Genomic DNA, 52,033 nt, shown 5'->3' with positions numbered 1-52,033 from the left:
ATGCTTTATTACTACATTCTCTGTGAAAATGTTCCCTCAGCTACTCTGTAATTAATGATTAAATATAGGACTAATATATAGTTTCCATGAAGCAAAAAGAACTTCCAAGCATGACCACGAGATAGTGATGAAAATTGCAATAGATTCAAAAGTGACTGGTTTATCACAGAGTTCCTTCAAAAAAGTTATTTATTGCTGGGTGCAGTGGCTCACATCTGTAATCCCAGCACTTTGGGAGGCTGAAGCAGGTGGATCACTAGAGGTCAGGAGTTCAGGACCAGCCTGGCCAACATGGCAGAACCCTGTCTCTACTAAAAATACAAAAAATTAACCAGGCATGGTGGTACATGCTTGTAATCCCAGCTACTCGGGAGACTGACGCAGGAGAATCACTTAAATAGAATGAGACTCAAAAAAAAAAAAAGTTATCCATTGATGATCTTTTATATTGTTTCAAAAGAGCTTTTGTATTCTTTTCACAGAAAGTACACCTACTAGTCAAATATATTTGTCAATATATATCAGTTTCTGTTTTTCTTTTTTTTGAGATGGAGTCTCAACTCTGTTGCCCAGGCTGGAGTACAGTGGCACAATCTCGGCTCACTGCAACCTCCGTTTCCCAGGTTCGAGTGATTCTTGTGCCTCAGCCTCCCGAGTAGCTAGGATCACAGGTGCATGCCACCACACCTGGTTAATTTTTGTATTTTTAGTAGAGGCTGGGTTTCACTATGTTGGCCAAGCTGGTCTTGAACTCCTAACCTCAAGTGATCTGCCTGCCTCGACCTCCTAAAGTGCTGAGATTATAGGCATGAGCCACCACGCCCGACCTCTTCCTCTTTAAAATAATGGGGCTTGCTGAGCTCCTGAAATCTCTTCCAGCTCTAACATTCTAAGATTTTGATACTTCGGTGGTATTTGAATAGTACTGCATGGACCTACATATGGCACTTTGCAGGTGACAAAGCATCTTTGCATCCATTACGTCACCCAATTCTCATAATAATCTTTTGAGGTACCAGGGTAGGTTTTATTTACCCTGTTAGACAGGTATAGAAGCTTGTCCAGGTCACAACTAATGACTGATAAAACTGGGAATGGGATCTACTATTCTAGGTGTTAAAAATCAGTGTTCTTTCAGCCGGGCACAGTGACTCATGCCTGTAATCCCAGCACTTTTGGAGGCCAAGGTGAGAGGAGGTCTTGAGCCCAGGAATTTGAGACAAGCTTGGGCAATATAGTAAGACCCCATCACTGAAAAAAAAAAAAAAAAGGTCAGTGTTGTTTTAATTACACCATGCAACCTTGAAACTAGAACTGAGAACATGAGGCAGTGTTTAACTTAGAGATTTTAAATTATATAATTGGCAGTGTTATACAGCAGTTAGCAGGTTGCTGATGACAGTCAGGATCTGTTGATCTGAATAAGGAAAGTATGTTAGTATCTATATTGGTCCCAGAATCAAGTATTAGCAAATTGTGTTAAGTGAACATAGGATGAGGCCAAGAAATATGACAGTGTAGTATTACTACTAAGCTTCTCTGATGAAATTCAAGGGTTTTTTCTCTCTTCCAATTCAATTTGGTAGGCAACACTTTAGTAAACAGTAGGGGTAGGATACAGTGGAAACAGCCAAGATTTCAAGCCTAGTAATAAGCAACTCCTACATCCCTACTCATCACAGGCCTTTTTGTCTATCCCAGAAACACATACTTTTCCCGAAAAAACAAAGCAATGGAAGGATTACCAAGCCTAGAAGAACCCGCCCTCCCCAAACTAGGTAGTTTTCTGATAAGCCTACGGTATATTTCACAGGATCACTGGTTGCTGTCTCCTTACCCAGGAATCTGGAGAGGTTGACCAGAATAAAGTATTTTAAAATCCAAGTGCTTAGTCTAACCTGGAATTTCCTCAGTTTCTAGATGGCTCTTTGTAGAACAATGCGGATTCTCAAAGCAGTCCATAGTTAAAGAAAAAATTACAAACCATTGCGCTAGAGACAACCATCTGCAGTCTCCCCTTAGACAGATGTTCAGATGGCACATATGACCACTAAATTTTACATAATATTTCAGGAAGTTCACAGATTTCCTGAAGCCCACTCATGAATCACACTTCTGGTTAAGAACTCCTAGATTCATATGCCAGGTGGTGATAAGTGCTTTGGTATATAAACTTAAACCAAAAATTGGTGGAATAATTACCACCTTGGATACGATGGTCAGAGAAGTTTTATCCGAAGAGGTCACTTTTGAGCAGAGACTTGAGCTGGTGCAGACACCTGAGTGAGCATTCCAGGAAAGGCAAACAGTAGGCGCAAGTGTCCCTAGGGGAGAATGTGCTTGGCGGGCTCGACGTACATTTACTTGGGACACACCCTATTTCGGTTTCTCTTCTCCACTTTTCCCCTCGTCCTTGTCCCCCATTTTCTCTCTCTTGGGCCCTGGACCTCCTGAACGCGGAGGGCTACGCCTCCTTTTTCTCCCGGACTCACCAGGGCTGCCCTAGCTGACATTTTCAGGGAACAGGAAACTGAGAGTCAGGAAAGATGAGCTCTTCTACCTCGGGTCTTGCCATTCTGCATGTCCTGAGTCAGTCACTGGTTAACTCTGAACTTCGGGTTCCTCGGCAATTAGAGATTATAAACAAAGAGATCATCTATACAGCCTATTCCAGATCTGAGAGTCCAACAGCCAAGGTCTTTTCACTTCCTTTCTTCCCCCTCTCCTTCACTGTCCCTCCCTTCCCGTCTCCTTTCTTCTCCCAGCTTTCTTCTTAACCAACTAGCTACCCGAAACCATCCGTTCCTGGTTAGCGCCTGCGCAGACAGGCGTGGAAAATAAGTTTTGACCCAGCTTAGCAGTCGTAGTCAGCCGGGAGCGCTGGCGTGGGGGGTTGTGGGAAAAGATGGCGGCTGCCGCACAATCCCGGGTTGTCCGGATCCTGCCAATGTCACGTAAGTGTCACCCGGAACGGCGGCCCCGATCGGGATTCCGAGACGGGGATCTAAGGTTTTGGGAGTGGCACCGTGCTGCAGCGGTCACGCCGACTTCCTAGGCACTCTGGTTTTTCTGGGTTTGGAGCTGCCTCTGTCTGGTTTCTCCTTTTGCTTTCCGCTTCCCCGGCTTACATACTCAATTATGCACCTTGGGAGGGGACAAAAGATCTTAAGCAGCTGTAAGCGAAGAGGAGAATGCGGGGGACACGTTAGAGATCGAGAGAATCAGAATTCTGTTATGGTTTTAAGGGTTTAGGGTTATGAGAAATATTTGTATGGGGCGGGGGGAGAAATGTGTAAGGGAGCGGAGAAAAGGCTAGTGGCGAGAGATTTTCTTGGATTGATTTTATGACCTTGTGCAAACCCTTAATGGGTCTCAATTCATATGAGCACAATGGAAATGATAATATTACAGTACCAGGGAGTCTCTGATAAGATTAAATGAATATTTATGAAAGCATCCTTTTACCCAAGAGCATCTCTACGGATGTAGAATGTGTTGGGCCTAGTGCGTTGGGGTCTGGGGGAGAGAGTGATGTTTGAGGAGAGAAGAATCAGGAGCTTGGTGGAAAGGAAAGTGGAGAAGAATGAAGGCTATGTTAGAATTTGTTAGCATTATTTAGTTTCCCCTGTGTTCTGATTGGATCTGCCCCACTCCTCAAATTGAAAACATACATTTGTCCTTCCATTCACTAAAAAGCAAGGAAATTAGAAATACGGTTACACTTCATCGTTATTCTTTCACCCTCTACTATTCCACAAACATATTCCAATCAAACCCCCAAAGTTGTATTTTTTTCTTAGTGTGTTTTAGTCGTTACAGAATATCAATTGCTTTCAAAATTGGCTCATGTCAATTACTCGTAAAGCTTTATAAAAATTAGAAATGAGGACTGGTTGTAGAGCTATTGAGTAAGAATTTGTGAGATTAGCTCCTTGCACCTTAAATTTTTGAAAGCACCAGAGATAGGTTTGATGTTCAGCCTAAGGCAAGAATTAGGAGTGTTTAGAAGATCTTTTTTGTTTGTTTGTTTGTTTTCCATCTTGGGTAGAACTCCTGCATACCACTGGGAAGGTGGTGGTGCACATCACTTATAGTGGATGGTTTTGTAGTCACAATGTCTCTGCAAAGGCATTTGCTGGTTCTTGTTAAACAGTTACATTTGTATGACGTAATGTAGATTGTGAATGATAATCACTATTTATGGAGTACCTGCTATCTACAATCTCCAGTTCTAGGTATTTTTATTAATTTTCTCTTTTAACTTACTTTCCTCTGACTGACACCAGTCAGCTTGTGTTCTTAACCACTCTGTGTTATTATCTGGTAAGTTAAGTTTTTGAGTAAATTCTGGAGAGGCAAGTCTAGTATGTAACGTAATCCACACACTATAGGACAACTGTATGTAGTTAAGTGTGGCAAGACTATTAAGTATCACAGGAAATCATAAAAGGGAAAGATTAGTATCATTTGAGGTACTGAGGGATGATTGGAAGACCAGTGGAGAATTGTCGTGCTCCCACTGTTCTCTTTAGGGCTGTTATGATCTGGAAAGTCCTCTGGCAAAGACAAGTGGATGAGAATGGAGTCATGAGGTATTCAAGAGGCAGTAAAATGACTACCTGTCTATCTGGGATAGTGGAGAAGGAGGTTGAATGTGTTAGATGGGATCAGACAATGGAGACCTTTGAAAGCCAAGCAGAGTTTAGACCAGTAGTCTCCAAAGGGAGTTGTGCAAGAGGACCTAATAAGTTATGGAAATATAATATTAGAACTCCTAAAAACTGTTTTCTATAGTGATAATAGCCAACACTTACGTAGTTTATAAACTGTATGCCAGACACTATTCTAAGTAATATGTGATTTATAATGTGTATATCATATTGGTACTACATAGAACATGCCTATAATTTTTTAAATAAATACTTAAAAAACTGCAGTAGGCAAGCAAATATATCTGGACTATTGGTTTGGATATTGCAGTAGGAAACTAATGTAGGATTTTAAGCAGAGAAATATAATGAATATATAATTAATAAAGAATATTATTCTTCTAATAGTACTCATTATAAATGGAAGAAAGTGGAGAGGCTGGAACCAAAGAGAGTAATAATTTATATTTATTGAGCACCTACTATTTGCAAGGCATTGTGACAGATGCTTGCCCATATGTTATCACATATCTCATCATCTTGCCCATATGTTATGAATTCTCATCAACCCTTTATACTGTAAGCTTCATGAAGCCAGGGTTTTGTATTTTACTATGATAGTCACAGTTTCTAGAATAATGCTTGGCCCATAATTATTAAAAAAACAAATAGCCATGTGAGGTTAGTGTGACATTACCTTCGGAGAAATTTGAAAGTAATAAAAGCAACTATTATTCATAGAATGCTTAATGTGCTCTAGGTAATGTGCTACATGGTTTATGTATGTTTACTCTAATCCTCTTAACAGTCCTTTGAGGTATTGATTCCTTAACTCAAGTAATTCTTCCCAGTTCATTGACTCTGCCATCTTTTCCCTGTCTTATCCTATGTTCTCACTTCCTTACTCATCACTCTTATCATTCCCTTTAATGCATTCTCAACTCCCCAGCCCAACTCCCGTTGTTGTGAAAAACATTGACCTGATTAAACAAAACTTTCCACATAATTTGCTGCCTGCCACCGAGCAGTGGAGAACGGGGCTAGGGAAAACTCAAAACTAACTGGCCTTATTTTAAATTCATGAATACAAGTCTCAGGTAGATTTTCAGTGCCACATTTTTCTAGGAAATTTGGTTTCCTTGTCTCCATAATCATTACTTAACAGCCAGTTTCCTAATACCTCTAATATGTGCTTTGTCTCATTCTCAGTTTTATAGAGAAATCAAAGGAATCAGATGAGAACAGTCATTTTCCCATCATAAACTCTAATAGTTGATATGTGATAATTCTTTGCCTTTTCTCTTGTTACAGTGGGTGAGCTCCTTCTGTTCCGATCTGTGGCCAGTTCCTTCACTTTGCATTCAATCTCATCCTCTCTCAACTATTCAATCCCTTTCCTGAATCAGAAATTTTCTCTCTCTACCATGGAAATCATGTCATTTCCATCAGCACATAAATGTTAACTCATATTTCAAACAAACAAACAAACAAACCTGTCCTTGTCCTTGTGCTTTTCTAATCCCATTTCTCTTTCCTCAGAAGGATTGTCTATCTCCTCATCTACTTCCTTGCCTCATAGCCTCTCTTGTTTGCTCCAGTCTGGCTTTCAGTCCCACTAATCCAATAGCTTTGCTCTTAGTTATGCCACCTACAGCCACATCCTCCAGATTCTGTGGTCCTCCGTCCTCTTCCTACTTCACTTTCAGCATTTGATAAAGTTAACTCTTCTCTCCTTGAAACAGTTTCTTTTTTTGATTTTCAGATTCTGTTTCCTTCTGGGTTTTTCTTCTACCTCATGGGCCTGCTTTTTAATCTCCTTTACTAACGTTTTGGGCCAGTCACTAACCTTATCTATAAAGTGATGATAAAGATAGCATTAAAAAAGATAATACCTGTGCAGCACTTAGAATAATGCTGGACACCTGCCAAGAGCTCTGTAAAGTTAACTGTTAATATGATGTTATTATTTTGTTATATGATGTGTGTGTATGGCCCATGACGTTTACTTTTAATTTCTGTCATTATCAGTGAGCTAGGCCATTTCTCCGATTCCATTCTTTTGGATAGGGAAGAACAATGGCCTTTGGGGAGATTGCCACCTGTAAGTATACCTAGAAAACAAACACAGATTTTCTAAAGAAAGACCTATTTGTGTCTTTCACCTCTCCCAAGTGTACAAAGCACGAATGCTAAGCTCCAAAGTTTATTGGAGCAGAAGTGCGTTAGCACTTTAAACCTTTTTGTTTCTACTTACGTGAAAGTTGAGCAGCTAACTCTAAAATTCTACTCGAAGGATTTAGAAGTAACTTGAAAACTGGAGTATATCCAAAAGAGATTCGCATTCCTGCCTTACGAAGAATACTTGACAGGACAGGGGATGTTTAACCTGGAGAAGAAAATATTCAGCGGGGATATAATTGCTACACTTCATTGTAGAAGAGGGATTAGACTTGTTCTTTGTCATTCTGGAGGAACGCGGGGATAAAAAGTTCTGGGAAGCAGTCACTGATTCCCTTTGTGGTAGAACTTTCTTTCTGTTAGAATGGCTCAAAGCAGAATGGGCCGCTACAGAAAGTAGTGTGTTTCCCAGCTCCACAGGTGTTCAGGCAAAAGCCAGATGATTTCTTTGCACACATGCTATAGAGAAGATGTAAGCATTGGTGCATGAACTTTGAGGGTTCATTGTAGTATCAAGAACCTCAGTCGCTAAAAAAGAAGTGGTGGAATGTTTGACAAATCTCTTGCCGTTAAGCTTTCTAAAAGTCAGAACATCTTTTCTCAAGCCCTTCACTCCTTTTATCATTATTTGTGAAGTTCTTCAGTGGTTTTATAGTAAGTCTGAACTATTGAGCTGCATTCCTTTTTTTTTTTTTTAATGTTCTGTACTAATAATCCTCTGCTCCCAACTAATATCCTCAACTTTCTTTTTCGTTAGTCACCAGTTTCAGATTCTGTTCCAGGAGAGTCTTTGGCTGTTGCCCTGTGCTAGGCTTATTCATTCTACCTCTGCATTGTGATATGTTTCTCATGGGATTCTATCGTTTCTTTTTTTTTCCTCTTTAAGACCTTTCTCGAAACATGTTATCCAGGAATCCTTCCTCATGATAACGTGACTTATTGCCCCTTTATTACATATTCTCAGTTCCTTTTACCATATAGGCTTATACTCTCCTACTTTGTGACTGTTTAATGTGTTTTTTTAAATATGTGACTTATCTTCTTAGGTAAGTTACATTGTATAGGGTAGGGAATATATTTCCTCATGTCCTGTGGATTCTATGTTGTAGTAATTTGTGTTTATTATTGCCCTTGATACTTAAATTACTAAAGTACTGATTGCAAAATAATGTTACAAGTTTTTTGGGAAAGGAGCTATTTGTGTTCACAGTTTTAAAAATAATAATATTTGCCATGTTTGTATACTTTGGGGTTTTGTTTAAGGTTCTGCCATTACTGCAATAGCCACATCAGTGTGTCGTGGCCCGCCCTGTCGCCAGCTTCATCATGCCGTCATACCTCATGGGAAAGGTGGACGTTCCTCAGTCAGTGGGATCGTGGCCACTGTGTTTGGAGCAACAGGATTCCTGGGGCGATACGTTGTCAACCACCTTGGTAAGTAAAGTTGTTGAGTTCATATGCTCCGTTGCCATTGATCGGGATTGCCTGATGAGAAGCATGAGCTGTGATTCTCTTTGTTTTAATGGTATTATGAATTACTCCTATCTTGGATGTATGTAATCTTTATTTGTTGTGACATTAAGAGCACACTCATGTTCCTCTATAGGAATTATTAAGATAGAAACAAGGGACTCTGAAAAGCTATGGCATCTTTAGCATGGCAAAATATTCTTTTCGTCAAATATAATATCATTTCACATACCATACTAGAATTTAAATATTTACCAAGTCACAATTGTATATTATATCAACATTATGTTAATGTTGATCCTTTTTTCAATCCATTCTCTTTTAGGACGCATAGGGTCACAGGTAATCATACCCTATCGGTGTGATATATATGACACCATGCACCTTCGTCTCATGGGTGACCTGGGCCAGCTTCTGTTTCTGGTAAGGGCCTTTATGATTGATTGAAGTTGACAAATATAAATTACTAAGATCATTTTTGGGAGTGAGAGGCAGTATAATAAAGCAGTAATTTCTTCCCAGAATGGACCAAAGGCATCCTGTATTCCCAGGTCATTCTTTCAGCTAGGTTCTGGCATCTCCTTTGTCATGCAAGCTCTAGATTGGCAGTTGGCAAACGTTTTCTGTGAAGGGCCAGATAGTAAATCTATCTGGCTTTGCAGGTCATAGAGTGTTTGTCATAATTACTCAGCTCTGCCTTTGTACCTGGAAGTAGCCACAGACAATATGTGCACAAATGGGCATGGCTGCATTTCAATACAATTTTATTTACAAAATGAGGCTGCAGGCTGAATTTGGCCTGTGGACTATAGTTTGTCAATCTGCTGTAGACCTGTGCTGTCCAGTGTGGTAGCCACTGGCCACATGTGGCTACTGAGCCTGTGAAATGTGGCTAGTCTGAATTGAGATATGCTGTACATATAAAATATACACCAGATTTCAAAGACTCAGTATGAAGAAAAGAATATACAATTCATCATTAATAATTTTTTATATTTGTTACATATTAAAATAATATTTTGGACATATTAGGTTAAATAAAATGTATTATTAAAATGAATTTTACTTGTTTCTTTTTTGCTTATGTGCCTCATGTTATATTTCTATTGGATAGTGCGTTATAAACATAAAAAATTCACAAATAGGGTGTATTGTAACTTGATGATTTAGTATAGATTTAACTTAGAACAGTCCTTTCTGAGCATTCCCTTTGTCATTCTTTAATCTACAGGTTCTTCCTTTAGGCCAGTAGTTGCCAACAGGGTGAGGCAGGGGAAAGAGGGTAAAGGAGGGCCATTAAGGGAGGGACTAATGGAACTCTTTGGTTGTCACAGTGATTGGAGAGCTGTCCTGGTTATTAGGTACAGGCCAGGGATGTTAAATATCCTACAGAACACAGGGCAGTCCCTTTCCACAAAAAGTTGTGCTGCCCCAAATGTCTGCAGCCAAGCTATTGATTGCTATACTGTCTGGGCCTTGATGCTTCAATCTACTGATCTTTTAGCTGACTTCCTATTTGTATTGTCCTGTAAGGAATGGAGTTACACATTTTCCCTTTTAAAAAATATGTGCTAAACATCCTTACTATCTCTTGTAATATTCATACAGATTATTTGTAATCCATTCAAATTTTGATTTATTTTCATTTCATTTTCACATTTTCATTTATTCTTGACTCATTGTTCACAAGCTAAGTATAATACTTATATCAGAAATTTCTTATTTCCAAAATGTTTTTCTTCTCCAAAATCTTACTATTAAATATCTTCTTGGTATTAAAGTTACAGAGGCTTAGCTTATTCCTAGTTCTTCATGCCTTAAGTTTGTTGGTCACCTTGTCAGAGCCTCACAATTGAAGTATTTAAAAAGTGATAGGTGAAAACTTTCGAACCATTGGAATTAAACCAAATAACACCTATTCCATTATCTCTGCAGAGGTTTATTTCCTGAGTGTCTAGCATCGACCTGTGCTCTGAGCATGTTTGGATGAGCAAGACCACAGGGAACTCAGAGGCTTATATGTTTAGAGTTTATGTGTTTATTTTAGAGAAGGACTATTTGGGGTATCTTTAGTCTTTGTTTGCAACTGCTGTCTGAATGGCCACTTGGTTTACCCACCTGACTGTGTGCCCTTGGGCCTTATCCCTGAAAATTTGGTTTTCTTTTATTACATCACTCACTGCTATAGATTTTATGTGTATTTCACTTAATCGTCATAGTAACCTCATTAGGTAAGATGTGTTTTCCAGTTTTACATGGGGCTTGAAGAGATAATTTGTACCAAGTTAGTACATGGCAAACTGGGATTTGCGTTTCTGTCTGTTTGATTCCAAGCCACTTTTCTAGACTGTGTCTTTTAACCTACTTTCTAACATCAGTCCTAACTGGTTCTTCCTGCTGGGGCTTCATCTTTTTGTTGTTGAATCTGATTTTATAGTTTGTTTTTTCTAAATTAAACAGACAGTTTAGTTCTCTCTCTCTCTCTCTTTCATCCCCGCTTTCTTTCTCTTTTCCCTTCTTGCTGTGTCTCCTTCCCATTGCACTGACCCATGCACGTGCACTTATTTGATGCTAAGAAATTCTTGTTACTTGTTATCTTCCATTGAAATGCTTATAGAAACGTGCCCTTGACTCACCCTGAAGTTTTAGGTAGTTCCCTTTGACTCTTGTTTTTATGTTGTTAATGTAGGAATTACTAGATCTGGGGTTATAAAAGAGGAAAGAATTAAAAGGAAATAAGTAAGAAAATAGTCATGAATCTCCCCAACTAACACTGATCTTTAAAAGACACTCTTCCTATCTTCAGTCTGTAAGTGGTTGCTGTCAAGAAGGGGAAGTCTCTTGTCTCCCAAATGATCCTTGCTTCTCTGGCTGTATTTCAGAATTGGAGACTTGGTTTACTGGGTTTCTTTTCAAACTTAGTAAGGAGTAGTTGGGTGGACAAAAACAAATATGCTCCATTAAAAATCAATAGCCTCCTTTTTAGCTCTGGCATTTGATTACCTGAGTAAAGTGTACTTTTACCTGTTTGTCTCCAAAAGAGTAAGGGAATCAGCAGGGAGTTTGAGACATCATTTCTCTTGTAATAAGTGGAGCTTGTATGAAATGGCACCATATTATGACTACAGCAGATGGCCCACTTTGAAACTTGCGTTGAGGAGGCTGCAGAAGTGTTGAATGCTGAGGTATACCCGTATGTTTTCATCCGATTGCTTTCTGCTATTACAGGAATGGGACGCGAGAGATAAAGATTCTATCCGACGAGCAGTGGAACACAGCAATGTGGTCATCAATCTTATTGGACGAGACTGGGAAACCAAGTAAGTCTTTGACTCTCATTTCTTCTTTGCTTTAGTCTTTCTTAGGGTTTAATAGACCTTCATTGGACACCTTCTATGTGCCAGCTACCACAGTGACATTTTCAATTAGTGAATAAGGGTTGGTTGAACAATCACTTGCATACCCAGTGACACCCGTCTGGTATAAGTCAGCAGTGTGATATACTGCCCATAAGAAGCCAGTAGGTGGTATTGGTATGGCTGGTGTTGGTCCTCTGCTTGGATCAGTCCCTTTGAGATGGAGTTAGGAAATAGGATTTTGCCTGTTCCGCTGTTTAGCAAGCTGAACATTGGTTGTTCTTGTGTAGACAGTGTTCTAGATGTCTTTTCTGTGTTGTTAATTGAAGATGACGCAAGGACTAATTTGAACAGTTCTTTGTGTGGATTGTTTGTTAACAAATAATGTTTTAATCCTATAATCCACAACACTTTGTTTACACCTCTTTTTTTAGCATTAAAGTTTGACTTAGTTTTTTAATATATGTCTTTCTCATCGAATATTTTGTAAGTTCTTTGATGCATTGGGGGTCTTATTCAACTTTTTGTCCCCCCTATTGATTAACATAGTATATCGTACAGAGTAAACAATTAGTTAATATTAATGAAATTGTTGACTGACCTTTTTTAGTTTCTTTTTTTTCCCTTGTGGGAAACAAAGTCCCAGGGGTAAGAAGTGATTCCTAACACTTCAGCAACCAGTACAGTCAGGTTTCTTTAAAGGGCCTCAGCCTCAGGATTCCTTGATAATGCAGAACATGATGTATACTGGATTTCTAACTTAGAGTAGGCCTTAAATGGTATAGAGTAATGACAGTGCGCAGAGCTGTCAACTTTTTTTAAAAAATAATTTTGGCTTAAAAAAATTAAAAAAAAATTTTTCTTTAGAAATAGAGAAAGAGTTTTACAGTTTTGCCCAGGCTGGTCTAGAACTCCTGGGCTCAAGTGATGCACCCACCTTGGCCTCCCAAAGCGCTGGGATTACAGGCATGAGCCACCACACCTGGCCAAATTTAGCTTTAAGTTAAATCATTGCTGTTTAAAAGTTTAAGTAATAGGAATTTCAATACTGTTACGAAAACCAGCTTATCACATAAAGCTTTGAGATCCTGTGTCTGGAGTTCTTAACCAATTCTTTTATTTTTTTTCTTCCAGAAACTTCGATTTTGAGGATGTTTATGTGAAGATTCCCCAGGCGATTGCTCAAGTGTCCAAGGAAGCTGGAGTTGAAAAATTCATTCATGTTTCCCATCTGAATGCGAATATTAAAAGCTCTTCTAGATATCTGAGAAATAAGGTAAGTAACAACTTGATTTGGGAAGTGGTTCACAGAGCCGGAGTTTCTTGGCTCATTTGAAACATGATTTCAGTGAGAAGGGTTTATCATCAGCATATCTAGAATTAAAAGGTTTTCTGATTCCCTGTATCCAGAGCTAGGGGTGTGTGTGTGTGATATTTTGACATTTTGATTGATTGCCTTCTGTTTGCAGGGAACTGTGTTAAGGGGTTTCAGAGTTGGCTAGACTACGTTACTATTGGCATTCAGATACTTAAAGTTTCTTTGGGGCATCACTGAATTATACAGAAGCCATCACAGATTTCTGCCAAAGGAATCATACCTGTGTCATCTACCATAGTTAAAGGACCATGTTTCTTTCTCACCCCTTGCATTATAGTGGTTTTATGCCAGTCTTAAAGAGGCAATGTGAAGGCTCAGAATGACAGGGATTAATATTTGCCAGGGAAGATGCCTATTCACATAGTACTTATGCTCCTTTTACTCCCAGAAATGCCATACCTAGAGACTGACCACTGTCGTTTGGTGTCAGTCTGTAACCTAAGTGAAACACGTTCATTGTTAGGGACTCAGAAGGGCTATCCGTGTCTGACAGTATGCTTAACATTTGGATTCTGCCATCAAACAACCGTTTGATGGAGACTGTTTTGAGTCATACTGATAAGGACCACAGAGTTCCTTGATAATGGTTCCACATTTTTGACTCGCCACATTAATTTACTGGATAAACTATTCATTAAGCACCTACTATGTATCACATGTTGTGTTAAGCACTGTGGCTACAGTAGTAAATGGAGAGAAAATAAGAGAATACTTGTGCCTGCCTCTGCCCAAACATTCATAAAATCATCAGAATTTCATGACTGTTTGGAAGGAAATGGGAGGTGTCAATGGGGAGGAAGAGAGAGGAGTCAAAGATGTCCAGCCCTCTGGCTGAAGCCACTGGGTAGACGATAGTACTGTTGGATAAGATGGGAAATACTTGAGAGGAACTAGGCTCTAGGGCAGTGACGCTTAGCCTTAGTTGCACATTAAAGCCACTGAGGGAGCTTTTACAAATTCTGATGCCTAGGCTGTGCCGCAGACCAATTAAAACAATTTCTGGGGTTGCAGCTTCAGCACCAGTATTTTCTAACTCTCTAGGTGATTCCAAGGGCAGCAAAGATTGAGGAGCACTATTTGACTTGAGAGAATGGAAGATGATTGAGTTTTGGACTGATGTTTCAGGTGCATTTCAGATGTGTGTCAATCTTCCAGGTAACTGGTATGTAGGGTCAGAAGAGAGGTCAGAAGAGGGGTCTGGGTTGGAGACAGAAATGTGGGAGTTACCAGCATTTCTTGTTAGTTGAAGTAATGAGAGGGGTTAAGATGGCTGAAGATTGAGAGGGGAGTTTCAGATTGGGCCCAGAACATACCAATGGTTAGGAATCTGGTAGAGAAGAAAGCACCTGCAGAAACCCTAACCAATCAAACAGAAAGACTAAGCAGGACATGATAAGGCAGAAGGGAAACCAGGAGAGCACAGTGCTGGGGAAGCCATGGCAAGACAGTCTCACAGGAGGAAGTGAATCCTTAGGAATGCCATTGAGAAGTCAAGCAAGATGACAACTGTAAAGTCACCTTGGATCTACTGACTTGGAGGTCATTGATGATCTTATCAAGAATAGATTCAGTGCAAAGGTCGGAGCAGAATCCAGAATGCGGGTGAGTGAAGAGTGAGTTGGAACTGAGGAAGTGGGAATGGTAAGGGTAGGTACGTTTTCAGGTAGCTTGACTGGCAAGAGGAAGATGAAAGACTGAGAGGATAGAAGCTGGAGGGGGCTGTGGAGTTGGTATTTTTTTTTTTTAAGGTAGAGGATCTACATTGTTTAAATGCCGATAGGGAGATGCTGGTAAAAAGAGTGAAGCTGAAGGTGTGGAAGAGACAGTAAATTGTACAGGTTCCTGAGAAAGTGAGAGGACGTGAGCTGTAAAGCATTGGAAGTGGCACTGTTGCTCCCATCAGGTAAGATAGAAGGAGAAAATTGTGCTTTATATACCAGAGTTTGTAGATTTAGTGGTGAGAGCTTGAGGTGATTTTTCCTCTACTGTCTTATATTTTGTTTTTTATTAGAAGGCAAAGTCATTAACTGGAAGGAAAAGAAAAGAAAGGGATGTCTGAAATTTGAATAGAATAGAACATGTTTCAGATTGTCTCATGGGAAAGTAAATTAATTAGAGGAAAACACAATTTTGGGGAAATGTTGAGGGCCCGGTTAAAATTGGAGGTGTGAATTTATAGTGGTACCAATTCATGATTTTTATTGATTTATTTTCCTGCCAGCTGCTCAAGGCAGTGGGAGTGCATGGCCCAAGGGAGGCAAATGGAGTTCTTCTAGGATTAGAATTTTGCCTGGGATGGCTAGAGTAAAGGACAAAGGATGGTTTACAATATTGGCAAGAGGGTGATGAGAAGATGGCCTATGGGACCTAATCTGGAATTCAGAGGGGAGGACAGGAACAGTCGGAAGAGCTGATACAAGGGAAGCAGATTCAATGTACCAGAGTTCTGGAGAAGGTTGAGAAACAGGTATCCTGGGAGCAGATGAACAAAGAACAAGCAGGCTGGAAATTGTAGGAAATGGACATCCAAGAGTAGGATGTCTTCATGTAATACCTCAGAAGAGGAGCAATTCCAGATGTTGATATGGTAGTGGTGAAACTGAGTTAAGAATGGTAGAGGTGGAAGGAAGAGGAGGTCATTGGAGTTGAGCAGCTCAAGAACCTGAGAAGTCCAAGCCCACTTGGACATTGATGTCCCCCCAGTGGTGATGGAAGTAGAAAGGAAGACTGAATTAGGTGCTGATGTCTTCATCGAACAAGAAGGCTTGCCTAGGAGGCTAGGAGATGATAATAAATAAGGATGGTACAGCAATTGAGATCAGGAAGATTAGTGACTCTATCTCCACCTCCTTTGGATATGTGGGTACTGCTGACACTTCCATTATTGTAGCCCACTGCCACCATTCTGTCCTTTTCCTAGCAGGCTGCTAGATGGTTGACACAAACTAGAGAATCTGTAAATCGAAGGAAAAATGGAGGCTGAAAAAATTCTACTTTGATTTTTCTCCTTCTTCGATGTAAGCTTCCCTTAAAATAAAAAAATAGGGAGAGACCCAACCAAAGCTGTAAGGTACAGGACATTTTTGTGGATTATATGTTTTAAAAGTTCTGTGTAACTGAGTTTTATGAATTACATGATTACCTTTATCTGGAGGAAAATATCACCTTTGAAATACAAGTCATGTCTTAATAGTGGAAAGAGTGGATGCTTTATTCACTTGTCTCAAAACAAGTTTGTCTGATTGTCGTTTAGGCTGTTGGAGAGAAAGCAGTGAGAGATGCATTTCCAGAAGCCATTATCGTAAAGCCGTCAGACATCTTTGGAAGAGAGGATAGATTCCTTAATTCTTTTGCACGTACGTATTCTTTCTTAATGGTAGAAGAGAGGGATACTGATTAACCAAGTTGAAGTTGCTCAAGCTAACAGTTTTCTCTGATTGACAGACAAAGGATATATTTTTTCTTTCCTAGTTGCCTTTTTCTCCCCTAAGTTTGTATTTTCGTAGTCAGTGTAGTCTTTGTTATATTCCATATCAAAAGAAGCAACTTAGATTAATAGAAAGAGCATGAACTTGGGAGTCAGAGACTTGAGTTTAAGTCTTGGCCCAGCTAACTCTGTGACTTGGCAAATATTCGAATATCACATGGAATAGTTTCTTTATCCTAAAATCTCCTCCCTATGTTATACGTATTGATTCTTACCCTCCTACCTACCCCCAACCCCAGACAACCACTGATCTTTTTATTGTCTGTATAGTTTTGCCTTTTCCAGGATATTAGAATCATGCAGTATGTAGCCTTTTTAGGTGGACTTCTTTCACTTAGCAATATGCATTTAAGATTCTTTCATTTCTTTTCATAGCTTGATAACTAATTTCTTTATATAGCTGAATAGTATTCCATAGTGTGGATTCCATTGTACTGGATATTGGTTTAACCAATTTAGGTGTTTCTATCTTGTTTTTCCCCCTGTTGCTTATGTCCACCTAACATCTGTAATAATTTCTACTTAAAAAATTTGTGGTAAAATATATGTAGTATAAAATTTCCCATCTGCTATGGGCTAAATTATGCCCCCTCAAAATTCGTATGTTGAAGCCTTAACACCATTGTGAATTTATTTAGAGTTAGGACTTTGGAGGTAATTATGGTTAAATGAGGCCATAAGGGTGAGGTCATAATTCAGTAGGATTGGTGGCCTTATAAGAAGAGGCAGAACGAGAGGTCTGTCTCTCCCTGTGTGCACATACTGAGGAGAAGCCGTATGTGAGGACACAGCAAGAAGTCTGCTGTCTACAAGCCAGAAGGAGAGCCCTCACCAGGAACCAAACTGGCTGGCACTTTGATCTTGAATTTGCCAGCCTCCAGAACTGTGAGAAAATACATTTTTATTGTACAAGCCACCCAGTCGATGGTATTTTGTTATGGTAGCCTGAGCAGACCAAAGTAGATTTTGGTACCAAGAAGTGGGGTGCTGCTGTAACAAATACCTAAAAATATGAACGTGCCTTTGCAACTAGGTAAAGGTAGAGGCTAGAAGAGTTTTGAGGTACCTGGTAGAAATATGGACGTTAAGGGTGATTTTTGTAAGGTCTCAGATGAAGATGAATAATATGTCATTGGAACTGGAGGAAAGGTGACCCATATTATAAAATGGCAAAGAAATTGGCTGACCTGTATGTGTTCTAGTAGAAGGTAGAACTTGTGAGTGATGAAATTGTTTATTCAGCTGAGAAGATTTCTAAGTACAAAGTATTGAAGAAATGCCTTGGTTCCTCCCGACTGCTTATAATAAAATACAAAAAGAGAGAAAGATGAAATGAAGAAGGACTTGCTAAGCAAAAAGGAACCAGAACCTGAAGATTTGGAAAATTCTCAGCTTATCCATATTGCAAAAAATGAGGAAGCTTGTTTTGAAGAGAACACTAGGAGTGCAGCTGAACAACCGTTTGATGAAGAGCCTGTGGATGCGACTCACAAACTGATAAACTGTCTCAGCAGAAGCCAGGAATAGAGATGAGATTACATCAGCAAAGTCACCACCAGTTTGAACTAGAAGGGGCAGAATGAAAGAAGCCTGTCAGACTTCTGATATCCTACAGGACCAGACCATAGAGCTATTTGGCTGTGAATTTGAGCTATTCTTCAAGAAAAGGGAAGAATGACCCCAAAAGTGGTTCAGAGATGTTTAGAACTACCTCTTTGGTTTCAAAGGATGGGGCCATTGCCTCACTTTCAACAGACCATATGGTCTGTGTCAGAGACCTGGGAGGTGGGACCACCCAGAGTCTTGGAGGTACAGCTGCCTGATCCTTGGGACTGTAGCCGTCTGGAACCTTTGAGGTGTGACCCTCTGCCCAGCAGAGCTACTGGGGTGGGACTACTGCCCCAATAGGTCCTGGAAGTTAGAACTGCCGCTTCAGTGGGTCCTGAAGGTGAGACTACCACCTCTGTGAATCTAGAAGGCAATGCATCTAGGCAGAGAAGATTATTCTTGATTTTTATAGCCACCCTAATGGTTGTAAGGTGGTATTTCATTGTGTGTGTTTTTGATTAGATTCTAAAATCTAATAGAATTTACCTTGCTAAATTTTGGACTTGCTTGGGACTTGTCACCCTTTCTTCTTTCTTACGTCTTCCTTTTAGAATAGGAATGTCTATCTTAGGCCTGTCTCACCGCAGTATTTTGGAAGCACATAACTTGTCTGGTTTCACATGTTCATAGTTAGGAATTTTGCCTCAGGATGACCCATACCTTGAGTCTTATCTATATCTGATTTAGATAATATTTGGATGAGACTTTGGAGTTTAGAGTCTTAAGACTAAGACAGGATTAAGACCCTTTTAACTATTTATAAGAATACAGTTCAGTAGAATTAAGTTATTTACATTGTTGTACAACCAATCCCCAGAACTTTTTCTTCTTGTAAAACTGAAATTCTGTACCCCTTAAACAACTCCCTGTTTCCTCCTTCCCCCCAGACCCTGGCAACTACCATTCTGCTTTTGGTTTCTATGAATTTGACCACCTCATATAAGTGCAATCATCCAGTATTTGTCTTTTTGTAGCTGGCTTATTTGACTTAGCATAATATGCTCAAGGTTCATCCATGTTGTACCGTGTGATGTGATTTCCTTCCTGCTGAAGACTGAATAATATTCTGTTGTGTGTGTTTACCACATTCTGTTTAAGCCGTCCATCAGTGGATACTTGGGTTGCTTCCCACTTTTGGCTATTGTGAATGCTGCTGCATGGTCAATGTGACCATGTGACCATGGATGTACGAAATTTCCCTGATTCAGTTATTTGTTGTATGTACTGAGAAGTGGAATTCTGTATCATATGGTTTATCTGTTTTTACTTTTTCGACAAGCTACCATAGTGTGTTCCATAGTGGCTGCACCATTTTACATTGCCACCAATAGTGCACAAGGTTTCCAGTTTCTCCAGGTCTTTGTCAACATTTGTTATTTTCTGTTTTTTTGATAATAGCCGTCCTAATGGTTGTAAGGTGGTATTTCATTGTGTGTGTTTTTTGTTTTTGTTTTTGTTTTTGAGATTGGGTCTTGCTCTGTCACCTAGGCAGTGATACAGTCGCAGCTCACTGCAGCCTTGAACTCCTGGGCTCAGGGGATTCTCTTGCCTCAGTTTCCTACATAGGTGGGACTACAGGTGTGTACCACCACACCTGGCTAAAAATATATAAATATCTTTGTAGAGACAGGTCTTGCTCTCTTGCCCGGGCTGGACTCGAACTCCTGGCCTCAAGTAGTCTTTTTGCCCCAGCCTCCCAAAGTGCTGGGATTATAGGCATGGGCCACCATGCCTGGCCACAATGTGGTTTTGATTTATGTTTTCCTAATGATTAGTGATGTTGAGCATCTTTTCATGTGCTTTTTGGCTACTTTATTATTTGGAGAAATGTCTATTCATGTCCTTGGCTAATTTTTAAAATTGGGTTGTTTATTTTTTGTTATCGAGTTGTAGGAGTTTATTCAGAATGTTAAATGCTTTTCAGACATGTGATTTGTAAAATTTTCTCTCATTTTTTAGTTTGCCTCTTCACTCTGTTAATTGTGTTCTTTGCGGCACAGAAGTTTTTAATTTTGATGTAGTCAGGTTTATCTATTTTTACTTTTGTTGCCCGTGCTTTTAGTATTGTGTCTAAGGAGTCATTGCCAAGTCCAATGCCATGAAGCTTTCTCCTTTTTGTCTAAGAGTTTTAGTTTTAGCTCTTAGGTTTAGGTCTTTGATCCATTTTGACTTAGTTTGGGTATATGGTATGAGGTAAGGGTCCAATTTTATTCTTTTGCATGTGGATATCCAGTATGTTGAAAAGATTATCTTTCCCTGTTGATTGGTCTTGGTGCTTTTGTTGGAAATCATTTGACCATATAGGCAAGAGTTATTTTTCTCTATTCCATTGCTCTGTATCTTTGTCTTTATGCCACTGTTTTGATCACTACACTGTTTTGATTGCTGTGCCTTTGTAATAAGTTTTGAAATCAGAAAGTGTGAGACTTCCAAAAATTTGTTCTTTTTCAAGATTGTTTTGGCTGTTTAAAGGAATCCCTTTAAAGTCCATATGAATTTTAAGATGCAGTTTTCTATATTTCTGCAAAAATAAAAAGCCATTGGGATTTTGATAGGGATTGCATTAAATCTGAGATGGCTTTGGGTAGAATTGAGATGTGTCTTAGTCCATTTTGTGGTGCAACAAACGTTGAGTAATTTATAAAGAAGAGAAATTTATTTCTAACAGTTCAGGAGGCTGGGAATCTCAAGATCCAGGTGCTGTCATCTGGTGAGGGCCTTCTTGCTGTGTGCTTACATGGTAGAAGGTGGAAGGGTAAAAGGGACAAATGCTATGTCCCCACATGGCAGAAGAGGAGAAGAGCAAGCTAGCTGAATGCTGCATGAAGCCTCCTTTATGAGGTCCTTAATCCCTGAGGGAGCACCCTCATGACCTAATTATCTGTTAGTTCCTGTCACATTGGCAACGTCTGAACTTTGGAGGGAACATATTTAAAACATAGCAACATCCTGACACTATTAAGTCTTCCATTCCATGAACTTGGGATGCCTTTCCATTTAATTGTGCCTTTAATTTCTTTCAGCAATGTTTTGTGATTTTCAGCATGTGTCTTTTGCCACTTTGATAAAGTTTATTTTTAAGTATTTTATTCTTTATTGTATTATTGTGAATAATTTCTACTCTTTTTTTGAGACGGAGTCTCACTCTGTCACCCAGGCTGGAGTGCAGCGGCACAATCTTGGCTTACTGCAACCTCTGCCTCCCGGGTTCAAGCGATTCTCTGGCCTCAGCCTCCCAAGTAGCTGGGACTACAGGTGTGTGCCAACACGCCCAGCTAATTTTTGTATTTTTAGTAGAGATGGAGTTTCACCATATTGGCCAGTCTGGTCTCAAACTCCTGACCTTGTGATCCACCCATCTTGGCCTCCCAAAGTGCTGGAATTGCAGGCATGAGCCACTGTACCCGGCCTAATTTCTACTCTTAAATGCTTTAATAAAAAAAAAAATTAAAAAAATAAAAAACTTTTTTAACCTAACATTTAAACTACTTGGGATTTGTTTTAGTTTATGGTGGGAACTAAAACATTATCTCACGTTTTTTTCAAATAGCAGAATAATTGTGCCAGCACCATATATCAACTAATATTTCCATTAGGCCCTTTTTCTGGGTTATCTGTGCTGTATCACTCATCTATTGATACAGCAGCAGAACGCATCTAGATATTGACTAGATAGACAGCTCATCTGTTCTGTTGCCGTATCAACAGATAAGTATGATAAGGAGGAAGAGTTCTGTGTTTCTCTTTAGAATGGGTGCAGCTAGAGTCCAGTCTTGGGCATGGCGATGCTTTAGCATTGCAGAGCAGACTAGTTGTCAAGCCATTTGACCTCTATTCTTTGTTTGTCACGGTTTTAAACGTTTGGCCTTTTTATTTTCCGTGTTTGTTATCTGGAAAGCTAATGACTGCCTTTTGTAAGTGCATTTACTTCCTCAGAGTCAGCTACATTCATTATATTATTTCTATTATGCACAATAATTATGTTAATCTTAAGATTGTTGGGTCTTAGAGCAACTTAAACCTTCTCAGTGTAGTTCTCATTCTTTCTTCCACTAGATCTGCGTCAGTTTGGTCTTATGCCCCTTGGATCTTTGAGCTGGACGACAGTTAAACAACCAGTATATGTAAGTACTTGGATGAAGGGGGTCAGAAAGGGATTTTTGATGAATTCAGATTTGGGTGATCAGGTTTCTGGTTTTGTCCTAATTTAGTAACTCTGTCATTTTCTTTGTCACCTTGTGTCAGCTAGCTCCCTCTCAGTTTACTTAAAAGGTACATGCCTTCTCTCTGTGTTCACTTGTTCATTCATTTAAGAAAAAATTATTGAACTCCTAATGTGCTAGACACATCATACATGTCACATATCATTAGGGAAGTAAAGATATTAACTAGATAGACACAAATTGCTATTCTCAAATTGCTTTCAGTCTGAGGCAGATAAGTAAAGCAGTTATTGTACAATGTGATGAGTGCTATGATAAGGAGAGGGTTTTATGTAATTACATCAGAAGGGCACCTAATCTAGACTTGGGCATCTCAGAAGGAAGGGCGTTTAGGGTAAAACCTTAAAGATGACTAAAGGTAAGCCTGATGAAGGGAGTTGGGGAAGAGTATTACATGCGGAGGGAACGGTATATACAGGGGCCCAGAGGTGAAAGAGCATGTTGGATTCCATGTTAGATTGAACCAAGTTTTCTCAGTAGTGGCACTATTGACATTTTGAGCCAGATAATTCTTCGTTATGGGGGTTGTTGAAGGATGTTTAGCAGTATTCGTGCCCTCTAGCCACTAGATGCCAGTCACACCATCCTTCAGATGTGACAACTGAAAATGACTCCAGACAGTTGTCAACTGTCCCCTGGGGGCCAAAATCACTATTACTATTTTTGAAAATCAAAATGGTAGAATATTAGCAATTCCATATGGTTCAGCCTAATAGTTTGTGATGCTTAATAAGAGAGTTGGGAGTGGTAAGAGATGAGCTTGGCAAGTTGTGGGCAAAAGCAAATCAGAAAGGCCTCAAGCTATCTGAGGGTAAGTGCATTCCTACTACAGAAAATACCTGGATGAGCCTTGGATTATACGTACTTGGAAAATACCTGGATAGCAGGGATTATTTGAGCTCTAGGGAAGACTCATTCTTTTAAGAAGCTTTCTGGGAATAGATAATGCCATTATTTTAACTTTACATTTTCTTTGTTGAGATCAGTGTGGCCTTCTTCCTTTCTCCTTCCTTCCCTCCTTTTTCCCTTCTTTCCTTTCTTTCTATCTCTCCATCTCCTATTCTCTCTCTTTTTCAACAATTACTTAAACATATATTATAATTTCTTATAGGTCGTAGATGTGTCCAAAGGAATTGTTAACATAGTTAAGGATCCCGATGCCAGCGGGAAAACCTTTGCTTTCGTTGGGTAAGTGCTTAGAGTTTGAATTTTAAAATGTGCTATTATAATGAAGGAATCAATATCTACATTAGTTACTAACAGATTTATTTGTTGCACTTTTACAATATCAGAATCTCCTCATTGCTTGCATTAAATCAGAATTTGAGGGAACCTGGAATCTACTTTAATGAATGATTCTCCTGTTACCAAAGTCTGAGAACCACTGCCCTAGACTATTACATATACTTAGTCCCGTGGCCCTTAGCGATGGTTTTGTACTACTCCAGTGGTGTTTTTAAATATAAAAGGATATTGCTGTAAATTCTAAAACACAAACAAAACACTTTCAGGGAGTGAGTATGGTTATAAAACCACATTAATTTTGATGGAGTATCACAATGACCCCAGATACTGAAAATGGGTGGTTGATAGCACAATTACTAGTGGTATGCAAGATTGATTATTTCTTTTATGCTCTTTGCTAAAATTTGCTCTCAGAAAAAAATGGGTACAGTTAAGCTACGTGACTTACCTGAAATTACTAAATCATGTCACAGCTAAGCTTAGGACTTTTTTTGCTGAATTAACTAAACGTCAAAAACTAAGACTTCATTTGCCAAGTTGAGAGGTATCAAATTCACCTAGTAAGTGGTTCAGAACACTGTGATTCTGTGAAGCAAACTAGTGACAGTTGGCATCTGTGAAAGTGAAGGATCTGGCTCAGTAATTAAGGGATAGCCTAATTCCTAAGAAATATTTGCCTCTAGAGGAAAATGACACTTTTCTCTTTAAGCCAAGAGGCATAGAATGTATTCCCAGAATTCTGAATCTATACGTTGTTCTGTTCCACTATTATTATTTAACAAACAATTTTTTTCAGTGTGAAAAGCTCTTGGTTTTCCATGTCAACTAGCAGCTGCGAAACATATTTCTCCTTTTCACTTCCCAGTTTGGTACATTAGCATGCAATCAGTTAATATAGTCTAGGGGAAGAATTATAATTCGGTATATTCAATACAGGTTTCATAAAATACTAAACACAAAAGACATTAGTTCTAGTGAAGAGGTACATGGACTAGGATTTCAGGGAATAAATGAGCAGAAATGGCTTTGTGAACTTTACTTGCTCCAGCTCTAGATGAGTTGCACGTTTTCCTTTTTACCTTTGCCCAGCCACTATCCTCTCGTCTGGGCTCCAGTAAGTCATTCTTGTCTGGCGTAATGATGGGAAAAATAATACTAGACATTGCCGTGTAGATATTTTTCCTCTTGAAATTGTAGATACGCATCTATACATTTCTTGTCTCTTCAACCCCAGGAAAAAATCTTTGCTTTTTTCTCTGATATTTTGAGGCTAAGGCAGTGGCATAAGACTGTAATTTAACTCCTAGGTTTTTTGTAGTTATGAATTATATTATGTTGGTCCATTCTATTTGCCATTCACTCATAAAATACCTATTGATACACACTCATACATACACACAGCTGTGATGATGAATAAACACATTCAGCAAAATCACGATGTATAAGATCAACATAGAAAAATCAATATATACTAGTAAATGAACAATCTGAAAATAAAATTAAGAAAAGAATTTTATTCACAGCAGCATCAGAAATAATAGAATATTTAAGTATAAGTTTAACAATTTAATTTGTCGTATTATACCTAATAAGACATCCCATGTTCATGGATTGGATGAGTCAGTGTGATTAAAATGATAAGTTCCTTCAAACTGATCAACAAATCCAACTCAATTTTATCAAAATTCCAACAGACTTTTTGGCAGAAGTTGATAAATTGATTCTAAATTTATATAGTAATGCAAAGACCCACAATAGACAAAACCATTAAGCTTCATAATTTTGAAACTTAACAGCTATAATTATCAAGATAGTGTGGTACGGACATAAAAATTGACATATAGATGAATTAACCAGAATTGATAGTTCGGAAATAAATCTTTATGGACAACTGATTTTTGAAAAAGGTGGTATGGCATTTCAAAGGGGAAAGGATAGTCTTTTTTTTTAATTATTATTATTATTATACTTTAAGTTCTAGGGTACATGTGCATAACGTGCAGGTTTGTTACATGTGTATACTTGTGCCATGTTGCTGTGCTGCACCCATCAACTCGTCAGCACCCATCAACTCGTCATTTACATCAGGTATAACTCCCAATGCAATCCCTCCCCCCTCCCCCCTTCTCATGATAGGCCCCAGTGTGTGATGTTCCCCTTCCCGAGTCCAAGTGATCTCATTGTTCAGTTCCCACCTATGAGTGAGAACATGCGGTGTTTGGTTTTCTGTTCTTGTGATAGTTTGCTAAGAATGATAGTTTCCAGCTGCATCCATGTCCCTACAAAGGACACAAACTCATCCTTTTTTATGGCTGCATAGTATTCCATGGTGTATATGTGCCACATTTTCTTAATCCAGTCTGTCACTGATGGACATTTGGGTTGATTCCAAGTCTTTGCTATTGTGAATAGTGCCACAATAAACATACGTGTACATGTGTCTTTATAGCAGCATGATTTATAATCCTTTGGGTATATACCCAGTAGTGGGATGGCTGGGTCACATGGTACATCTAGTTCTAGATCCTTGAGGAATCGCCATACTGTTTTCCATAATGGTTGAACTAGTTTACAATCCCACCAACAGTGTAAAAGTGTTCCTATTTCTCCACATCCTCTCCAGCACCTGTTGTTTCCTGACTTTTTAATGATTGCCATTCTAACTGGTGTGAGATGGTATCTCATTGTGGTTTTGATTTGCATTTCTCTGATGGCCAGTGATGATGAGCATTTTTTCATGTGTCTGTTGGCTGTATGAATGTCTTCTTTTGAGAAATGTCTGTTCATAAAGGATAGTCTTTTCAAGAAATGGTTTTGGGATATCCACATTAAAAAAACATGAACTTAGACTCCTACCTCGCACTGTACATGAAAAAATTAAAATAATTCTGACACTTCAGTGTAAAAGTTATAAAACAAGGATTGCTGACCAGATGGCCGAATAGGAACACCTCCAGTCTGCAGCTCCCAGTGAGATTGACGCAGAAGGCGAGTGATTTCTGCATTTCCGACTGAGGTACCTGGTTCATCTCATTGGGACTGGTTGGACAGTGGGTGCAGCCCAAGGAGGGTGAGCCAAAACAGGGTGGGGTGTTGTCTCACCTGGGAAGCTTAAGGGATCGGGGAACTTCCTCTCCTATCCAAGGGAAGCCATTAGGGACTGTACCATGCGCTGTGGCCCAGTTACTGCGCTTTTCCTGCTGTCTTTGCAACCCACAGACCAGGAAATTCACTCTGGTGCCCATACCTCCGGGGCCCTGGGTTTCGAGCACAAAATGGCCACTGTTTGGGCAGACACTGAGCTAGCCACAGGAGTTTTTTTCCATACCCCAGTGGCACCTGGAATGCCAGTGAGACAGAACCTTTCACTCACCTGGAAAGTGGGCTGAAGCCAGGGAACCAAGTGGTCTGGCTTGGCGGGTCCCACCCCCACAGAGGCCAGCAAGCTAAGATCCACTGGCTTGAAATTCTTGCTGCTAGTACAGCAGTCTGAGCTCGACCTGGGACGTATGAGCTTGGGAGGGAGGGGCGTCTGCATTGCTGGGGCTTGAGTAGGTGGTTTTACCCTGACGGTGTAAACAGAGCCACCAGGAAGTTCAAGCTGGGCAGAGCCCACTGCAGCTCAGCAAGACCATGGTGGCCAGACCGCCTCTCCAGATTCCCTCCTCTCTGGGCAGGACATCTCTGAAAAAAAGGCAGCAGCCCCAGTCAGGGACTTATAGATAAAACCCCACCATCCTGGGACAGAGCACCTGGGGGAAGGGGCAGTTGGGGGTGCAGCTTCAGCAGACTTAAACGTCCCTGCCTGGCAGCTCTGAAGAAAGCAGCGGATCTCCCAGCACAGCATTTGAGCTCTGATAAGGGACAGACTGCCTCCTCAAGTGGGTCCCTGACCCACATGTGTCCTGACTGGGAGATACGTCCCTGTAGGGGCCAACAGACACCTCATACAGGGGAAATCTGTTTGGCATCTGGCAGGTGCCCTCTGGAATGAAGCTTCCAGAAGAAGGAACAGGCAACAATCTTTGCCGTTCTGCAACCTCTGCCAGTGATACCCTAGCAAACAGGGTCTGGAGTGGACCTCTAGCAGACCTGCAGCAGAGGGGCCTGTTAGAAGGAAAACTAACAAACAGAAAAGAATAGGATCAACATCAACAAAAAGGACATTCACTCAGAGACCCCAGCCAAGGGTCACCGACTTCAAAGACCAAAGGTAGATAAATCCATGAAGATGGGGAGAAACCAGTCAGAAAGTCTGAAAATTCCAAAAACCAGAAAGCCTCTTCTCCTCCAAAGGATTACAACTCCTTGCCGGCAAGGAAACAAAACTGGATGGAGAATGAGTTTGATGATTTGACAGAAGTAGACATGTTCTAACCCAATGCAAGGAAGCTAAGAACCTTGAGAAAAGGTTAGATGAATTGCTAACTAGAATAACCAGTTTAGAGAGGAACATAAATGACCTGATGGAGCTGAAAACCACAGCATGGGAACTTTGTGAAGCATACACAAGTATCAATAGCCGGATTGATCAAGTGGAAGAAAGGATATCAGAGACTGAAGATCAACTCAATGAAATAAAGCAAAAAGACTAGAGATAAAAGAGTGAAAAGAAACGAACAGAACCTTCAAGAAATATAGGCCTATGTGAAAATACCAAATCTACATTTGGTTGGTGTACCTGAAAGTGATGGGGAGAATGGAACCAGGAACCAATTTGGAAAACTCCAGGAGAACTTCCCCAACCTAGCAAGGCAGGCCAACATTCAAAATTCAGGAAATACAGAGAACACCACAAAGATACTCCTCGAGAAGAGCAACCACAAGACACTTAATTGTCAGATTCACCACGGCTGAAATGAAGGAAAAAATATTAAGGGTAGCCAGAGAAAAAGGTCAGGTTACCCACAAAGGGTATGTTACCCATGAGACTAACAGTGGATCTCTCAGCAGAAACCCTCCAAGCCAGAAGAGAATGGGGGCCAATATTCAACATTCTTAAAGAAAAGAATTTTCAACCCAGGATTTCGTATCCAGCCAAACTAAGTTTCATAAGCAAAGGAGAAGTGAAATCCTTTACAGACAAGCAAATGCTGAGAGATTTTGCCACCACCAGGACCTGCCTTACAAGAGCTCCTGAGGGAAGCACTAAACATGGAAAAGATCAACCGATACCAGCCACTGCAAAAACAAACCAAATTCTTAAGACCATTGACACTATGAAGAAACTGCATCAATTCATGGGTAAAATAACCAGCTAGTATCATAATGACAGGATCAAATTCACACATAACAATATTAACCTTAAATGGAAACGGGCTAAATGGCCCAATTAAAAGACACAGACTGACAAATTGGAGAAAGGGTCAAGACTCATCAATTTGCTGTATTCAGGAGACCCATTTCATGTGCAAAGACACACATAGGCTCAAAAGAAAGGGATGGAGGAATATTTACCAAACAAATGGAAAGCAAAAAAAAAAAAAAAAAAAAAGAGTTGCAATCCTAGTCTGATAAAACAGACTTTAAACCAACAAAGATCAAAAGAGACAAGGGCATTATGTAATGGTAAAGGGATCAATGCAACAAGAAGAGCTAACTATCCTGAATATATATGCACCCAATACAGGAGCAGATTCAAAAATCAGGTTCTTAGAGACCTACAAAGAGACTTAGACTCCCACACAATAAAAGTGGGAGACTTTAACACCCCACTGTCAATATTAGAAAGATCAATGAGACAGAAAATTAGCAAGGATATCCAGGACTTGAACTCAGCTCTGGAGCAAGCAGATCTAATAGACATCTACAGAACTCTTCACCCCAAATCAACAGAATATAATTTATTCTCAGCACCACATCACACTTATTCTAAAATTGGCCACGTAGTTGGAAGTAAAATACTCCTCAGCAAATGCAAAAGAACAGAAATGACAGTCTCTCAGACCACAGTGCAATCAAATTAGAACTCAGGATTAAGAAACTCACTCAAAACTGCACAACTACATGGAAACTGAACAACCTGCTCCTGAATGACTGCTGGGTAAATAACGAAATGAAGGCAGAAATAAAGATGTTCTTTGAAACCAATGAGAACAATGACACAATGTTCCAGAGTCTCTGGGACACATTTAAAACAGTGTGTAGAGGGAAATTTATTGCACTAAATGCCCACAAGAGAAAGCAGGAAAGATCTCAAATCAATACCCTAACATCACATTTAAAAACTAGAGAAGCAGGAACAAACAAATTTAAAAAGCTAGCAGAAGGCAAGAAATAGCTAAGATCAGAGCAGAACCGAAGGAGATAGAGACATGAAAAACCCTTCAAAAAATCAATGAATCTAGGAGCTGTTTTTTTTTTTGTTTTTTGTTTGTTTGTTTGTTTGTTTAAACAACATAGATAGACTGCTAGCCAGACTAATAAAGAAGAAAAAGAAAAGAATCAAATAGATGCAATAAAAAATGATAAAGGGGATATCACCACCGATCCCACAGAAATACAAAGTACTATCAGAGAATACTATAAACACCTCTATGCAAATAAACTAGAAAGTCTAGAAGAAATGGATAAGTTCCTGGACACATATACCCTCCCAAGACTAAACCAGGAAGAAGTTGAATCCCTTAATAGACCTATAACAAGTTCTGAAATTGAGGTAGCAATTAATAGCTTACCAACAGGACCAGATGGATTCACAGCTGAATTATTCCAGAGGCGCAAAGAGGAGCTGGTACCATTCCTTCTGAAACTATTCCAATCAATAGAAAAAGAAGGAATCCTCCCTAACTCATTTTTTGAGGCCAGCATCATCCTAATACCAAAACCTGGCAGAGACATAACAAAAAAAGAAAATTTCAGGCCAATATCCCTGAAGAACACTGATGTGAAAATCTTCAATAAAATACTGGCAAACCGAATCCAGCAGCACATCAAAAAGTTTATCCAGCGTGATCAAGTCGGCTTCATCCGGGGATAAAAGGCTGGCTCAACATACGCAAATCAATAAATGTAATCCATCACGTAAACAGAACCAATGACAAAAACCATATGAATATCTCAATAGATGCAGAAAAGGCCTTCGACAAAATTCAGCAGCCCTTCATGCTAAAAACCCTCAATAAACTAGGTATTGATGGACCATATCTCAAAATAATAAGAGCTATTTATGACAAACCCACAGCCAGTATCATACTGAATGGGCAAAAACTGGAAGCATTCCCTTTGAAAATCGGCACAAGACAAGGATGCCCTCTCTCGCCACTCATGTTCAACGTAGTATTGGAAGTTCTGGCCAGGACAATTAGGCAAGATAAAGAAATAAAGGGTATTCAATTAGGAAAAGAGGAAGTCAAATTGTCTCTGTTTCCAGATGACATGATGGTATATTTAGAAAACCCCATCCTCTCAGCCCCAAATCTCCTTAAGCTGATAAGCAACTTCAGCAAAGTCTCGGGATACAAACTCAATGTGCAAAAATCACAAACATTCCCATACACCAATAACAGACAAACCATGAGTGAACCAAATCATGAGTGAACTCCCATTCACAATTGCTACAAAGAATAAAATATCTAGGAATCCAACTTACAAGGGACGTGAAGGACCTCTTCAAGGAGAACTACCAACCACTGCTCAATGAAATAAAAGAGGACACAAACAAACAGAAAAACATTCCATGCTTGTGGATAAGAAGAATCAATATCATGAAAATGGCCATACTGCCCAAAGTAATTTATAGATTCAGTGCTATCGCCATCAAACTTCCATTGACTTTCTTCACAGAATTGGAAAAAAACTACTTTAAAGTTCATATGGAACCAAAAAAGAGCCCACATAGCCAAGACAATCCTAAGCCAAAAGAACAAAGCTATAGGCATCATACTAACTACCTGACTTCAAACTGTACTGCAAGGCTACAGTAACCAAAACAGCATGTTACTGGTACCAAAACAGGTATATAGAGCAATGGAACAGAACAGAGGCCTCAGAAGTGACGCCTACATCCATCTGTAGATCCATCATCTACAACCATCTGATCTTTGACAAATCTGACAAAAACAAGCAATGAGGAAATGATTCTCCATTTAATAAATGATGTTGGGAAAACTGGGTAGCCGTATGCAGAAAGCTGAAACTGGATCCCTTCCTTACATCTGATACAAAAATTAACTCAAGATGGATTAAAGACTTAAACATAAGACCTAGAACCATAAAAACCCTTGAAGAAAAGCTAGGCAATACCATTCAGGACATGGGCATTGGCAAAGACTTCATGACTGAAACACGAAAAGCAATGGCCACAAAAGCCAAAATAGACAAATGGGATCTAATTAAATTAAAGGGCTTCTGCACAGTGAACAGGCAACCTACAGAATGGGAGAAAATTTTTGCAATCTATCCCTCTGAAAAAGGGCTAATATCCAGAATCTACAGAGAACTTAAACAGATTTACAAGAAAAATCTCCATCAAAAAGTGGGCGAAGGATATGAACAGACACTTCTCAAAAGAAGACATTTATGCAGTTCAATAAACGTATGAAAAAAGCTCATCGTCACTGATCTTTAGAGAAATGCAAATCAAAACCACAGTGAAATACCATCTCACATCAGTTAGGATGGCGATCATTAAAAAGTCAGGAAACAACAGATGCTAGAGAGGATGTGGAGAAATAGTGATGCTTTTACACTGTTGGTGAAAGTGTAAATTATTTAGTTCAACCATTGTGGAAGACAGTGTGGCAATTCCTCAAGGATCTCAAAGTAGAAATACCATTTGACCCAGCAATCCCATTACTGAGTATATATACCCAAAGGATTATAAATCATTCTACTATAAAGACACATGTATGTTTATTGCAGCACCATTCACAATAGCAAAGACTTGGAACCAACCCAAATGTCCATCAATGATAGACTGGATAAAAGAAAATGTGGCGCATATACACCATGGAATACTATGCAGCCAGTATACAGAAAAGGATGAGTTCATGTCCTTTGCAGGGACATGGATGAAGCTGGAAACCATCATTTTAAGCAAACTCACACAAGAACAGAAAACCAAACACCGTATGTTCTCACTCATAAATGGGAGTTGAACAATAAGAACACATGGACACAGGGAGTTGAACGTCACACACCGGGGCCTGCCAGGAGTGGGGGGTTAGAGGAGGGATAGCATTAGGAGAAATACCTAATGTAGATGACAGGTTGATGGGTGCAGCAAACCATCATGGCACATGTATACCTATGTAACGAACCTATACGTTCTGCACGTGTACCCCAGAAGTTAAAGTAAAATTAAAAAAAAAATTCAATTGGTAAAAATGTAAAAAAAAAAAAAATAAAAGAGTTATAAAACTATAATAATTTTGGAAGGAAAATAGAAAATCTTCTAGACCTTGGGTTCTAGAAGATTTTTAGCTATGGCATCAAAAGTGTATTTCATAAAATAAAAAATAATTGGATACATTAGACTTCACCAAAATTAAAACTCTTGTGTTTCAAAAGACACCATTAAGATAACGAAAAAACAAGTCACAGATTGGGGGAAAATATTTGTTAATTACATATCTGATAATATCCAGAATATACAAAGAACTCTTAGAACTCAATGGGAAGACGATCTATTTTTTAATATGAGCAAAAGACGTGAATAGGCATATCAGCACAGCAGATGTACTTAATTGCTAAAAAGCACATGAAAAGATGCTCCATATCATTAGTCATTACGGAAAATGCAAATCAAAACCATTACGAGATACCAGTTCACAGAGAGAATAACAAATGTTGATGAAGACATGGAGTAATAGGAACCTTCATACATTGCTGGTAGGGGTGTAAAATTGTATAGCCACTTTAGAAAACAGTTTGGCATCTTCTTAAAAAGTTAGCATACATTTTCTGTATGGCCTATGGGTTTTACTCCTAGGTGTTTACCCAAAAGAAATGAAAATGTGCCTACACAAAGATTAGCGCTTAGATTTTCATAGCAACATTATCATAAATGCTAAAAATTGGAAACATCTCACATACTCATCAACTGATGAAAGGAAAAATAAAACATAGTAGCATTCCCATATAATAGAAGTTCAACAATAAAAGGAATGAAATATTGACATGTTACATGTATGAACCTCAAAAACATAGTAAATGAAAGAAGCTAGATGCAGAAGATCACATGTTCACATTCCATTTATATGAAGTATCTGTAAAAGGCAAATGTAAGTAGATTAGTGATTGCCTGAGCCTAGGAGTAAAATCCAGGATTAAATGGCTGTGGAGGATCTTACTAGAGTAAGAAAAATATTCTAAAACTGGATTATGGTAATGATTGTATAACTTGGTAAATGTATGAAAAATTGTTGAACTATTTGCTTAAAATGGATGAATTCTAATGTGCGTAAATTATGCCACAATAGTGAATAGCATGGGTAAGATTTCTGCCTTTGTGGAGCTTATAGATTAGTGATGAGATGCATAAGTAATAAGCAAAATAATTAAAATGAATGACCAAAAAGGAAAGTCCAGTGAATTGGAAAGAAAACCAGAAGGAGGGAGTTGGTAACTATATTGGGCGCTGCCGGAGATTGATTGAGTGACAGTACAGAGATTCATGGTCATCTTAATGACCTCATTTGAACATTGGGCAAAGGGCAGATTGGATTGCAGTGAGATTTGAGTGGCAGGATAGGAACTGGAGGCAACAGTTGGGTAACTATTTGGAGAAGTTTCCCTGTAAAAGGGAGCAAAAGAAAGCGGTAAAGAGAAGGCTGTGAAACATGAATGTCTTGTCAAGGGAGGTACCACCCTGGATTTGGAAGATTGTACATCTTGTTTATAAATTGGTAAGAATGGTCCAGGAAAGAGATATTGCTTGATGACTCAGGAGATGGGGCCGACAAAGAAGGAGCAAAGTCCTTCAGGAATTGAGAGGAGTTGGATACAGAGTGCAAATGAGGGTTTGACCTTTGTGAAAGGCAAACATTTCTTCAGTTTTAACGAGGAAAAGAATTCAAGGATATATGCAGATGCAGGTAGATTTGTCTGTGGGAATTTAAGGAGTATCTTTTCTTGTTGGAATGTGAGGTTAGCTAAAAGGCAGGATGGAGTGGGTCAGAAAAGTGTGTGGAAAATTTGAGGACAGAGAATATAGAAAGGATGCCCTGGGAGAATAGGAAAGAGCATTTCCTAGGAGAACATGTGGGATTGCCAAGCAGAACTGAGTGTTCCATTTGAAATTACTGATAAAATAATAAGGGGAAGTCAGTCAGCTCAATTGTATTTTGTCTACAGTTTTGTCCCTCTGGGGTTTCAGGCTCAGAGAAGGCAGATGTTTGGATCAACCAGAGTGAGAGTTTTGCTTAGCAAGTATAATGGGTATGGGCCTGGGAGACAAGTTTTACTGAGGATATTTGCAGAGGGATAACTGTAGTGCTGAGCCTTGAAATCTAAGCTGGGAGGGACGCGGGCTTCAATGTACCTTTGGCTGTGAGCAAGGGCACTTAAACTAGTGTTCCAGTTGTACTTAATGGAACACAAAGTGCTTCAGAACAGCTGAAGAGGAAACTTATTATGTAGAATTAGTTTACCCATGATACAGTTTTGTTTGTCATCATAAACATTCAAGTTGTTCTTGGCATAGCATGTATTTATGTATCCTGTAATGATCCTTACAAATCCTTCTGGAATTTGAAGAACCCTACTTTAAGGCCTTTTATGTTTCTCCTAGCTGATAGTTTCATGTTTTTTAGTCAAGTATGTCAGGATAATGAGGTTCTCACTGAATTACCTTCACTCAGCTCTTGGTTGTCACAGATTTACTGTCATGAAACATGCAAATGAATTAGGGAATGGCTAAAGAAATATTAAAAGGTATTATAAGCACTGATACTTATTAATGCTTGGTTAAAATCGTACAGAACTATTCAGATTAATGGAATAGAGCAGAAAGTTCAGAAACAGTCCCATTATATGTAAGGATATAGTATGTGATAAAGGTGACATTTCAGTATAGGGAAAGAAGCAGTATAGTAAAGTTTCTGTAAATAACATTGAAGCAATTGGCTTACATCTTGGGAAAAATGTAATTACATGTTTGCCTTATATCATGTACAAAAATATGTCACAGAAGTAACTTTATAGTAAAAAAAAATCTTTTTTTATAAGCTTTAGACAAAATGTGGACATTTATGTCACTGCAGAGGAATTTTCTAACTATGAATCCAAGCCATAAAGAAAATCAGTAGTTTTGGTTAAACAGTTAAAATTTTATGTGCACAAAACACTGTAAATAACACTAAAAGGTAAAAAACAAACAATAAAAGGTATTTCCAACAATATCACTAAAATATAGAGAATTCTTATTATTTATTTTTATAGACGGGGACTCCAGGAGGAAAGAAAAGATAAACGTATAAATAACTAAAAAGTCATGAAGAAATAATCTCTTATATTAAAGACATAATTAAAACATGAGATGCCTTTTTTTTTTTTTTAACCTAGCAGATTGGCAAAAAAAAATTTTTTTTATGACAACTCATTTTGGGTGGAGGGGGCATTCTTATTAACATTTTATATAAATTGATAGAACCATTTTGAAAAGCAGTTTAGAAGTATTCAATAAAAGCCTTAAAATTTCAAAGTCTACGTTGACCCAGTTCCACTTCTACAAATATATTCACAATGCATAATCATGGATAAGTACAAATATTTATTACAAGAATGTTCATTAAAACATTATTTTATAAAAGAAAAAGATTTTTGATAGCTTAAATATCTCGAAACTGGCAATTGATAAAATACTTGTGATTACATGTAGCGTAATATGTGCAGTCATGAAACATGCAATAAAATATTTAACGACGTGGAAAGACAATTATGATACAATGTTAAATGAAAAAGACATTACAGAATAGAATGGATTGTGTATTTATTAAAACCAAAATAATGTGTATATGTAAGGGGATGAGAAGGATATATTTCAATTATATTAAGTATCTTTCATAATGGGATTATGGGTGATTTTTCTTTGTGCTAGTCTGTATCTACTACAGTCCATATATGTTTCCTTTTTTATAAGAAAAATGTTATTTTGTTATAAAGGAAAGTTTGTGAGAAGCATGTACTTGAAAGAACTGTGTATTGTCTTTTTATAGTCCAAATCGGTACCTCCTCTTTCACCTGGTGAAGTACGTCTTTGCTGTGGCTCACAGATTGTTCCTCCCATTACCCTTGCCACTTTTTGTCTATCGGTAAGTAGAGTGCTCCTTTTGCGTGACTTGTGAAAAAGCTAACTCCACACACTTGTTCCTAATGTTCTCCCTTAGGGTTATAGGGTGTGTGAAGGGCTAGTCTCCAGATCTCCTAGTATTATGACATTAGCATTAGGGAAGAAGCAAAAATAGATTCGTGTCGGAAAGAAAAAATGTGTTGGGAGATTAAATCTGCAGTTTTTCACTTTCTCCAATTTAAATCCATTGAGTTTAATTTTGGAGAAATATCTTGCTGGGCACATACATAAGGGGCAGTCAGGTGCCCCTGTGTTTCATGTCGCTCATTATTAAATCAACTTGATCATGCTATTGGGAAAGGAGTCAGACTAATTCAGACTTGGATTTGTGGTTGCCTTCTCTTCTTCCCCCACTTCTTAGTTCACTTTTCTTTGTCGGTTAAGTATCTTTGACTTGGCTGGGAGTGGTGGCTCATGCCTATAATCCCAGCACTTTGGGAGGCCAAGGTGGATGGATTGCTTGAGCCCAGGGGTTCGAGACCAGCCTGGGCAATATGGTGAAACCCTGTCTCTACAAAAAATACCAGATTAGCTGGATGTGGTGGCATCTGCCTGTAGTCCCACCTACTGGGGTGGAGGTGGGGTGATGCAAGAGAATTGCTTGAGCTTGGGAGTTCGAGGCTGCAGTGAGCTGAGATTGTGCCACTGCACCCCGGCCTAGGTGACTGCTAGTGCCCACAGTGGTGTACACCTATAGTCCCAGCTACTTGGGAGGCTGAGGTGGGAGGATCACTTGAGCCCAGGAGTTTGAATCCAGCCTGGACAACATGGTGAGACCCTGTCTCTGGAAAAAAAAAAAAAAAAAAGGCAAAGAAAAGAAAAGAAAAACCCACTGCCCTGAGGTAACTGTTGATGGGAGCTCCTTTCTCGTCCTGGGTTTTATATTGTTGTCCTGATTTGAACCAAATAAAATAAAATCTTGGACTTACCATGCCACACCCTAGTGGTCTGGTTAAGGAGACTGTCACATCCATTGGCCACAAATTGATCTTCATTTGGGTTTTCATTCATTCTTTCAACAAATGTTTATTGAATGCCTACTATGTCTTAGATAATGTACTAGGTACTCAGAATATTACAATAAACACTAAAAAATCTTATGGTCTAACAGGGGTACCAGAAAAATAGACCACTAGAATGCAGCATGATAACAATATTTATTGAGTGTTGTACCTTTCAGACTATTTACTTTATCTCCTTTAATATCACAGCTATCTATAAAGTAAGTAAGGAGAGTATATGGAGTGAGTAGAAGAGGAGGCCACAGAGTAAGAGAAACTTATAAGAAGGCCAAAAAGAAGTGATCAGATATTTAAGTGGGAAACGAGAGTTTGGAATTCTAGATACCAAAGGGAATGGAGTGTTTTAAGGAGGGAATTGATGTTTTAAGAAGGGGAACGTTGCTGTTCATTCACATGTATCTCAAGCCCCTAGAACAATGCCTGGTACACAGTAGGCACTCTGTTGATATTGGTAGAATGAAGTCTTACAGAAGAGTCAAATAAGATAAAGGACCAAAAAAAGGTCTACAAATGACCATTTGTGTCTATGGCTTCAGTGCCGTGAAAGGCATATAAGCCAGATTGAAGTGAGGGGCTTTCGTGGTTGTACATAAAATTGAGTTAGAGTTGGCTTATGTATGTCCATGACATGGTCCACTGAGGACACTAGAATATTTGAATATCTGAGGTTTAGGTTGGATAGAGACCTGAAGTGATCTGTTAGCATAGAATGAGGGCACAGAGAGTTAGAGGTTTGTAATGAGTGTTTTTATTAAGCTGTGTTAGCCCAATAAATTATTTTTTTCTGCCATTGAGGAATCTGAGGCTTTATATGTTGCTGGAGAAATTCTAACCAGCTTCCTTTTTCATGTATTTATACTATGCATTAGAATGTTGTTTTTCAAGCCTTTAAACAGCTGTGGAATCCTGTGTTCACTGAAGTTTTACATCAAGTCCTGCTGGGTAAATCCAATAAAAGAGCTGGTCTGGTTGTAGTGATGGATGATACTCAACACATGCACTCGCAAACCCTCGGCCCCCCAGGACTCCGTGGGGCCCCAGCAAATTCCTAGTGTTCCTCAGATGCTAGTTGAGAACCCACTGCTACTGGGCACAGTGGTGCACACCTGTAGTCCCAGCTACTTGGGAGGCTGAGGTGGGAGGATCACTTGAGCCCAGGAGTTTGAATCCAGCCTGGACAACATGGTGAGACCCTGTCTCTAGAACAACAAAAAAGGAGAGAACAAAAAAAAGGAAAGAAAAGAAAAAGCCACTGCCCTGAGGTAACCAACGATGGGAGCTCAAGTGGCATGTCAGGAGCCCTTCAGTTTTCATTAGTAGTGAAGAGATGGCAGTAATGAAGATAGGTGGCCTCTCTCGTTTTGGGTTTTATATTGTTGTCCTGATTTGAACCATAGATTTTAGCCTTCTCCTTGCTTTTGGATTTTTTTTTCCCTCAAGGGCCCCAGCTTTTAGGGATTACGTTTTATATTTTACACACCATTCAGCTTGCCCTGTGTTCGTAAAGGCAGCATATTTGAATATCTGAGGTTTAGATTAGATTGAATTTCACAGATGTGATTGAATATTGGAGTTTTTCTGTTTGCTTTGTTGTTTGTTGGTTTTATTTCTCTTTAGTTTAAGATCTGTTCTTTCTTTGGAGGAGAACAAAGTGTACCAGCAGTTACAGCAGCCAACTGGGTTGGCTTGAGAGGAGATGGACCAAAAAGCAGAGGCAGCCTCACAGGTCGAGGTGCCAAGATGTTGGTTAATTTCTTTAAAAAAAAAAATCAGTTCAGACTGCTCTACAGCAGTCTGTCTTCCTGTAGTTCTTATAGGCTAGCTTACATCTTGGACAGAGAGATGCTTATCACATGTGCTATATATATTTCTTTTTCCAGATGGGTAGGAAGAGTCTTTGAAATAAACCCATTTCAGCCTTTGATAACAAGGGATACAGTGGAGCGGGTGAGTATATGTGTGGAAAGCATCTGCCTGGGCCGATGATGGGAAGTTAGACTTACTTTGGTTTGCTTGCTTGTCTCCCGGCTGTTGTCTGTTTGCTGTTCTTGCTGTCTGCAGTCAGCCCTTCTACTAGCACTGAAACTCATCCACCTGCGCTGCTCCAGGGGGCGGCTCCTCCATACCTGCTGTCCGTCATTATCAGTGTTTCTTTCTCTGCGTGATCATTCCTGTCAACACACAAAATTACCTAATAGCTCCGCTGCCAAAGCCTCTCTTCCTCCCACCACTCTTCTAGCTACTTTCCTGTTGTGTCCGTTCACATCCTAACTCCTCCTGACTTCCTCCTAACATCCTGAAGAAACCATTGACAGTTTCTTCATTCTTTCTTTAACCTACTCCAGTCAGGCTTTTATTCCCATTTCTCCCCTAAAATTGCTCTTTTCAAGGTTCCCCACAATCTCCTTGCTGCCACATCCAATAGTCAGTTCTCAGACCTCATGTCATGTGCCTGTGCGTTTGCTTCCAGGGAGGATGCAAGATAAAATAAAAATACTATACCAATACCACGTCTACCTTTGATGACCTATGGACCATATATTGACAAGAAGCAGCCACATTGTCCCCTGAATGCTACCTAAAACCTAAAGTGTAGAGAAGATGAGAAAATAGTGCTTAGGGAACGTGAGAAAGTGGGCAGCTCGCGTACTTTCTTCAGACATTGTTTATGAAAGATCAGGCAGGAGAACTGGTTGTCAGACGCTTCAGTTTATCTTACACTAAAGTGTCTCTTCCATTTATAATTGAGAAAGTGTTGACACAGTGGCCTGAGTGGGTTTTAGCTTTGGTTTGCAGACTGGCTTACAGCCCTCTGGTAAAAGAATTGCAGACTTTCAGGTGGGTAGGATGAGGGATTGATGCTGCTCCAGGTGCAAATGGATTCTATTCATGTGGTATGGAACAATCTGGGATCTTTGCAAACTTGACAGTTCATTGTCTTTCCCTATAAACAAGATGGGTTTGGTTTTCTAGCCTACAGTGAGCATTAGTCAACCAGGTTGAGCATAGCTGGAGCCAAAAAGTTAATTTTTTTTTTTTTAATGGACAAGGAACAAATGCTGTGTTATCTCCTAAATTCAAAGTTAAAATTGAGTCAGAATGCCCATGCTCAGAAAACAGGGGCATGCGAGAACTGAGGAATGGACTGGTTCTGCTTTAGCCCTGATTTGATTCCTAAACCCTCCTGTGAAGCCTCCCCTGGCAAGTGTGATGACTTGTGCTTCCCTGCCCTAGATTTATTTCTGTTGAAATCTGTATATAGAATGGCTCATGTACCGCCAACATCCTGTGCTCGTGGCTCCCACCGGGGACCTCGATCTGATACTTAGTGATCTTGCCCTTTTGGTGTCTTAAGTCCTCTTTGTGTGTTCTACTTTTATAGTGATTTGCATGAATCGAAAATTGCCACATATTCTTTGAAAGCAATTAAGTCTCAATACTAGAACTCGTGCCAGCTTGAATGTTTAAATGCTTGCTAGGATAGCACTTCGTTCTTGGCCAGTTTTCAGCATTGTCTGCGGTCCTTTGTTTATTCAAAGATGCACATCACAGACATGAAATTGCCTCACCTGCCTGGCTTAGAAGACGTTGGCATTCAGGCAACGCCACTGGAACTCAAGGCCATCGAGGTGCTGCGCCGTCACCGCACCTACCGCTGGCTGTCTGCCGAAATTGAGGATGTGAAGCCGGCCAAGACCGTCAACTTCTAGTGCCTCCTGAGCAGCTCTTGGTTTTGGTGTCTTCGGGGTCAGCCCATGTGGTTTGAGCACCCAGCCAGGTCGTCTCTTTAGAGGATCCTGTACACAGTTCCACTATTAAAAACATTTGAGGTTGAATTCTGCAGTATTTTCTTTCTTGATTTACAAAATGAGAAATGCAGTCATTTAGAACTTGAGCATAATTTTTGTTAAACGTACATATTTAATAATGACATATATACTGTTTATTCTCTGAAATGCCAGAGAGTTTGAATTTTCCTATGACACACCACTTCTAGCATACGTTCTAGAAGACAAGGACCCTTTTTAATGTCAGAATATTGTAAAGACCCCAAGTGATATGTGATTGTTTTTAATCTCCATTAAATGAGAGAGCATACAGTATCCCCTAACCCAAATGTGTTTACACTGAAGGTGTTTTAAAAATTCGTTTTAATAATGTCTATATGCCTTTTAAAAATAGTAGTACATACATAGAAAACCATTGTCCATAGATTCTCAAACCCCTTGCAGTAATTCCACAGTCTTCCTGGATCTGAGCTATCTGAGGCCCGCCCCATGCCCTTAGTACCAAATCTGAGCCCTTAGTACCAAATCTGGATTATTTCAGACACGTAAGTGTAGATAGATTCTCTTCCCATGCAAAGGAGATGCTTCAGCTTCTATGCCAGCAGTGCCAGCACTTAGGAATTAGGACCTTCTAATGAAGTTCTTAAAATTGCAGCCAAGATCCAGATGAACAATTGGTTTAGTGTTGGCAGATCCCCCAGTACAGTATGATTTAAAACTCCGACAATTTGTGGTGAAGCCAACATATCATTGTCCTGGGTGACCCAGGGTTGGTCATTGTGTTTCACTGGACTTCAGCCTCCTGATCTATGTTTGGGACAGGGATGTCAGTAAAAACCCTGTTTGATTATGGTAATCCCATCTCCTCCTTACAGAGAGAAAGGTATATCAGTGTTGAAGGTAAGTTCTCCACCTGCCCTTTTTGCCTGCATCAGAATCTTTTTGTCTCAAAACGGGCAACAGTGAGCTACTCCAAGTGTGATCCGTAGATAACCAGCATTGGGATCATCTTGGGGCTTGTCAGAAATGCAGAATCCAGGCTGGGCACAGTGGCTTACACCTGTAATCCCAACGCTTTTGAGTTGCTGTGGTAGGACGGTCACTTGAGGCCAGGAGTTTGAGACCAGCCTAGGCTATATGGCAAGACCTTGTCTCTATAAAAGAATTTCAAAAAGTTAGTAGGGCATGGTGGCATGCACCTGTAGTCTCAGTTATTCGGGAGGCTAAGGTATGAGGATTGCTTGAGCATGGGAGTTCAAGGTTACAGTGAGCTATGATAGTGCCACAGCACTTCAGCCTTGGGCAACAGAGTGAGAGCCTGTCTCAAAAAAAAAAAAAAAAAAAGGCAGAATCCTAGATTTTGTTCTGTCCCAGGCCTGTTGAATCAGAATCTGCGTTTTAGCAAGGTCTCCAGGAGATGTGTGTGCACATTAGAGTATGAGAAGCACTGCCATACAGAAGAGCTGTATCAGAGTTCAGAGTGATTCCTGTTAGTAATCCAGGTTGCTGACCCCCACCGCAGACCTGCTGAACCACAGTCTCAGGAAGGAATTTTAGTTTTGTTAAACATTCCAGTTTATTCTCCTGTACACAAGTATGTCAGAATCAGTGTACTAGGGAAAGGAACACATACCCAACTTCACATTTTTTCTTCGGATACTACCTGTTATTTTGGATGACACCCCTGCTGGCCATGAGCCAGCCAGTAGGCCAGAGATGGGTGGATTTAATTTGAAAAGGAACTGTAATTCTATAATGCACAGTGTCCTCTCTTAGAATATCTACACTTTCTTTCCTTTTTTTGATTCTTTAAAAATATTTTTTTTATTGATACATAATAGATGTAAATATTGTCAGGGCATATGTGGTAGTTTGACATATTCATGTAATCAAATCAGTGTAATTGGGATATCCATCACCTTAAATATTTATCTTTAGGCTAGTAACATTCAAATTACTCTCTTCTAGTTATTTTGAAATATACAGTAGATTAGTATTAACTCTAGTTACCCTACTGATCTATTGAACACCAGGTCTTATTTCTTTTGTCTTAACTGTAATTATCTTCATTTTCTAGCAACGCTATTTCTCATCTCTAACTTGTATCATAACTCAGGATGTGATATACTTCTAAAGCTATAATTCAACCAGGATAGTTTTCCCTTCCTGTCACACCCAGTGCCTCCTTTTGTAACAGATGGTTGGTAATGCACCTTCTATTATCCTGATATGGAAGTCGTAGTTACTCTAGCCTGTCTATATATGTAACCAAAATATAATTAGTGCCTTATGTAAACAAGAAGTGAAAGGAAAGTAGTACACAGTAAGATATACATAGAGCACACCAGCACTGAAGACATGAGGAAGTAGTCCGTTGCTTGCGTCCATGTGGGCAGTCACCATGGATGCGGTAACAAATGCAGACTGGTCTGATGCAGGGGTGGGCTGTAGTCTCCATTTAAATGCCATCAGCAGCATTGCTGTGATGTCAACTTTTGAAATAGTGAATGACTTCTAGTAAAGTTCAGAACAGCATAGAATAGAATCCTCTCGAAATTTACATGGTACTTGCATTCTTAGAACACTCAACACATATTAAACCCATACCAAAGATCCTTTATATCTGTAAAACAGATTCTAAGTTCAGATGACTCTAAGTAGGTTTTCGAAAGTCATGTGATGTGTGTTTAATTCTTCATTTTTGTGTTCTGACACTATGGTATGCCTATTCCTCTACATGTCCACAGTGCTCTTTAATCATTGTTTTACCACAAAGAAGTGATAAATACCTGAGGTGATGAATATGCTAATTATACTGATTTGATTACTATACAGTGTATACATGTATTGAAACATCACATTGTATCCCATAGATGTACAATTATTGTCTGTCAGAAATAAAACTTAAAAAATGCTAAATTCTTAAATATGGCATTCCTTAAATACCAATATGCAGAGATTGTTTCCAAATTTAGCACAAAATATTAATAAGCATTTGAATCTCTACATTCTCTATACTTAATTTTAAGTCTTTCAGAGCTTGGAGACCTTTACTAACTGGATTGGTTCATACCTCTTGTTTTAACAAAATACCTTAGACTGGGTAATTTGAAAATAGTAGAAATATATTTCTCACGGTTTTGGAAGCTGGGAAGTTCAAGATCAAGGCACCAGCAGATTTGGTGTCTGGTGAGGGCTGCTCTTTCTGCTTCAAAGATGGTTCCTTCTGTCTGGGTCCTCACACGGTGGACATGGGTAGAAGGGCAAAAAGGGACTAGGGCACTCTCTTCAACCTCTTTTATAAGAGCACTAGTCCCACATATGAAAGCAGAACTCTCATGACCTAATCATCTCCTAAAGGCCCTCCCCCACCCCCACCAATACTATTGCACTAGCGACTAAATTCAGCATTGATTTTGGAGTGACACAAACATTGAAGCCGTAGCACTGACTAAAGAAACAATTTTACCATCCTAAGCTAGTGGGTATCACCCTCTCAGTGTATGGAGATTGCATATGACCAGCAACTGGGAGCTGGGCATAGGATCTAGGACCCTCATATCCAGAGTGATTCTTTTCATAAGGAGGGATGGACTGAGTCTCCATTTATAGGGGCTGTCCCCATAGAGACTTTAAGCCACACCCTTCTTGGGATTCAGGTTGCACATTACCTGATTCTCACAGTTGATTTGAGCCTGCAAGACTAAACCCATCCCATTATCATGTTTTCACTCCTCATTTACCTACATTTATCATTAAACCTTTGTGATTCAGCAAATCTATTTACCTTATGATTCTACTTTAAATTCCTTTCATGTTCTTCCTTGGCCCTCCTGTGTATTTCCCACAGCTTTGCTAGGCCTTAAGATCATCTCACATTCTTCATCCTAATGATAAAAATAAGTTCTGTGGGCCAGGTGTGGTGGCTCTTGCCTGTAATCCCAGCACTTTGGGAGGCCGAGGGGGGGTGGATCATGAGGTTAGGAGTTCAAGACCAGCCTGGCCAATATGGTGAAACCCCGTCTCTACTAAAATATATAAAAAATTAGCCGGGTGTTTTGGTGCCCACCTGTAGTCCCAACCCAGGAGGGAGACTGAGGCAGGAGAATTGCTGGAACCCAGGAGGCAGAGGTTGCAGTGAGCTGAGATCACGCCACTACACTCCAGCCTGGGAGACGGAGTGAGACTCTGTCTAAAATAATAATAATAATAATAATAACAATAAAGTTATATGATGGAAGCATATATGGGAATATATGCAAAGATCTGTGAGAAGATAAGGATCTCTGGAAGGATCAGGAAAAACTCCATAGAAAATGTACTTTTAAAGCTGCATCTTGATGTTAACCTGCTGAAATGCGTGTGTTGGACTGGGATGAGGAGGAAGCAGTCATTCATGCTGTGAAGAGAACAGCATGAGCAATTGCAGTGGGGCATAAGTGAGTGGGTGGTTATGAGTGGGAGGCAGAATCAGTGAGTCGGGAGGGGCACAAGCGAATTTAACGTTTACCTTGGAGGCGATGCAGAGCAGGTGAGTTCCATACAAATTTGGCTTCCAATAGGAGTTTTACTACTTCTCAATTGTGAGATTGGACGAGTCACTTGACCTCTGTTTGCCAGCCTCAGTTTTCTTGTTTATAAAGTGGGGGTGATAGTAATAACTACGTGATGGGATTGTGATGAGGAATTAAATGAGATCATGCATGTAAAATGCTGAGCCCTGCATGTAATAAGAACTAAGTAAATGTGAGCCATTATCATTTAAGTAGGGAATATCGTGCCCGTCTGAGTCCATACATTTGTTTCCTAACTTAATGAAATAGCTGCCATTCCTGAGACGGAGGGATTCCTATTTCCTAAATGATGGAAACAGGGACTTATGGAAGATAAATTGCCCCATTAGTAAGTAGCTGAATTGGTTTTCCAACCTGGATCTATCTGGCTACAAAACTGACATTTTGTTCCAGGAAGGATTTAAGGATGCTCAGGAGGAAGACATTCCCAGAGTTACACTCTAGAAGGTCATGGAGTGAATGGGAGGTGTAGTGGAATGGAGGGCATCTTTGAAGAAACCTTTCCTGTGAAGGAAAATCCCAGAGAGAATGAAGTAAGGAGAGACTTCAACTTGAAAAGATTTGGTGAGAGAAGGAAAGGGGCTATTTACAATACAGAAGAGACTAGAAGAAAGTCTGAACTCAACTCCGTGGAAGCAGAGGGTGGTGGGGTTTTCGAGAGCTGGGTGAGAGTGTAAAAGTACTGGGAGCAATAAGCCATCTGGACCCTGTAAGGGCCAGGGTGAGGAGGGGGTCATGGGTCATCTGTGTTTGCTGATTGGCTTTATCCACAGGAAGAGTAAACATCTCATCCTCATGCCAGGAAGTAGTCCTGCAGCTGGGAGCAAGGTGCCCACCAAAGTTAGGCACATCCCACAGAAAGTGGGAGAAAGGGGCGCTGTCTCCTTTTGTGATTACATTTCAGAGAATGGTTCCCATGGGTCCTTGAGAAAGACATTCCTGGGAAGTAAAACTGGCAAGAGGCTGAGGGAAGATGTTTGTCTCAAAGAGGAACAGAAATAATTTATAATTTTAAGTTTTCTGATGCTCTAAGGGAAGTCAGGGGCCTAATATCAGTGATGTGGTTTGGATGTCCACACCCAAATCTCATGTTGAAATGTAATCTCCAGTGTTGGAGTTGGGGCCTAGTGGGAGGTGATTGGATCATGGGGTAGATTTCTCATGAAAGGTTTAGTACCATTCTCTTGGTACAATCCTCAAGATAGTGAGTTCTTGCAAGATCTGGTTATTTAAAAGTGTGAGGCAACTCTCCCTACCCCTTGCTCCTACTCCTGCCATGTGAGATGCTTGCTCCCCTTGCACCTACTGCCATGACTGGAAGCTTCCTGAAGCCTCCCCAGAAGCAGATGCCTACGTAATGCTTCCTGTACAGCCTGCAAAACCATGAGCCAATTAAACCTCTTTTCTTTATAAATTACCTCGACTCAGATTCTTTATAACAATACAAGAATGGCCTAATCAAGTTAGGAAGAAGCCTGTCTGAAGTGCAGTCAGGCTGAGGGGAGCATTAAGGCCATCTTGATGGGGGGAATCTTTTAGTACCCTAATGCAGGCAGATGGTGATAATGGCAGAGAGGGAGGGTGTAACTTGTGGTGCCTGGCTCTAGAGGGAATGGAAGGGCCAGAATCCAGAGCATAGGTGGGATTGCGTGGGCTGACAGGTAATAGTATATGACAGCATAGTATATGATAGCATGTGTGTGAGTCCATTTTATATTGCCATAAAGGAAACCTGAAGCTGGGTAATTAATAAAGAAAAGGGGTTTATTTGGTTCACTGTTCTGCAGGCCGTACAAGCATGGCACTAACGTCTGCTTGGCGTGAACCACCATGCCTGGCCAGAACTTTATTTTTAGTCACTAGGCTTTCCTTTAAAATCTCTGTACTAGGCCGGGCACAGTGGCTCACACCTGTAATCCCAGCGCTTTGGGAGGCTGAGGTGGGAGGATCACTTGAGCCCAGGAGTTTGAGACCAGCCTGGGCAACTTAGTGAAACTCCATCTCTTTAAAAAACAAAGCACTTGAAGCAGGAGTTTTTATCTGTCATAATCACTGCTATATCCACAACACCTAAAACAGTGCCAGGCATCTGTTGAATAAATGAGTGAATGAGGTGGTAAGTCTTTCTTTACACTTAGATGAAAACTCCATCAGACCCCAAATTGTTCCGGTCTTGTTCAGGTAATAATTTTAATTCTATAATAAAATCTCAAGTTATAATAGGCTCAGTTTGATAATTAGGATGCCCAGTGTTGTGTTATAATTAAAGCCTTAAATTTCCTCTCTGCCCCACAGCTGGGGTCCAAGAAGACCATGTGGCTGGCTGCTTTTCTGTATTTTCATTTATCTCCACCCCCAGTTTACCAGCAGTGGTTATCCTGTCTCCAAGACTGGGCCAGAGTTGAGAAGGGCAGTCTTACAAGGCAAGGGTCTTTGCTGACAGATGTCTGGGCCTTCTTGACAGCAGGTGTTTAAAGCTGAATCTGGTTCTACTTTCAGGAAAGTGATGGTTTGAGATGGTAACTGAAGCTGTAAAAGTAGATGTTGATGATAAAGTATCTATAATAAAACATTGCCCATTAACACCTTAACACAAATTAAACCTAGCTGTACCTCACTGATAAGGACCTGAATGGCCAAATAATGAGGATTGATTTATGGATGTAGGGGGTGCAGGGGGAATTGGGTGGAAGGAGTAGTAAGAAATTCGAATTAAGGAATCATAAGGGAATTGAGATTAGTCTCACCTCGACATTTTATAATGGAATACACTGAATAAAAAACAAGAGAAGTGACAGCTTTATAGGATCTGATTGGGGGAAAAACACATCTTTTCTGGGGCTAGACAGTCTATAAATAGGACTTGGAAATGGAAGTGCAGGGGGAGATCCTGTTGTACTTCAGTGGAAAACTGCATTGTCTGGAATCTAGACTCTGGGCGAAGACACTTCCTTCCTGGCTATGTGATTTTGATTCTATGGGAGCTATCTTACAACTCTGTAAGCTGTAGGTAACTGATAGCAGAGCAAAATAATTCTTGTCTATAGATGTGTAAATTGTGTCTTAGCGTAGATCCAGCCGACCTCCTTCCCCAGTTTTGCTTCTATTAGCACATTTATTTCAGTAATTTTGATCTTTGGATTCTCCTTGGACATTCCTCACTAAAAGATGAAATAAAATTTTTGGCATGTGCTCTTCTTTTGCGTCTGTTTGAGGGCTGCAATTTTTACCTTCGTTTCAAAATTATCCTTTAGCCAAAGGGACGGTGGCGAACTAGGCAGCCGGAGCTGCCCACTCCAGATGATTGTTACTAGGGGAGGGTGCTGGCCAGTGTTGCAAGATCTCCAGTTTTTCAAGGGAAGCTGAAAATCTCATTTTTGTCAATATGTGAAACTTCTTTATGTTTCAATATTGGCAACTAATTGAAAAAAAAAATGTGCCTAAGAAAACTCACCTGTGGTGGGATCTGTTCCATAGGCCACCTTGTTGGGTCAGGGAAACAGGGGACATCTGGATCTAAGAAGTGCTGTATGCTGACCTGAAGTTGACCAAATACTCCTCATGTATTTTCTCGTTCTCACCACAGCCTTGTGAGGTAGATATTGTCATGCCATTTTACGGGACAGCCACAAATATGCCAAGTGTCAGAGAATAAATGGCAACAGCAGGACCAGACCCAGATTTACTGTCCAGTGCAGTTTTGCTGGGAGCAGTGAGAGGTGGAGGAGGAATCTAAAGGGCTTGCTTTACAATTTTGCCTAGAGCCAGTCCACATCCGAGACATGTGAGGTCGTAAGAAATGCGAGTTGGGAGATCCTTTAACAGAGTGGGATGGGTGGATTTACAAAGAAGCTTCCATAACCTGCCACGTTCTCCAAGTAACCTTGGGTGTGTGCTCCATTTGGCTTTTTTTCCCAAGCAGATTTTTAAAGGCAGAAAGGGGAACCAGGAGTGTGCTGATACAAAGTTGTTTGTCAGGAATTCTCATTGGTTTATAGAAATAACATTGGTTAGTGATTGGCTATGCCTTGTTGAATTACAGGGTATGAGCTATGGTGTTCAGCATGTGGCACGGTTAGATTAATTGGTAGTTACTTGTGTTAGTCAGTCTAGAGTCCATACAGCAGGCAGCTTCAAGAGGTGATTACGTAGCTCAAGGTGGGTGAGTGGGACATGACTGTTGTCTCATTTCAAGGGCTCTCTGAGCCAGGTAGTTTAGAGGAGGCTCACGTTCCTCAGATCCAAGTTTCTTTTCCTTTCTCATCCAAATGACTTTTATCAGTGATTACTAGGTTTTGAAGCCTAATACTTAGATTCTTTCTCTAGAAAAGTCTGAATCTAATGGTTGTAAACCAAAATAAAAGCAAAACCATGAGGCTGGGTGCAGTGGCTCACGCCTGTAATCCCAGCACTTTGGGAGGCTGAGGTGGGCGGATCACCTGAGGTCAGGAGTTTGAGACCAGCCTGACCCACACAGAGAAACCCCATCTCTACTAAAAATACAAAATTAGCCAGGCTTGGTGGCGCATGCCTATAATCCCAGCTACCTGGGAAGGCTGAGGCAGAAGAATCACTTGAACCTGGGAGGTGGAGGTTACGGTGAGCTGAGATTGCACCATTGCATTCCAGCCTGGGCAATAAGAGCAAGATTTACCTACAGTTGCTTAGCTGATATGTGGCAAAACATCAAAGTCCAGAGCTCTAAACCGGTATGTCTTGTGGTGCTCATAATTATATGCTCTGAAATAAAACAAAAAAGCAGACTATATTACATGCTAATCACTGATAAAACAAATCTTTCTGTGATGCCGGTTCAGTTGCCTTCATTGATTATTGCAGAATGTTCTATTTGATTCACTTTGGTGAACTCTCATGACATTTTAGATGTTGTGCTAGGTGTTGGGGGTTCCAAGCTAATTAAGAAATTGACACTACTCCAAAGAAGACCTCCTAATTGGTCTCTTTACCTTTGATCTCTACTCATTCTGAATCTCATCGTTGTCTGAATTTTCTCCTTAACGGAAAAGCTTGAATTTTTATTTCCTTATTTAAAAATGTGAAATGATTCTCTCATAATAAAGTAAAACCTTCTGAGCAGGGCCAGGGTTGGAATGAGGGTCAGAACAGGAATTTAGTTCAATAGGGATAATGATGTTCATTTTAGGTATGTGGACCCGTGATTCTGGGAAATCAGAAGGGTGGTTTCAAAGATCGCAGCTGGCATTGTGGCTAAAGTCTGAAGGCACAGATTTGAGGACCATCAATGCTGAGTCCAAGGGGAAAGAAGAGCCCTTGAAATGGGATACAAGTAGGAGATATGCTGAGGATGCTGGAGAATAATCTAGAAACTCTCAGGGCTCCAGGGTCTTGGCATGGCCACCTCAAGTCTTTTCTGCATGAGGCCACTTGGTTCCTTTGCTTTTGAAGAAAATGACAAAATTAATACAGATGATCCCCTGGCATTGGGATTACGTCCCAATAAATCCATCCAAAATGGAAAATATTGTAGTTGAAAATGCATTTAATATACTTAGCCTACTGAACTAATTGCTTGGCCTGGCCTACCTTAAACATGCTCAGGACACTTACAGTAGCTTATTGTTGGGCAAAATTATCGAACACAAAGCCTGTTTTATCATACGGTGTTAAACATCTCATGTAATTCATTGAATACTGTACTGAAAGTGAACCCCAGAATGGTTGCATGGGTACTCAAAGTACAGCTTCTACTGAATGTGTGTTGCTTTTTTTTTTTTTTTTTTTT

The 52,033-nt window shown here is 39.9% G+C and overlaps 1 protein-coding gene across 1 annotated transcript; it reads left to right on the top strand.

Moving 5' to 3' along the window:
• Positions 1–2,867: 2,867 nt before the first annotated feature.
• NDUFA9 (NADH dehydrogenase (ubiquinone) 1 alpha subcomplex, 9, 39kDa) lies at positions 2,868–42,018 on the top strand. The gene is made up of 11 exons (XM_011996275.1): positions 2,868–2,954; positions 8,091–8,261; positions 8,623–8,720; positions 11,526–11,617; positions 12,788–12,929; positions 16,285–16,387; positions 22,183–22,250; positions 23,461–23,537; positions 36,752–36,847; positions 39,788–39,854; positions 41,447–42,018. The coding sequence occupies exons 1-11, from the start codon at positions 2,906–2,908 to the stop codon at positions 41,615–41,617; spliced, it is 1,134 nt and encodes a 377-aa protein (XP_011851665.1). The 5' UTR covers positions 2,868–2,905; the 3' UTR covers positions 41,618–42,018.
• The last annotated feature ends 10,015 nt before the right edge of the window (positions 42,019–52,033 follow it).

Source organism: Mandrillus leucophaeus, unplaced genomic scaffold (genome assembly GCF_000951045.1).
Source record: "Mandrillus leucophaeus isolate KB7577 unplaced genomic scaffold, Mleu.le_1.0 Scaffold508, whole genome shotgun sequence".
Taxonomy (NCBI): Eukaryota; Metazoa; Chordata; class Mammalia; order Primates; family Cercopithecidae; genus Mandrillus; species Mandrillus leucophaeus.
This window is presented reverse-complemented; position numbering and strand designations above follow the sequence as displayed.

Bases quoted from the DNA above. Each gene is read 5' to 3' on its own strand.
- NDUFA9 (XM_011996275.1), top strand. From the start codon at position 2,906: ATGGCGGCTGCCGCACAATCCCGGGTTGTCCGGATCCTGCCAATGTCA. The intron at 12,930-16,284 runs GTAAGTAACAAC...ATTGTCGTTTAG, and splicing joins CTAGATATCTGAGAAATAAG to GCTGTTGGAGAGAAAGCAGT. The intron at 23,538-36,751 runs GTAAGTGCTTAG...GTCTTTTTATAG, and splicing joins AAAACCTTTGCTTTCGTTGG to TCCAAATCGGTACCTCCTCT.